Here is a 72,089-nt window from a genome sequence, read left to right as displayed (position 1 = left end):
ACGACGCGCAAGTCAACTGGACCAATCGGTGTGCCCCGGCATCAACTGGCCCCTCGACATGAAAACAGTAGCAGCGGGAGTAATGACCCAATAGGAGATCTTGAAGCCCGAGTGAGTCGACTTCAAGCGGCGCTGCAACACAGGACCGATGCTTGGGTCGCGGACGGAGATAGAATAAATGAACTAAGAAGGGACATCCGTCACCTACAAGATAAACTAGCTGACCGAGATTTGGCACTTGATTGGGCAGTGCAGTCTCGTTCGGTAGCTTTAGCTAAGGAAGCGAAGGCTCGAGCACGAGTCAACGAACTTAGCGTTGCTATTGACAACTTGCAGGTATATTGCAATACTTTACATGAAGAAGTTCATGTACTGTATTCGCAATTACACCCAAATGTCCCTGCGGATCCCGTCAGGTCTGAAGCCGGAACCTCGCATACTGCGGGAGAAGCGCTTGGTGGGGAGTTAGACCTTTTTAGGCCCCCTCCTTCTTTGAGGCTGGTCGACGTATGGTCTCCCACCCCTGACGATGGAGCTACCAAGAACAATCAAAAGCAGGAATAGTAGTGTAGCTTGTAGAAGTAGTGATAGTAAGTTGTATAATAGGTTGAACTTTTGTATAATGGGTAATGTATCCTGTAAAATCGAGTCTGTATCATTACTTTTTACAGTAATCTAAAATGGAAGGCTTCTTTGGCATTTTATATTTATTTCAAATGTTCTTTGCCACAGATGCCGACCAGGACTCGAGGACAGGACGCAGCAGGAACTTCTGGGGGAAGGGATGTTACCCCAAACCCACCTCCGGTTCCTCCCACATTGGCCGAGGCGATTGCCGCCTTGGTAAATGCCACTGCAGACAATACCCGCTTTCTTAGGGAAATGGCGGGTCAACAGCAATTCCAGCAGCAGGCAGGAAGGGGTTATCAGCAAGGCCCCCGTGAAACCACTTATCTGGACTTCTCTGAAACCCGTCCACCCCTATTCGTCAAGGCAGAGGACCCGTTGGAAGCCGATGAGTGGATACGGGTTATTGAACAAAAGTTTGGTCTTCTCTGCTGTTCAGAAACGCAGAAGCCATTATTCGCAGCACAACAACTACGTGGCCCTGCCAGTACCTAGTGGGGAAATTTTGTGGCTATTCAACCTGTCAACCATCAAATCACCTGGGAAGAGTTTAAAGCAGCCTTTTGTGAGCACTACATACCCGAAGGTGTGTTGCATATGAAACAAGAGGAATTCATGAAACTGAAACAAGGAGGAGATACCGTCAATCAGTATCTCAACAAGTTTAATCACCTGTCGCAGTATGCCATCGACCAGGTGAATACTGATTTAAAGAAAAAGAACTGCTTCATGAGGGGTCTAAATGATTGGTTGCAGAGAAAGATGGCCACATGTATAGATCTCACGTATGGAAAGGCTGTCAGCACAGCCTTATCTGTTGAAGCAAAATACGCAAGTTCTGGGAAGAACAAGGGATTCGGTGGTGAGAGGCCTAATCAGGGCCACGCGAAGAGGCAACGGTTTGTGATCCGGCCTTCTAGCCAAAATCGCACTTTTTCTCGTCCACCCTCATTCCCTTTCAAACAGCCAATCATTATTCGCCCCAACAATACCCCCACTACCCCAAATCAGCCGAGTGCCCCGGGCACTCGATTCCCTGCTTTGCCCAGCTCTTCAACCGGGTGTTTCAATTGCGGCAAGTCGGGACATTTCATCAAAGACTGCCCATATCCTAAGCAAAATCAATCAAATGCTCCGCAAGGATCTGGGAGATCATCTCAGCCCAAAGGAAATACTGTGGGGAAAAATACAAAGAAGACGGGGCGTGTATACTACACCCAAGTGGCCACTACACCGGAAGGAGAGCCGGTGATGATGGGTACGTTTCCCGTGGCCAGTCACCCTGCAATTATTCTTTTTGATTCTGGTGCTTCGCATACGTTCATTAGCAAGAAATTTGTGGAGCAACATCACATTGCATGCCATGAATCAAAAGGGGGATTTAAAATTCATTCACCTGGGGGACACATTTTTACTAGAGAAGTGGCCTATGAAGTGCCAGTAACAATGGCCGGACGGAACTTTCCTGCTAACATGATTGTTCTAAAAGGCCAGGATATAGATGTAATTTTGGGTATGAACTGGTTAACCCAACACAAGGCAATTCTCAACACTGAACTCAGAACCGTCAGGTTGAGCTATAATCAAGAAGAGATTCTTTTGTCTCTCCCCGTAACCAATCCAGCCAAAGCTTCTGGTAGAATATATGAAGCCATTGTACCGGAGATTAAGAACATTCCGGTAGTATGTGAGTTTCCAGATGTATTTCCAGAAGAGTTGCCTGGACTGCCCCCTGAAAGAGATGTAGAATTTGTAATTGAGCTAAAGCCCGGTACGGCTCCCATCTCCCGAAGATCGTATCGTATGCCCCCTAATGAGTTGGCGGAATTGAAGATTCAATTACAAGATCTACTGAATAAGGGATTCATCCGGCCAAGCTCGTCTCCATGGGGTTGCCCCGCCATTTTTGTTAAGAAGAATGATCAAACCTTGCGAATGTGCATGGATTATCGACCCCTGAATGAGGTCACCATCAAGAATAAGTACCCTCTTCCAAGGATCGACATCTTATTTGATCAACTGACTGGGGCGAGGGTATTTTCCAAAATTGATCTCAGGTCGGGCTATCACCAAATCCGTATTCGGCCCAAGGATATACCGAAGACCGCGTTTACTACGCGGTACGGATTGTTTGAATACCTAGTAATGTCTTTCGGGCTCACAAATGCTCCTGCCCACTTCACCTATTTGATGAACTCGGTGTTCATGCCCGAGTTGGACAAGTTCGTGGTGGTCTTCATCGACGATATCTTGATATATTCTAAAAATGAAGAGGACCATGCTCAGCATCTACGGATTGTATTGACGCGCCTGAGGGAACATCAGCTTTATGCCAAGTTCAGCAAGTGCGCGTTCTGGCTGGAGGAAATTCAATTTTTGGGGCACGTGTTATCGGCTAAAGGAATTGCGGTAGATCCTAGCAAGGTCAAAGATATTCTGGAGTGGAAACCCCCAACCACTGTTCACCAAGTCCGGGGTTTTCTTGGACTAGCTGGATACTATCGCAGATTCATACCAGATTTTTCTAAGCTTGTGAAGCCAATCACAAGTTTATTGAAGAATGACATTAAGTTCAATTGGTCTTCTAAGTGTAATGAAGCCTTTGAGAAATTGAAGACATTATTAACCACTGCTCCGGTATTGGCTCAACCGGACATCACTAAGCCTTTTGATGTATATTGTGATGCATCTGGCAGTGGACTCGGCTGTGTATTAATGCAAGAGGGCCAAGTAATTGCATATGCTTCAAGGCAGTTGCGCCGACATGAGGAGCATTACCCAACTCATGATCTGGAGCTAGCTGCTGTGGTTCATGCCCTGAAAATTTGGCGTCACTATCTGCTGGGAAATATCTGTCACATATATACAGATCATAAAAGTTTGAAGTACATTTTCACCCAGTCAGAATTAAATATGAGGCAAAGACGATGGCTTGAGCTTATTAAGGACTATGAACTGGAGATCCATTATCACCCAGGCAAAGCCAATGTGGTGGCAGATGCACTGAGCCGTAAGGCTTCCTGCCACTGTCTTATGGTGAAGACCTCTGATAACACTTTGTGTCAAGAGATGGAAAAGCTAAACCTGGGGATAATCCAACAAGGGACTCTGAATCAGCTAAAGCTTGAGTCAATCATTTTGCAAAGGATAATTGATGCTCAAAAGGATAATCTGGGTATGAAGCACATACGAGAGAAGATAAGGTCTGGAACAGCCAAATGTTTCAAGGAAGACGATCAACGTGTGATATGGTTTAAAAACCGCATAGTGGTGCCAAAGAATGAAGAACTCCGCCAGCAAATTCTTGATGAAGCACATCTTAGTCGTTATTCTATTCATCCCGAAAGCACTAAGATGTACCAAGACTTAAAGCAACATTACTGGTGGACAAAGATGAAGATCGAAATTGCACGCTATGTGGCTAAGTGTGACACTTGCAGACGTGTCAAGGCCATACACATGAAAACTGCTGGTCCATTACAGTCATTACCAATCCCAACATGGAAATGGGAAGACATAAGTATGGACTTTATTGTGGGACTGCCCAGGACGGCCAAAGGGTATGATTCTATTTGGGTTATCATTGATCGACTCACAAAGATTGCCCACTTCTTACCCGTCAGGGCCAAATATACAGTGGCCACTTATGCAGCATTATATATTGGTCGTATTCTCAGTTTGCATGGTATTCCAAAAACTATAGTGTCGGATCGTGGACCTCAGTTCGTATCCAAGTTTTGGGAAGAATTCCATAAATCCTTGGGTACCAAATTGCTCCACAGTTCGGCCTATCATCCTCAAACAAGTGGACAGACTGAGAGGGTCAATCAAATACTTGAGGATATGCTGCGGGCATGTGTTCTGGACTTCTCACATAAATGGGATGAATGTTTGCCCTTAGCGGAGTTTTCATACAATAACAGTTATCAAGAAAGTATCAAGATGGCACCTTTTGAAGCTTTATATGGGCGACGGTGTCGAACTCCGCTAAATTGGTCTGAACCTGGAGTAAGGTACTTCTTTAGGCCTGAAATGGTAAAAGAGGTCGAAGAAAAGGTTCAGAAAATCATTCATAATATGAAGAAAGCTCAGACTCGACAAAAGAGTTATGCAGACCAACGACGACAACCCTTATGCTTTCTGGTAGGCGATTATGTCTACTTGAAAGTTTCACCAATGAAGGGTGTATCGCGTTTCGGGGTTAAAGGGAAACTTGCACCCAGGTATATTGGTCCATTTCCGGTACTTGAGCAATGTGGGCCAGTGGCATATCGACTGCAACTCCCCGAAATTCTATCTGCCATCCATAATGTGTTCCATGTGTCATAATTGAAGAAGTGTCTTCGGGCTCCCGATCGAACCATTGAAGTGACAGATGTTGTCCTGGAACCAGATTTATCATACTCGGAACATCCTATTCGAGTTCTGGATCAAAAGGACAGGGTTACCCGGAGAAAAACTCTCAAGTTCTACAAGATACAGTGGAACCAACATTCTGAAGATGAGGCTACATGGGAAACTCAAGACTTTTTAGATAAGAATTTCCCAGGCTTTTTAGCCTCTTGTGAATTGTAAAGCCTGTATAACTGTGTAATAAAGAAGTGACCCCCACACCACCCCTGCCTTGTACCAGAAATAAGGGAATAAAAATGTGACACATTTCCTTTTCCATTACTCACCCTAGGACTTTAAATCTCGGGACGAGATTCTTTTATGGGGGGAAGGATGTAACACCCCTGGTGTTACTGTAACTAAAACTTGAGCATGGCATCATAAGCATTGACATTGCATATGTTTGATACACCTAGAGTGCATTCACTAGGTAAAAATTTCAAACAAGTTGTATTGTTTAAAGTGTTTTTGCAAATAGGACCCTGGATAGGGGACCTAACCCTTAATCAGGCTCAAAGGGGCAAGACCTAACCCAAGATGAGAAAACCTAAAGGCTTTAGGGAAAAGAGTCATAAAATATCCCCACAAACAAAGTTGAATAACATTTATGCCCCTGGGATACCAAAAACTCTCAATTAGAACCCTGGAAAACCCTAAAACCAAACCCTAGGGACCTATGTGCAAAATTAGTCCACTTTTGGGCTAAAGTGCAAAAACCAAGTCAAATAAGTATTTTAAGTCATTTGGTTCACAAATATGTGGACTTGAAAGCCAAACCCTAAGTTTTGGACTCATTTGCAAAAAGGACCCCAATTTTGATTCCTATGCTAAGTCTGAAATCAGGGTTATAGGCCCAACTTTGGGGCTGTGTAGCTTTCAAAATAGTGAGAATTCATATTAGGTCACCACATCAAAATTGTAACCTGATTATAGAAGAACAACTTTGCTTAAGGTGGTAAGCTCACTTGTTAAAAAAATCCAGAGATAAGTAAGCCCAAAGTTGGACTGTCAGGCTGGTGGAATTCTGAAATTCAGAACTTCAGTGAAAAGAGCTAACTTTGGACTTGGATTTAAACATGATCTAGTGCAAGTTTGGGTATGATTCCCATAACAAATTTGTAGATGGTATATTACTCTACAAATTTGCTGCAGAGTGTGGATCACGTTGCCATAGAAAATCTGGAGAAAAAGAATTCTGAAGTTGCTCTGTCAGGCATGTAGCAAGAAACTTAAACTGAACTTCTGATGGTACAGTAACCCGAGTGGATCAGAACGCCAGCATAGCCGCTCGTCGCCGGCGATAAGGATGCCGCTGTGGCTTGAATTGGTCGTCGGCGGTCACGGTAAAAGCCCCCGGCGACGTGTCAGAACCTCACCGAGGTGGCAGGCTCCGGTTAAACGGCGATAACCGCGCTGTCACCGGAATCCGCCGCGCGGCATGTTCGCCAGCGCAATCCCAATCTCCCCGATCCTCATTCATTTACAACCGGCGGCCTATAAATTAACCGCGCCCCCAGCTCCGCCATGAACTCAAGCAGCTGTTGCACCCATCTGCCTCCCGAATCCTTCGCTAGCAAGCACGAATTTCGGATTCGCCCCAATCCGGTTCTAGAACACCGTAAACTCTATCTCGTCGTGGTCAGCCCAATTCAGGTCAGCTCTTCCCCTCTGCTCCTTTGTCTAAGCATTCTCATGCGTCTGTGATGCTCACCGACCCACCCAATTGAACAGGGTCGCCTGGGATCACCGGGAACGCGATCGCCAAGCCGTAATGTTCTCGGCCACCGTGGCCAGAGCCCTGTAATTGATCTCGAATGCAATTGAGTAGGGGGAAAGGCCTAGGGTAGCTCCAATTTGGTGTCGGTCGCTCGGGAGCGCCGGTCATCGCCTCAATCGGCCGGTACGGTGCTCGCCGGAGTGCTCCCCGCGCTGCCGTCGTCGTGGACTTGGGCGTGCAAAGAATTAGAAATCCGGGGGGCTCGATGTAAAGCGTCAGAGACCCGTTGGAATAGTGGTTGAACCCGTTCACAGTTAGATAAAAACGTGAGGACCCCGGTGCAATTATGTCATCGCGCGCGGGCGCGGGCGCACGTTTCCTGTGTTGTTGGGCCGTCTGGACCAGATTTGGCCCAGCACTGTTACATCTTTTCTCTTTTTCTTTTCTACCCAGCTTTAGAAATATGTAGAAAAATGTAGAAAAATGGTAAAATTGTGAAACCAATTTTCCTAGGTTTTTTATTTTCCCTAGAATTTAATAAAAATAATTTCATGAATTTTAGTGGAAATAAGAAATTTTAGGGCGTTTAAAGTAGTTAAAAGTATTGGTTCTGGATTTTTAGAAAAATGCTTGGTAATCCCAAAAATGCTCAAAATTTTATAAGTTCCTCTTATTATTTAGAAGCCTTGGGTAGAATTTGGGTTGATTTGGACCTTGTTTGATCACCAAACCCCAAAACACCCCCCCTGCCCTGTGAACTCCTTTACTGACTCCGGAAACCCTAAGTTCTCGGAGTACCGTGAAGGAAAGTTGTATTCAAGACATAGATAATAAGTTTATATTATCTTTGCATCCTCATGAGCATCCCATGGCATCCATTCTTATACATATGTATGGTTATGATTAGAACGTGAAGAAGAAGTGGAAGTCACCGAAGAAAGGACACCACCACCATCGGATTCTCAAGCAGGCAACTGTTTCTACTTTGATATTTGCGGATCCGAGCCTGACTCACATGTTAACGAAGGCAAGCCCCGGTGCATGCAACCCCTTTCCTTGTGTTTTTAAATACTTTTCGCACACTTTAAGTCTAGTGAAATGTGCATTAAGTTTATAGGAATTGCTTGAAACCCTTTGATGCATTGCTTTCCTTGATATCCATACCTTTATAGATACTTCTGTGAAGTATCAAAATATGATTTACAAAAATGCTTAGCCCTGCTTAGATCTTGTGGATAGAGGTTATCCTTAGCCTAGCTCGAGAAAGGATGGCTTCTACCTGCAAGAATATTTTCATTTAGAGCAATAGTGGGATCTTACTGCAAAGTTCCCTGTGATGCTCTTTCATCCAAAGGAACAGAAACAATCCTAAGGATGGAAATACTTAAATTGAGACTTGGGTTAGGAACAGGTGATGTTCTACCCAGGTTGATTAAGGATTGATGCATATGTAGGCGTGCTGACCGAGGACCCTTTAACTGGTCACATGCCTCGTCATGGGTAAGCCTTGCCTCGGGCAGACTAAGGCCAGAATAAGATAACACGAAATGGGCGTGGAGCGGTGGCGAGAGTAGCGTGTACCCTCCGTGGCAAGAGGCTGGACGGTAGTGTATCTGTGCTCTCGGTTTGCGTGAACCTGATCTGGTCTTAAGAACCCCGGTGGCGGGTTGACATATGCAAGGGTTAAGTGCTACATATGTCGTGTGATTGGAGATCCTCAGCTGAGTATAATCGATTCGGATCGCCGTACCTTCACGGTTATGAAGACTTGGTCACTTCCCTGCAACCTAAGTCAGGATGTGAACACTATGGATAAAAATGATGTTGTATTGATGAGATGTTGAAATTAGACTAGATGCAAATAGAGTCTATTAATACTTAATATGGCGTTAAAAGATTGAAAGTAAGGACTCACTTTAGTAAGCTACTTCTGCAAAAGTATAAGTTGATTTTTGCTAAAGCCTCTCCTTGACTCCTATTTATCCAGCATACCCTTGAGAGTCTTTTCCTTAGTCGGGTAAGACTTGCTGAGTAATTCCATACTCAGGGTTTATCCCTTCGTTGTTTTTAGGTGAGGAAGCGACAAATTTTTTGTTGCTTTTGCTCCAAGGTGGTATCAAATGAAGAAAAACAAGAGTGAAGATGCGGGAGGACGTGGTCCTCCATATAGGACTTTTTGTTTTAAAACTATCGGGAGGAGTTTTTGCCTCCCTTGATATGTGTAATAATACTACTCAGCACTCGTTTTATAACTCTGGTCTGTAATAAATAACTTGATCTTACTTTCTAAATAAATGTAAGTTTATATAATTGCTACCGCATTTCTATATCTCCGATGTTCTGTAATGTCTGCAAGACGGGTGAAACGTTCCTGGTAAGGTAAGAAAGAAGATACCAAACTTGTCAAGTAGTTCAGGGGCACCTACAGGGTTGTCTGAGGTCCGTTGGGCAAGGACAACTGTAGGTGGGCCTAATTACTTGGGAGGTTCCATCACATTCATGGTCGTCCCCAACTACACCTACCTCAAGCTCAAGATGCCGGGCCCCAACGGGGTCATCACCGTCGGCTCCACGTACCGACACGCGTACGAATGCGATGTGGAGTGCGTGGAGTACGCTGAGGCCCTCGCCGAATCCGAGGCCCTCATCGCCGACCTGGAGAGCCTCTCCAAGGAGGTGCCAGATGCAAAGCGCCACGCCGGCAACTTCGAGCCAGCAGAGGCGGTTAAGTCCGTCCCTCTCGACCCCAGCAACGACACCTCCAAGCAAGTCTGAATCGGCTCCGAGCTCGACCCCAAATAGGAAGCAGTGCTCATCGACTTTCTCCGCGCGAACGCCGAGGTTTTTTCGTGGAGTCCCTCGGACATGCCTGGCATACCGAGGGATGTCGCCGAGCACTCGCTGGATATCCGAGCTGGAGCCCAACCCGTGAAGCAGCCTCTGCGCCGAATCGACGAAGAAAAGCACAGAGCCATAGGCAAGGAGATCCACAAGCTGATGGCTGCAGGGTTCATCAAAGAGATATTCCATCCCAAATGGCTAGCCAACCCTGTGCTTGTGAAAAAGAAAGGTCGGAAATGGAGGATGTGTGTAGACTACACTGGTCTAAACAAAGCATGTCCAAAGGTTCCCTACCCTCTGCCTCGCATCGATCAAATCGTGGATTCCACTGCTGGGTGCGAAACCCTGTCATTCCTCGATGCCTACTCAGGGTATCACCAAATCAGGATGAAAGAGTCCGACCAGCTCGCGACCTCTTTCATCACACCTATTGGCAAGTACTGCTATATTACTATGCCATTCGGTTTAAGGAATGCAGGCGCGACATACCAAAGGTGCATGAACCACGTGTTCGGAGAGCACATCAGCCGAACGGTCGAGGCTTACGTCGATGACATCATAGTCAAGACGAGGAAAGCCTCCGACCTCCTCACTGACCTTGAAACGACATTCAAGTGTCTGAGAGTGAAGGGCGTGAAACTCAATCCCGAGAAGTGTGTCTTCGGAGTCCCCCGAGGCATCCTCCTAGGGTTCATCGTCTCCGAGCGGGGCATCGAGTCTAACCCGGAGAAAATCGCAGCCATCACCAACATGGGGCCTATCAAGGACTTGAAAGGAGTACAGAGGGTCATGGGATGCCTTGCGGCTTTGAGCCGCTTCATCTCGTGCCTCGGCGAAAGAGGCCTACCCTTGTACCGCCTCTTAAGGAAGACCGAGCGCTTCACTTGGACCCCCGAGGACGAGGAAGCCCTCGGGAACTTAAAGGCGCTCCTTACAAGCGCGCCCATCTTGGTGCCCCCCCCCCCCCCCCGCTGCCGGAGAAGCCCTCTTGATCTACGTAGCCGCAACCACTCAAGTGGTCAGCGCCGCGATCGTAGTCGAGAGACGAGAAGAAGGGCATGCATTGCCCGTCCAGAGGCCGGTCTACTTCATCAGTGAAGTACTGCCCGAGACCAAAATCCGCTACCCACAAATTCAGAAGCTACTGTACGCGGTAATTCCGATGCGGTGAAAGTTGCGACACTACTTTGAGTCTCATCCGGTGACTGTGGTGTCATCCTTCCCCCTGGGGGAGAACATCCAGTGCCGAGAGGCCTCGGGTAGGATTGCAAAGTGGGCAGTGGAGATCATGGGCGAGACAATCTCGTTCGCTCCTCGGAAGGCCATCAAGTCCCAAGCCTTGGCGGACTTTGTGGCTGAATGGGTCGACACCCAGCTTCCAGTAGTCCCGATCCAACCGGAACTCTGGACAATGTTTTTCGATGGGTCGCTGATGAAAACAGGAGCAGGTGCGGGCCTGCTCTTCATCTCACCCCTCGGGAAGCACCTCCGCTACGTGCTGCACCTCCATTTCCTGGCATCAAACAACGTGGCCGAGTACGAGGCTCTGATTAACGGGTTGCGCATCGCCATCGAGCTAGGGGTTCGGCGCCTCGACGCTCGTGGCGACTCGCAGCTTGTCATCGACCAAGTCATGAAGAACTCCCACTGCCGCGACCCGAAGATGGAGGCCTACTGCGACGAGGTTCGGCGCCTAGAAGACAAGTTCTACGGGCTCGATCTCAACCACATCGCTCGACGGTACAATGACACTACGAACGAGCTGGCTAAGATAGCCTCGGGACGGACAACGGTTCCCCCGGACGTCTTCTCCCGAGACCTACATCAACCCTCCGTCAAGACCGACGACACGCCCGAGCCCGAGGAGGCCTCGGCCCAGCCCGAGGCACCCTTGGCCCCCGAGGGTGAGGCACTGCGCGTCGAGGAAGAGCGGAATGGGGTCGCGCCAAATCGAAACTGGCAGACCCCGTACCTGCGGTATCTCCACCGAGGAGAGCTACCCCTCGACAGAGCCGAAGCTCGGCAACTGGCGCGGCACGACAAGTCGTTTGTCTTGCTGGGTAACGAGAAGGAGCTCTACCACCGCAGCCCCTCAGGCATCCTCCAACGATGCATATCCATCACCGAAGGTCAGGAGCTATTGTAAGAAATACACTCGGGGGCTTGCGGTCATCACGCAGCACCTCGAGCCCTCGTTGGAAACGCCTTCCGACAAGGTTTCTACTGGCCAACCGCGGTGGCCGACGCCATTAGGATTGTACGCACCTGCCAAGGGTGTCAATTCTACGCAAGGCAGAAACACCTGCCAGCTCAGGCCCTGCAAACATATACCCATCACCTGGCCGTTTGCTGTGTGGGGTTTGGACCTCGTCGGTCCCTTGCAGAAGGCACCCGGGGGCTTCACGCACCTGCTGGTCGCTATCGACAAATTCTCCAAGTGGATCGAGGTCCGACCCTAAAACAGCATCAGGTCCGAACAGGCGGTGGCGTTCTTCACCAACATCATCCATCGCTTTGGGGTCCCGAATTCCATCATCACAGACAACGGCACCCAGTTCACTGGCGGGATGTTCCTGGACTTCTGCGAGGACCACCACATCCGGGTGGACTGGGCCGCCGTAGCTCACCCCATGACGAATGGGCAGGTAGAGCGTGCCAACGACATGATTCTGCAGGGACTTAAGCCAAGGATCTACAACGACCTCAACAAGTTCGGCAAGCGATGGATGAAGGAACTCCCCTCGGTGGTCTGGAGTCTGAGGACGACGCCAAGCCGAGACACGGGCTTCACGCCGTTCTTTCTAGTCTATGGGGCCGAGGCTATCTTGCCCACGGACTTAAATACGGCTCCCCGAGGACAAGGGCGTACGACGACCGAAGCAACCAGACCAGCCGAGAAGACTCACTGGACCAACTGGAAGAGGCTCGGGACATGGCCTTACTACACTCGGCAAGGTATCAGCAGTCTCTGCGACGCTACCACGCCCGAGGGGTTCGGTCCCGAGACCTCCAGGTGGGGGACTTGGTGCTTTGGCTATGACAAGACGCCCGAGGGCACCACAAGCTCACTCCTCCCTGGGAAGGGCCGTTCATCATCGCCAAGATTTTGAAGCCCGGAACATACAAGTTGGCCAACAGTCATGGCGAGGTCTACAGCAATGCTTGGAACATCCGACAGCTACGTCGCTTTTACCCTTAAGATGTTTTCAAGTCGTTCATATACCTCGTTCTCTTTACATACACAAATAGAGTCTAACCGTCAAGGAAGGGTCAGCCTTGCCTCGGCAAAGCCCGACCCTCCCTCGGGGGCTAGAAGGGGGGAACCCCCTCTGCGTCAAATTTTTCCTCGGAAAAAGTCTTTCTGCCAGAACATCTTTCGCGCTTTTCGACTACTTCGATAGTGGGATCCTAAAAATGATGGAGTACACGTAAGCGGCAAGGCCGACCGAGCCGAGGGATTCCTACGCCTCCGGGATACGGATACCTCACTCATCACCTTCTGCGATAAGTAACTCACGCTCGGATAAGCGATTCTGCTGATCGAACAAGTCTTAACGCTCGAAAACTTTTCTGCCAAAACGATTTTTCGTGCCTTCTCGACTATATCGATAACAGAATCCTGCGGACGAGCAAGAGTACACGTACGCGGCGAGGCCGACCGAGCCGAGGGACTCCTACGCCTCCGGGATACGGATACCTCACTCATCACCTTCCGCGATAAGTAGTCTCGCTCGAATGAGCGATTCTGCTACCGACGAACAAGTCTTGATACTTGAAACAAGAGGAAAAGAAACGCAGCTTTATAACACGACAATGATATGTTTGGGCCTCGGCGGCCGCAAAAAACATACGCACACTACAGACAAATTGTTCCTGCAGGTTCAGACATCAATAGGGGGAGCAGCGGCACCCTCGGCATCGTCTCCACCTTCGGCGGAATCTGGCCCGGCCTCGGACGGCGACACGGGCGAAGGATCTCCACCTCGAAGGAAGATGTCAGCACCGCGCCTGGGCCATCGCCGCCAGGGTCTCCTCCAGGAATCCGGCCCAAGCAGATGGCTTGACCGGCCGCTCCGTAGCCTCAGCCAGCTGTCCCCCGAGGACATCAGCCCGGCTCATGGCCTCAGCAGCCCGACTCCGGGGTTGGTCCCGCCAGTAGACGACCTGGCCAGGTTCCAGCCGCCGCTGCTACACCTCCTCGGCCTGGGAAGTCCCCTGCTCCTAGGCCGACAAAGCTTCTTCTCGAGCCGACTCCGCCTCTGTCCACGCTGACACCTCTGCCTTCGGCTCTGGCTCATCGCAGAGCGGTCGAGGTTTTCTTTATCTGAGCAAGAGAAGCCTTGGGTGGCAAGGCCGACCGAGCCGAGGGACTCCTACGCCTCCGGGATACGGATACCTCACTTGTCACCTTCCGCACAGGGCAACTCACACTTGGTTAAGCGGTTCAGCTAGCCGACAGGCGAGTCCTGGTGCTCGAAATGAGGAAGGAACACGATATTACACTCAATGAACAGGCACCGGCACTCAAGGTGCCACTACAAACGGAACTCCGGTTCCACTCCCACGGGTACGAACAACCCCCACATCGGAGGGCCTGCGGGACGACAAACTCCGGGTGACTCGCCGGCGACCTCTGCGGCAGCAGCGATGGTCCCAGGGCGGACGCTACCGCTGGAAGGCTCTCGTTCGTGTCCCCACTCGAGGGACGAGAACCAGATATTAAAGCCAAAGAGCCGGAGGTCGGTCTGCGGGTGGCGCTGACGGTCTCGTTGGCGGAGAAGCTTTCGCCAGCTGCCACCACCTTAGCACCGACGGCGGCGTCCACCTGCCCACCAATACCGCACCAGCGAACGTCGGTCGCCCCAAAGCGCACCGGCAGGTCCTCACCCCCATTCTCGCCACGAAAACGAGAACGGGACTGTCTCAGAACACGAGTACCGCCCTCGCAGCGTACGACGTGTTGTGAGACCCTCCGGTGCGGCCGGCCACAGTCGCCCAGACAGAGGACGGAATGCTGCACCCTGGCCGAGCAGCAGCAGTTCGCCTCCCCCCCCCCCCCCCGCATGGCTGGAGGACGCCTGCTCCGCAGAGCTGGAGGATGGTTTCCACCCCCAGATGCCGGAGGAAGAAGCGGGACGCTAGCCCACGCGAAGGCGGGCCCCAGCTCACCCCCCGCGCCAGCAAGGATGATGAAGATCCTTGAAGCTGAGGGCGGGGCAGAGGCCGCAGCCCGGCTTGCTTCTCCCCACCATTGAACCGGTGGTCACCCTCCTGCGTGACCATTGGTGAGGGGATGCGGCCGGGCTGCCTGATGAAAATCCTTGAAGCCGAGCAATGGCTGAAAGCTGCCAACCTCCGCGAAGTTGCGCTCCTCCAACAGCAGCAAGACGAAAGCAACGCGGGCGCTCCCCATCCGGGGGGCTCGGAAGGTGGAAGGGCGCAATGCATGAGGGGAGTGCGAAGGCGTGGCTACCACTCGGGGGGGGGGGGGGGGGGGGTCGATCCCTTTTTAAATGCGACTCTCCCCACTCACGTCCTCAGGCGTCACAGACTAAGTCTTCACCAACACGCTCCAGGGTCCTCCCCCTACGACACGGGGGCTAGGTCCCACGCGTCATGCGAGCTAGCCCAGGACAGAAGAAGCCAAACCTCCGCGCGCGGAGCATATAACCGCCCAGCGGTTACAAGCACTCCTCCATCTTCGCCTAAACCAGCGGGTGAAAGGGTAGACCGCCATGCAGGCGGCATGCAACTGCACCACGGGGATGCACCCTTTCGACTTCGACGCATCCAGCATGGAGGCCTAGGCCCACACGTCATGTAACCGACATGCCGGTTACTACGTGTGAAAAACTGCACCGCCACTTGCGCCAGTACCGCGCCTTCTCGACTGCGGAACCGGTGCCGCGACTCGAGGCAACCCTGCGCACGGCCCAACAGTGCCAACCGAGCACATCGGTCACAGGTCAGTCAGCCGCGAGGGAAGGCACGACGGTCGATATGGCCAAAAGTGGGCCGACAGTAATGGCGACAGCACGCGGGCGGAAGCAGCAGTCAAATCATCTGCAGGCTCACGTCCCCTCCTGGAGCAGCAGGGGAGCCTTCTCCCACGGCGTGAAGACGACACACCCGTGTTCCGTTCCTTGAATGGCTCGCGCAACGGCTGCCCCGCGAACCACTCGTCCCGTCGCATTAACTCTGCGGTAGGGCAGGCGACACCTTTGGCAGGCGAAGCGGGCGACGCTTCACCTCCGCCATGATGACCGCGTCAAAAAAGGTGTGCCACGTCGTTTAATTTCGTATCCTTTTCCTCTTCCCCTTTCTCTCTCTTGCTACAGGGACCGGGAAAGGGGATACTCTGAAAGGGATCCTTCTCCGTGAAGGAACGGGACCCGAGCCCTCCTATGGATCAGAGGTTCGAAGGCTAGCCCCTCGGAAGGGTTCGACAGCCGCCTCAGAGCACTCGGGCTCCGTGCCCGTTACTGATCAGAGGTTTGAAGGCTGGCCCCTCGGAAGGGTTCGACAGCCGCCTCAGAGCGCTCGGGCTCCGCGCCCACTACTGATCAGGGGTTCGAAGGCTGGCCGCCCGAAAGGTTCGACGGCCGCCCCAGAACATGCAGAGCGAGGGATAACTCTGGGTACGTCCAATACATGGCCGAGGCTCGGGCTACGCTCCCGAAGTACCCTAGGACATTTCCGAGACCAGCAGGAGCGATTCTGTAACGGAATCCCATCAAAGGGAGGCATCGAGCCCTCGGACCCTATCAAACGGGACCGGGTCCGGCAAATCACCTGCAAGTACTTTTGGAGCGCGCCTCTGGGACACTAGCCGACCCTTATCGAACGGAGCACGAGCGTCCATTCGGATCACCCGTTAGCAACTCACTGTAGACACCATGTTCGGCGCCCCCCGAGGGCAACATGGCGCTTTCCCCCTCCTCCTTGCGGAAAGGCGACGAAGGGGCGTATGATAAAAGCCGAGTCAGTCCTTGACCGCCCTCTCGCTCTATGCAGAGGCTCGGGGGCTGCTCTCGCAAACCCGACTCCAGCCAAACCGTTGACAGCGTCAACATACCAGCCCGAGAACTCGGAACCTGACCATGCACCCGAGCTACGATCAGATCGCATGAGGGAACAACCAGACCAGCCGAGGCGTCACGAAAGGCACTAAGACCTCGGAGGAGTCAAACCACTCCACCGAGGCCTCGGGGGCTACACCCGGCGGGTGCACTCGCGCGCACCCACCGGAACAAAATGTAACCGAGAAAGGCTGGTCCCCTTGCAAAAAAGTGCGACAAAGCCTCCAAGCGAGTACCAACACTCCCTTTGAGGCTCGGGGGCTACTGTCGGGGACCATAATTAGGGGTACCCCCAAGACTCCTAAACTTGGCTGGTAATCACCATCTGCACAAGCTGCAAAGGCCTGATGGGCGCAATTTAGGTCAAGGCTCCGTCCACTCAAGAGACACGATCTCACCTCGCCCGAGCCCAGCCTCGGGCAGGAACAGTAGACCAAGGCGGATTCACGCCTCGCCCGAGGGCCTCCTCAAGTAACAGGCGCACCTTCGACTCGCCCGAGGCCCAGCTCGGGCAGGCTTCACAGTGAAGCAACCTTGGCCAGATCGCCTCGCCAACCAACCGTATCGTAGGAGCATTCAATGCAAGGATCGCCTAACACCTTATCCTGACGCGCGTTTCCTCAGTCGGCAGGGCCGAAGTGACCGCAGTCACTTCGCCCCTCCACTGACTGACCTGACAGGAAAACAGCGCCGCCTGCCCTGCTCTGACTGCTGTGCCACCCGCCAGGGTGAGGCTGACAGCAGGCGAGTCCAGCCTCAGGCGCCATAGGAAGCTCCGCCTCGCCCGACCCCAGGGCTCGGCCCCCGCCTCGACCTCGGAAGACGATCTCCGCCTCGCCCGACCCCAGGGCTCAGACTCAACCTCGACCTTGGAAGACGGTCTCCGCCTCGCCCGACCCCAGGGCTCGGCCTCAACCTCGACCTCGGAGGAGTCACCGCCTCGCCCGACCTTGGGCTCGGACCGACCACGTTACAGGGGGTGCATCATTACCCTACCCCTAGCTAGCTCAGGCTACGGGGAACAAGACTGGCGTCCCATCTGGCTCGCCCCGGTAAACAAGTAATGATGGCACCCCGCGTGCTCCCATGACGACGGTGGTTCTCAGCCCCCTACGGAAGCAAGGAGACATCAGCAAAGACCCGACAGCCTCGACAGATGTGCTTCTACAGGGCTCAAGCGCTCCTCCGACGGCCACGACATCACATGCACAGGGCACTAACACCTCTCCGACAGCCACGTCGGCATGTACATAGGGCTCTGGCTCCTCTCTACCGGACACGTTAGCACGTTGCTACACCCCCCATTGTACACCTGGACCCTCTCCTTACATCTATAAAAGGAAGGTCTAGGGCCCTCGTACGAGAAGGTGGCCGTGTGGGAGGACGGGCTAACGAACAGGCTCTCTCCCTCTCTCGCGAACGTTTGTAACCCCTACTGCAAGCGCATCCGCCCTGGGCGTAGGATAACATGAGCCGTGGTTCCCCTTTTTTCCCCCTTGTGTTCCATCTCGCGCCGACCCATCTGGGTTGGGACACGCAGCGACAATTTACTCGTCGGTCTAGGGACCCCCCGGGGTCGAAACGCCTACAGATATAAAATAAATTAAGTGTATAATTCTAATCTATATTTCATAACAATATAAGGTTACCAAATGATAAACAATATGAACATGAATTTAATGCAACAGGAATGGATCAAAAAGGAGTTAAAATGAATTAATTATGAATTATTCAAGGTTCTAAAATTATTCCGATACTAGAAATCATTTCCCATATTAATTTTCCTAATTTATTTACTATCTGGACTGCAGGTACTATTCTAGAGTTTTCCAGGGGGCTTGGTATAAATTTCAGGACATATGCGTATTATTCGATGTCTCTGGGTGGATGGTGGGTTCATTTTTAAGAACCCCAAGGTCTCCATTGCAAATTCGCCCGGCTGAAGGGTTATCAATGGATTTGAGTCGTTCCAATAAGATTCTATGGTACAGATTGAACTGTGAAGGGCTCAATGCTGGCCATCGGATCCGAATATCACGGATCAACCCATGCATTGCCCTTATGAAGCGGTAAGTCATATCGGCCGTAGGATCACTAACGCATGGTTCCGATTTTATTTAGGGTCGGTCTAATCTCGCTCGTTGGTTAAACTTTAGACAGTTTGGATTAAACTCGAGCCACTCAACCGATACACGCCTTGGCCCCAAGATCCAAATCCAACGGTGGAGGGCCCCTGGCCGATGAGTGCCGATCTCGCCCACCCATTCTTAATCGAACGACTGCCCCAACACCCCCCTTACCCCTCGCCCATCTACGGAGGAGACGACTCCATCCCGCGGCGGTGCCATGACCGACGGGGACGCGCGGTCAACGGTTCTTCATCTATGACACGGGACGACTGAACCAAAGTAGAACATGAATAAAAATTGACAAAGGAGTCCTCACAGGCGACGATGGCACTGGGCATTGGAGTTTATGCCCCACGGCGGACTTGTAGCGGCACCGCCCAAGGTGAGGAACTCCCGATGTTCCAGTCAAAGACAACCCATTAGCGAGGCATTAAATCTTCACGGCGCGCATCGGCGGACCCCTGCAACACTTCATCGACGACCCCAAGCTGAGGTTGATGGTAGTCTAGGTGCAGTGCCGTGATGCACACCTGGTGGTGCAATTTCTCCCAGTGCGGAGCTCCCGGACTCATAGCCTATGGCATGGGTGTTGCGCAGTGCTGCGAATTGGGCCGGGCCGGGCCAGCCCGGCCCAAGCCCATCGTGCTTCGTGCCAAACGGGTTCGGGCCAGGAAATCCCAAACAATTTTTGGGCCGTGTCGTGCCAGCCCGAAGTATAAAAACAGTGGCCCAGCCCGACCCTAAACAATGTCGTGCCTTCGTTGGGCCATGCCGGCCCAAGCCCGGCCCGTATATTTGACCACATAAAATCAAAATATTATAATCATATAAAGTTCATAGCTTACTAAATTAAAGATATTAAACAATTATAACATTATTTAACCACATAAACTCGAAATATAACAACAATATATAGTTGATATCTTACTAAATTAAAGAAATTAAACACTGTTGCGTGGATGGAGCAGAGGTCTGGCGAAGGGCTTGGTTTCAGCTATTTGAAGGAAGGTCGCCAACTAGCTGGGTGGACCGCACCAGCAATGGCGGCTGTAACAACCCACCGTGAACCATGGCGCTCGCGAGGAGGTGGTTAGTGGTAACGGGTCCACTCATCAACGAAAACCACGACCGGCACACGAACGTGCCTAGAGGCGCTATTCACCTGGCGCCCTGGCCCCATGCGCCAGCGAGTGGAGCGGCTGCCCACGGGCCCGACCTATCATATGAGCGTCGGACGCGCAAGGCCGTAATGGGCTGGCCCAAGTCACGATCGGATGGCCGAAGGAGGGTTTCGGTGGGCTGGATTGAACGGATTTGGCCTAGGTGCATAGTTGTTTCTCCATTCTCCTTTTCTATTTCTTTTTTGTTTTCATTTCTTTTTTGAATCCCATTTCAATTTTTTTGTTTTCAGAATTCAAATGCCCCAATCCAAAATACGAGCATGAAATGCACACTTGCTTAAATCATTAGTTGTTGTAATCAAACTAATAATGTGGTATGCATACAAAGGGAAGGAAGGAGAAAAATTATAATAAAGCTAATAATCATATAGATTTTTAAAATCTCCCATATTTATAAATGTTTATATATATATACTCCAACAATTTGGGTATTATATATTTCTAAGCCTCTCAAAACAAGATAACCTCGTACTGATTTGGTTGTAAATATTTAGTAGAGTAACTTTCTGTAAGCGAGAAATACAAGGATTTTGGGACAACACGGATTGTTTTGGTTTTCTTTGAATCTATGGACATGAGCCTTATCTGTTGCACAATAAGTTAAAAAAAATAATCACAAGTTCACATTACTTATCCTATCGAAATAAACACATGTGTACCAAAGTGGCTACTGCCTACATTTTCTAGATAGGAGGTGTAGTGTAACAGGCCCTCTCTGTCGTAGTTTTTGTTATTTTTGTCCAGAATAGTCCATCATTGTAATTTTTTACAGAAGTTTTAGGGTTTTCTAAATCTTAGTTGCAGTTCAAAGCACCCTCTAAAAGCTTAATAGAAAAGGAAAAGAGAATTAAAAGTCAACTTATATTAATTAAATAATTTCATCAAACATCATCTAAGCTTTAACTAAATTTTTAGGAGAATAATCTAGGTCTCAATCCACCCTTTTTCTTCTGGTAAAATCATAAAATGGACCCTAAATGCAACTCCTATAATGACTTATTCTAATAAGTATAGACCCCCCCCCCACAACTTTTGCTAAGTAACTTATGGTTACTTTAACATGCATCCTCATGAAACATTTTGCATATCATAGCATTCATATATCTTATACATTGCATTTGTTAAATTGCAACCTCGCCGATGGAGAGTATGTGCTAATTCTGGAGCAAGGAGTGGAGCAAGAAGTCTAGGAGCCTACTCCCGAACCTGCCACTAAGGATCTCCCCACAGCACCAGGACTTCATGGCAAGCCTCGGTTTTATGCATAACCATTATATATGCTATTTTACTACATTTATGATTGTAGGTTTGTATTGTGCACTTAAGTGTATGATTTGTTTGAAACCCTTTATGCATGAACTCATGCTACTTTATGAGATGAATACTAGTATGGTAGGTCGAGTAGCTGCTTTGCTAAATAGGGATCTCGGTAGAAGTCGAGTGATTTTTCCCACAGTTGCGCAAGGTCAAGAATTAGTTGTATTCATTTTGATAATGGGATAATGTTTGTCTATAGACACGGGTCCCTAGTGGATGCCCTGTCCATGAGACATAATTGGACTAAGGATCAACGTGTGGATACTTGTGTCAAGCGTTTGAAAGTACTAAACGCATGCCAAGAAATATCGTAAATCAGTAAGCCTAGTACCTGAGTGAAGTCGGGTGCGGACTTCTCTCCTCACCTGTCCTGAGACGTGGGCTAGCGATGGCGGGTGCAAGGGCAGTCACTGCACGGCGATAGCTAGGGACAGTGGGGCATTCATCCAAGGCTATGGGCCCTGGCCGCGAACGGGGGATCGATGGGGACGGCTGATGTGCGTGGGGACATAGTGCCCCTACATGTCATGTGTTTATGTTAACCTTGCATGAGTAAAACTCGATTCGAATCGTCTACTTCTTGCAGCTAATGAGACTACTTGATCCATTGTACTACATTGAGTAATAAATGGAAATGAGGATTACCCATAAGAAGATGTTGATTGGTTTAATGTTTGATACCATGTGTGAATAACTAGGTGATCATCTAGTCTAAAGTATTACTCTATAACTTGAAAAGCTAAAATTTGACTTAGACTCAGTTAGTGCTTTTGCCAAAGCAAACCCCTCAGCCAAACATCTTCATGGTCTAGAGGTACATGAGTAGACTCCTCACATCGGGTAAGTCTAGCTGAGTATTAGTATACTTAGCCTTGCCTGCAACATCTTCATGGTTGTCGGTGTGACTTGGCCATCCACCCTGCCAACAAACTGGACGGTCGAGTGGGATGTTGCCTCTATAGGAGAGGACCAAGAGGAGTACTGGCCAGGCTTCGCCACACTCCCAGTTACCTTCGTTAGTTTATTTTCGCTGCATCAAAAATTAGGATTTACTGAGGAGAACCAGGAGGAGTGCTCCAAACTCAGAACCATATACTGCTACACAATGCGCCAGGACAAGCCGAACAACAAGGATAGGTTATTACCGGTTATCGAGCCATGCAGAACCCCGACGACAGAGGATGGCGACTCCGCGGTGAGTTTCTTGCTCCAGCAAGCAATTCCCTTGCCTCTGCCCGTATTCCCACCTAACATGGCTAGGAGCACCTCCCATATGATAGGGTGAAGCTCCCCGGTACACTACCAAGGCACTAAACAAGGGAAGGGCGAGTAACGACGGTGGTGGCTTCCTTTCTCTCTTTTATGTTTTCTTGACGTCCCGCTCTCGGTGAGATGCCATCGATGCTCCGCTTTCTTGCTGCGGTGGAGGTCAAGATGATGGGATGAGAGGGGGCTAGGGGTCTCATATATATATATGCTTGGGACGGCAGGATGAGATAGGAGAATCTCCCGGTATTTAGCGATTGAACCTTATCAGAGTTCATTGGAGTCCGATGGAGGCGACGCTACTGACAACCTGGCTTCGCCCGGTAGTGAGATGCATCGTGGCTAGGGATATGTTGGCCAGTGGGGTAAGGAGGTGGGCTGTGGGCGCGGTGGAGTTGGGCTTCACGGGTGAAATGGGCTAGGGCGTGGTGGTTTGGCCCAGTCAGCTTCTTCTCTCTTCCTTCTTCTTTTTCTTTTTTGTTTCAATTTTCATTTTCTATTCCCATTTTATGTTATGTATATACATATTTTTATATCCAAAATTAATATATAATTTTAAATTATAAATTAAATGCACAAACAAGAACTCCAGCATGATATGCAATATATGCATATATTAATTATTTTATTTAAGCAAATGCTTCAAATATATAGTGAAGACACAAAAATATTTATCTCAAAAATACTTACACTTTGAATGTATAGTCTAATTAAAAGATCATTCAATCTATTCAATAGTCATTACTTATTTACTTTATTAGAAAATGATTTCTAATGCATAATCTCTATTAAGAGATACTTTATTTCTTTTAGAGAATATATCCAAATATATTTTACCCGAAAACAGATAATTTAAATCGTATGAGGATCTTTTATTTAATCCCTTGTTTTAAATCATAATTAGTTAAATCATAGGATAAACTTTCCTAAATTACCCAAAATATGATTTTGAGCTATCATAGATGGACCGAATGGGTTGGACCGAAAGGCCAGGTGAGGGAAAGGGGAAATGCTTTTTTTTCCTTTTTTTTATTTTTCTATTTGAACTTAGGTTTTTATTTTTGAATTTAAACTCATATGTGTTCCGTAATTTTGAATGAATGCACACCAAGGCAATTTGACATGAATAAACAGATGTTCTAGCAATGTGATGCAACAACCAAAACTTCATGGTTTTGTTTTGCCAAAATAGCTCATGTATAATCAAAATAACTCTCTCCTTTTAAATAAAGAAAGGAAAAGAAAAAGAAGAAAAGGGTAACAACTGAATTTTTTGAGTGCTGAGAAAAGAATTTTTATACCCAAAATTCAAAGTGTTACACTAGTGGATTTTCAATCATCTAACAACCTACCCAATCTGCATTTGAGAAGGCACTAATTAACCAGGATGATGATTGCTTAATTTTCAACCCTATGTTCGCCATACCCTTCACATATCGTAGTATCCTCTTCACAATGGTCCAATGTTGTGTAGCTGGGGCGTGTAAATATTGACATATTATATTGATGGAGAACATAATATCTGGCCTAGTAAGTGTTAACTATTGTAAGCCTCCAATAATACTCCTATACTTTTTGTCATCCTTCGATAGTAAAGCATCCCCAACATGAACTAACATTTTTTTCACTTGTTGATAAGGGAGTGACCGTAGGTTTACTAGTGCTCATACTGACTTCCTTTAAAAGATCAGTGGCATATTTTTTTGAGACAACAATATTCCATCACTAGTTCTTTTGACCTCAATTCCCAAAGAATAGTGTAATTCACCTAAATCCTTTGGAGCAAAGTCAGCTTTGAGATCCTCAAGTAACACACTTGTACTGCCTTTGACGAGGAACTCACAACCACTATATCATCCACATATACAAGAAGAAAAATGGTGATCATTCCCTTCTTATAGAAGAATATAGATGTATTAGCTCTTGATGATCTAAAACCAAGTGTCTTGAATTTATCACTAAGTCTAGCATACCAAGAGCATGGCATTTGCTTTACACCATAAAGGGCCTTGTCATGTTTCCATACATGATGTGGCTTAGCGATATCTTCATACCTAGGAGGTTACCTCATATACACTTCTTCCTCAAGAACATCATGGAGAAACATGTTCTACACATCCAACTATCGCAAGCACCATCCTTTAGATCAATTGAAAAACAAGTCGAATTGTAGTAGGTTCAACCACTGGACTAAAGGTGTCTTCATAATCGATCCCATAATGTTGCTTGAGCCCTTTTGCCACTAAACATGCTTTGTATCTATCTAGTGATCACCCTGCCTTCTGCTTAATTTTCTATACCCATTTACAGTCAATTATATTCCTGTGTTTTTTGGGGCACAAGATGCTATGTCTTGTTTCGAAAGAGAGCCACATATTCGACATCCATTGCTAGCTTCAAGTTCACATCATTAAGATCATCAGTTAAATTTGCAGCCTCACTCATAGTGGCAAGAAAGCCAAACCATATGGTACCATCGATATATTGCCTAGGTTAACGAATACCGCGTTAAAGGCAAGTGTGGTGTACTAGAGACGTAGAAAGAGCGATAGGAACAAAATCTGCAATGGATCTAGGTTCCAATGCAGCAGAGGATGACACGGGCACCAATCCCAAAATAGATCTGTCGGTGTTGTCCCTCATGGTTGTTGACGCTGCGTGCGAGGTGGAGCCGACCCAGACTTCCATGGTGTTTGGCACACTAGGTGAGGCAAGGCCGAGTCTATCCCCCGTGGTCGGCACCTAAGGGCATGTTCGGTTCACATGTTTTCATTCCATAAGGGGATTTAATCCAGGGAGGGATTGAGTGAATCCCCTCCTTATCACTTGAACCCTTTGGGGGTATAATCCCCTTCGGCTATAATCCCTGACATCAAAAGTTTGTTTGGTTAAGAAGGGAGATAATGAGAGGCCTATATCAATATAAACTAATAATTCGAAGCAGCTCAAACACGCTAGCACTGCATGAGAACCATATAGTATCTGGTAATGTTGCTAAGACCAAAAGAACAACCAATAAGCAAACGTGAAAAGGCAATTCATCTTCTAGTGCCTGACCTCTTCAAATGCAGCTACAGAAAGGAGCTTCTTCTGGTGCACTTGATACCCCTGCCTCAAACAAAATGGATGGCCAGTCTAGATCAATTACTGCAAAAGGAGCTATGCATACCCATGTACGAAACTGAATAGTCTTCTCCTAAAAGGATAAAACATCTAGGAATGGACCCGCCACCTTCTCTGCTTCCTCCTAGATCAGAGTGCAATTTAGGTTTACAAACTACTGGGAAAAAACATAAACTTTGGCCAACCATGAACATACCTTCTCACTCACTGGAAGACCATCAATGTATATGAAATAGTCTTCAACTGATGATGCGGCATCTAAATCACTGCAACAAAGGAGAGGAGAGCATTGTGAGATATTGTGGTTATGATTTCAAATGCAGAATGAATATTTGTGCTCATTATAAATGCATATAAAATATATGTCAAGCGAAAACTGTAGACCATGGTCAAGGAAACTTCAAAAATGAAAATAACGTCAAGTAAACGTATAGATCTCGAACAAGTCTGTGGACTACTGAAACGGATACAAGGTGCACACTCATGATCAAAGTTTGCATCCTTAATTGAGAAGCTGCAGACTGCAACATACAATCAACATGTTAGTGGTGTAGATGACTGCCGACCGACCTGAACTGGACGAGCGGGGGCAGACAACCACATTGTTTTTGTTTTATAACAACATCCATCAAAGTAATTTCTGTAGAATGAAAGAATCCTAATCTACCATTGATAGATTTGGAACTAAAAAGATGTTCTGATATCCTCCAGTTTTGTATCTGGTATGTGTGTGTATGCGTGAGCAACTTGCACCTGCTAGCCTGCAAAGAGTTGTATTGCACATTGTTTCCCAAACCATTGAGATTCTTGCACCAACTAACAATAGTTATAGAAAGAGTGCACATTTCTTAATCTGAAGCAAGAACCAATGGAGCTCTGAATCCGTTGGAGGAAAACTGACTAAACTATAACCTGTCAGTGTAGTTTGAGACTTGGAGTGGACAACACGAGGCACCAAGTGTCTCCAGGGATGTGAGTGTGTCCGGGACTCCGCCGTTGCAGGGCCCGCCGGATCTGGCAGCGCCCAGGACTCTAGCGACATGCGCACGCCATGCGACGCGGGGCGTGCCCGGAGATGTGCATGCGGCAAGACGAAGCGTCGTGGGCTGACGCGGGATGGGGGACATGTGGACTGCCAGCGCATTGCGAGATGGGTGGAAGAAGCATACCAGTAGGCCGTCGCCGGAGCCGGAGCATATCGACACTGAAGAGCTATTGCCGACACTGTCCTTCTTGATGCCTCGGCTCATTCACGTGCGGTTCCTCGCTGGAATATTTCTGCCTCACCAGGGACCGGGTGCGGTTCCCGGCCTAGAACCACGAGGATAGATCGGGATACGATCCACGTCGGGCTTAACCGAACGATTGTTTTTCCATGGACCAGGCTTCTTTCCAGGGCGGGAGGGATCCATAGGGTTTGGTCCCTGTTCCCCGCCGGGAACAGCCTAAACGAATAAGGCCTAAGTGGGCGTCGTGGCATCAGGGGAGAGGGCCAAGCGTGGGTGGTGATACTATCAGGGCAGTTGCAGGAGAATCATCCCCCAAATCATTAGAGCCCGGGGCTTGATCCAGATCAGTGTCGATCAGCGAGCCGGAGTTCTTCTACATCAAATCATAACTAGAAACATTACGGAGCATAGAAAAAATAGGGGCTGATGAACTATCATTAATCGAGGTATTCATATTCATCACTAGCTCCAATAGATGACGTGGATTCAAAAAGAAAATATGTTTTGTCGAAGACAACATCGCGGGAAATATAAATTGTACCAAAGGCACGGTCAAGACACTTAAATTCTTTATGCATGTTACTACACCCTAAAAAGACAAAAGAAAGGGATCGGAATTGAAGTTTTTTGTGTTGTATATGATCGTATGCAAGACCAGCACGCATAACCAAATATTCAGAGATTGTGGTACTCCGGTGTGTCACCAAGGTGACGAAAGAGAGGAGTTTGATACTGGATAACAGGACTAGGGGTTTGATTAATAAGATACATGGTAGCCAAAAAAACTTGATCCCAATATTTCAACAACATATTTGTCGTAGCCAGGAGCGAGAGGCCAACTTCAATGAACGATGTGACTGTGTTTCTGCTCCGCAACCTCATTTTGCTGGTGAGCATGGGTACATGAGACAAGATGAGAGATGTCAACTTTCCATAGAAAGGTGTTGAGGCAAGCATACTCGCCTCCCGGTCTGTTTGCATAGCAATGATTTTGCGTCCAAGAAGTCGTTCAACTTGAGCTTAGAACTCTTGAAAATAGCAAAAACTTCTAACTTATGACCCTTGAGATAGATCCAAGTAAATTTACTATAATCATCAATAAAACTGACATAATAATTGTAACGACTAAAAGAATCAATGGTTGGTCCCCATACATTAGAGAACACTAATTGAAGAGAAAAGCTAGACTTGCTAGTAGACAGTATATGGAAGCTGATGAGACTTTGCTTGTTGGCAAGCTCCACACACGGACTGGGACGAAGACTATGATGAGCATGGGGTATGTTCAGGAACGACACGCGACATCGTGGCATACGATGGATGGCCGAACCTGTAGTGGCACCTTGAAAGGGACGGAATCACTCATGCAACACTGTCTTATTATCTGACGACTGAGGAGGGGACGACAAGGGGTAGAGGCCACGTCCACATGGGCTCCGAAGCAGCACCTACTTTGTTACTTGATCCTTAACCAAGAAAAAACTGGGGTGAGATTCAATAAAAGCTTTGTTTTCTGTAGTGAGACGATGAACAGAGACTAGTTTTTATGATGTTTGAGGAACATGAAGAATTCTGTATACCCATTTATAGTCATTTATATTATTGCCTTTTGGGGGGCATAAGATGCAAATTCCTGCTTCAAATGAGAGCCACATATTCGACATCCATTGCTAGCTTCCAGTTCACATCATTAAGAGCATCAGTTAAATATACAGGCTCACTCGTAGTGGTAAGAAATCCATACAATGGTACCATCGTTATACTGCCTTGGTTTATGAATACCCTACTGAAGGCGAGTGTTGTGTACCTAAGATGCAGGAGGAGTGGTAGGAACAAAATCCGCAACGGTTCCAGGATCGGGTGCAACAGAGGATGACATGGGCACATCAATAACAAAACAGATCCATCGGTGTTGTGTCCCGTGGTTCCTGGCATTTCGTGCGAGACGGATTCAACTGACTTCTGGGGTGTCGAGCGCACTAGGCAAGGCAAGGTCGAGGCTATCCCCCACAGTTGGCACCTCATTGGGCATCGTGGCATCAGGGGAGAGGCTAGGTATGGTGGAAATACTATTGGGACAATTGTTGGCGGGGAGACATATGGCATGGAATCTAGAGCCTGTTTGGTCTAGGGGCTCTAGGGGAATCAAACCCGCAATCATTTGCTCTAGGGGCTTGATCTGGATTAGGCCCTGTTTGGTTACTTTAGTCACTAGACTAAATTTTAGTGACTAAAGTTTAGTCGCTAAAGTACCCTGTTTGGTTCCAGTGACTAAACCGGACTAAAGAGCATTAATTGTTGTGAATAATGACAGTTTTACCCCTATTAATTAATGGATGTTTGCTATAAGAAGGAAGTGGAGAGGGCAAATAAGGTAAAATACTATTTTAGTTCCTTTTTGTCGGGACCATAATTAGGGGTACCCTCAAGACTCCTAATTCTCAGCTGGTAACCCCCATCAGCATAAAGCTGCAAAGGCCTGATGGGTGCGATTAAGTCAGGGATCGGTCCATTCGAGCGACTCGATCACGCCTCGCCCGAGCCTAGCCTCGGACAAGGGCAGCCGACCCCAGAGGATTTCCGTCTCGCCCGAGGCCCCCCTCCAACGGCAGACACATCTCCGGCTCGTCCGAGGCCCTGCCTTCGCTAAGAAGCAACCCTGACTAAATCGCCGCACCGACCGACCAAGTCGCAGGAGCATTTAATGCAAAGGTGGCCTGACATCTTTATCCTGACGCGCGCCCTCCGGCAAAGCCGAAGTGACCGCCGTCACTTCGCCGCTCCACTGATCGGTCTGACAGAAGGACAGCGCCGCCTGCGCCACTCCGACTACAGTGCCACTCGACAGAGTGAGACTGACAGGCAGTCAGGCCCTGCCGAAGGCACCATAGGAAGCTCCGCTCCGCCCGACCCAGGGCTCGGACTCGGGCTAAGGCCCGGAAGACGGCGAACTCTGCTCCGCCCGACCCAGGGCTCGGACTCGGGCTAAGACCCGGAAGACGGCGAACTCCGCTCCGCCCGACCCAGGGCTCGGACTCGGGCTAAGGCCCGGAAGACGGCGAACTCCGCTCCGCCCGACCCAGGGCTCGGACTCGAGCTAAGACCCGGAAGACGGCGAACTCCGCTCCGCCCGACCCAGGGCTCGGACTCGGGCTAAGACCCGGAAGACGGCGAACTCTGCTCCGCCCGACCCAGGGCTCAGACTCGGGCTCAGCCCCAGAAGACGACGAACTCTGCTCCGCCCGACCCAGGGCTCGGACTCGGGCTCAGCCCCAGAAGACGACGAACTTCGCTCCGCCCGACCCCAGGGCTCGGACTCCGCCCTGGCCTCTGCCGACGACCTCCGCCTCGCCCGACCTAGGGGCTCGGACTCGGCCTCGGCCATGGAAGATAGACTCGACCTCGGCTTCGGAGGAGCCTCCACATCGCCCAGCCTAGGGCGCAGGCCAGCCACGTCAACGGGAAGCGCCATCATCACCCTACCCCAAGCTGACTCGGGCCGCAGGGAACAAGACCGGTGTCCCATCTGGCCAGCTCCGCCAGATAGGCAATGATGGCGCCCCGCACGCTCTATGACGACGGCGGCTCCCAGCCCTCTTACGGAAGCAGGTGGACGTCAGCAAGGACTCGACCGCTCCAACAGCTGTCCCTCCGCCAGACACCGTCGCTCCTCTGACGGCCACGACATCACACCAGCAGGGTGCCAAGATCTCTCCGGCTGCCACATTGGCATGTACTTAGGGCGTCAGCTCTCCCCCGCTAGACACGTAGCACTCTGCTACACCCCCGTTGTACACCTGGATCCTCTCCTTACGCCTATAAAAGGAAGGACCAGGGCCCTCTTAGAGAGGGTTGGCCGCGCGGGGACGAGGACGGGACAGGCGCTCTCTTGGGGCCGCTCGCTTCCCTCTCCCGCGTGGATGCTTGTAACCCCCTACTGCAAGCGCACCCGACCTGGGCGCGGGACGAACACGAAGGCCGCGGGATTCCCACCTCTCTCGCGCCGGACTCCGGCCGCCTCGCTCTCTCCCCCCTTTGTGCTCGCCCACGCGCTCGACCCATCTGGGCTGGGGCACGCGGCACTCACTCGTCGGCCTGAGGGACCCCCGGTCTCGAAACGCCGACAGTTGGCGCGCCAGGTAGGGGCCTGCTGCGTGTTGACGAACAGCTTCCCGTCAAGCTCCAGATGGGCAGTCTCCAGCAACCTCTCCAACCCGGGACGGTGCTCTGTTTCGGGAGCCTTGAGTTCATGTCCTTCGACGGCAGCTACGACATGATACTCCTTCCACCGCCGCGCGACAACGACAATGGCGGCCGACAGCCCGCCCTCCGGCGGCGGAATCGACGACGTCTTCCCCGCGTGGTGGAAGAACGACTTTCGAGCTCGCCCCGTCCTCTCCCCCGCCAAAGGAGGAGGAGGCGGGGCAACCAAGGCCAAGCAGGAGGCCGCGCCTCGTCGGCTGTCGAGCGAGTCGACGTCCCTAGCGCCCCAACGGGGGGCGCGTCGGGCGTCAACCTCGCGTTTGAGACGAAGGCGAGCGCCGTCTCCCCGCGACACGCCAAACCCGAGCAAGTGGACGACGCCAGCGCGCTTGCGAAAAGCTTGCAGGACGTCGCCCTCGTACCTGAGGCGACGGTGCAGTCAGTCCTCGACGTGACTTCATCGCCGCTCGACGACCAAAAGGTACCGACCGATTCCCATCCTACGTCATTTGGACTCAGCCTCAACCCGCCTAGCGACCTTGCTTTGGCGGGCGCTCTCGTAGAGGCGAGTTCAAACCCTTTGGGGTTTCGCATGCGGTCGCCTTGGGACCAATTGACGGACGTCTCGACCTACGGGCCCTCTGGGTCCGAGGAAGATGACGATCCCGACATCTGTTGGGATTTCTCTGGATTTGGCAACCCTAGTGCCATGCGGGACTTCATGACCGCATGCGACTACTGCCTCTCCGACTGTTCCGACGGTAGCCGCAGCCTCGACGACGAGGACTGCGGCCCAAGCCGCGAATGTTTCCACGTCGAGCTAGGGGGTCCCTCCGAAGGCAATCATCTCGGCATGCCGGAGGACGGCGATCTCCCTAGGCCAGTGCCTCGCGCTGACATCCCGCGGGAGCTAGCTGTGGTCCCCGTTCCGGTGGGGGGTTACGACCCACAGCTCGAGCAAGTCCGCGGGGCGCAGGCCAGGCTCGACGAGGGAGCAGGAGCGCTTGAGCCGATCCGCCGGGACGTCGGGCAGGTATGGGCGGGCCAACCCCCGGCCGGAGAAATACGTCACCTGCCCCAGGGTCTCCAGCACCGCGTCGCCGATGACGTCAGGGTTAGGCCACCACCCGCATCCAGTGGGGTCGGTCAGAACCTGGCCGCAGCAGCGATGCTCCTCCGCGCGATGCCGGAGCCATCAACCACCGAGGGTCGGCGAATCCAGGGGGAGCTCAAGAATCTCCTGGAAGGCGCCGCGGTCCGACGGGCCGAGAGCACTGCCTCCCGAAGGCAAGGATACCCCTCGGAACCTCATGTCGCGACTTCCCGATTCATGCGGGAAGCCTCGGTCTATACTGGGCGCATGCGCAACACCGCGCCTGCGGCCCCGGGCCGCCTCGGCAACGAGCACCATCATCGCGACCGTCGGGCCCACCTCGACGAGAGGGTGCGCCGAGGCTATCACCCCAGGCGTGGGGGACGCTACGACAGCGGGGAGGATCGGAGTCCCTCGCCCGAACCACCCGGTCCGCAGGCCTTCAGCCTGGCCATCCGACGGGCGCCGTTCCCGACCCGGTTCCGACCCCCGACTACTATCACAAAGTACTCGGGGGAGACGAGACCGGAACTGTGGCTCGCGGACTACCGCCTGGCCTGCCAACTGGGTGGAACGGACGACGACAACCTCATCATCCGCAACCTCCCCCTGTTCCTCTCCAACACCGCTCGCGCCTGGTTGGAGCACCTGCCTCCGGGGCAGATCTCCAACTGGGATGACTTGGTTCAAGCCTTCGCCGGAAATTTCCAGGGCACGTACGTGCGCCCTAGAAATTCCTGGGACCTCCGAAGCTGCCGGCAGCAGCCGGGAGAGTCTCTCCGGGACTACATCCGGCGATTCTCAAAGCAGCACACCGAGCTGCCCAACATCACCGACTCAGATGTCATCGGCGCGTTCCTTGCCGGCACCACCTGCCGCGACCTGGTGAGCAAGTTGGGTCGCAAGACCCCCTCCAGGGCGAGCGAGCTGATGGACATCGCCACCAAGTTCGCCTCTGGCCAGGAGGCGGTCGAGGCTATCTTCCGAAAGGACAAGCAGCCCCAGGGCCGTCCATTGGAAGAGGCTCCCGAGGCGTCTACTCCACGCGGCGCCAAGAAGAAAGGCAAGAAGAAGTCGCAAGCGAAACGCGATGCCGCCGACGCGGACCTTGTCGCCGCCACCGAGTACAAGAACCCACGGAAGCCCCCCGGAGGTGCCAACCTCTTCGACAAGATGCTCAAAGAACCGTGCCCCTATCATCAGGGGCCCGTCAAGCACACCCTGGAGGAGTGCGTCATGCTTCGGCGCCACTTCCACAGGGCCGGGCCACCCGCGGAGGGTGGCAGGGCCCGCGACGACGACAAGAAGGAAGATCACCAAGCAGGAGAGTTCCCCGAGGTCCGCGACTGCTTCATGATCTATGGCGGGCATGTGGCGAATGCCTCGGCTCAGCATCGCAAGCAAGAGCGCCGGGAGGTCTGCTCGGTGAAGGTGGCGGCGCCAGTCTACCTAGACTGGTCCGACAAGCCCATCACTTTCGACCAAGCCGACCACCCCGACCATGTGCCGAGCCCGGGGAAATACCCGCTCGTCGTCGACCCCGTCGTCGGCAACGTCAGGCTCACCAAGGTCCTTATGGACGGGGGCAGCAACCTCAACATCATCTACGCCAAGACCCGGGCTCCTGCGCGTCGATCTGTCCTCCGTCCGAGCAGGCGATGCGCCCTTCCACAGGATCATTCCCGGGAAGCGCGTCCAGCCCCTCGGACGACTCGACCTCCCCGTCTGCTTCGGAACTCCCTCCAACTTCCGAAGGGAGACCCTGACGTTCGAGGTAGTTGGGTTCCGAGGAACCTACCACGCGGTACTGGGGAGGCCATGCTACGCGAAGTTCATGGCCGTCCCCAACTACACCTACCTGAAGCTCAAGATGTCGGGCCCCAACGGGGTCATCACTGTCGGCCCCACGTACAAACACGCGTTCGAATGCGACGTGGAGTGCGTGGAGTACGCCGAGGCCCTCGCCGAGTCCAAGGCCCTCATCGCCGACCTGGAAAGCCTCTCCAAAGAGGTGCCAGACGTGAAGCGTCATGCCGGCAACTTCGAGCCAGTGGAGACGGTTAAGGCCGTCCCCCTCGACCCCAGTGGCGACGCCTCCAAGCAGATCCGGATCGGTTCCGGGCTCGACCCCAAATAAGAAGCAGTGCTCGTCAACTTTCTCCGCGCGAACGCCGACGTTTTCGCGTGGAGTCCCTCGGACATGCCCGGCATACCAAGGGATGTCGCCGAGCACTCACCGGATATTCGGGCCGGGGCCCGACCCGTCAGATGGCCTCTGCGCTGATGGCACCCGGGGGCTGCACACACCCCCGGGAAAGACCGCTTGTCATCGACGACGTTCTAGAGCCCGGAACGTACAAGCTGGCCGGCGGTCAAGGCAAGGTCTACAGCAACGCTTGGAACATCCGACAGCTACGTCGCTTCTACCCTTAAGATGTTTTCAAGCTGTTCGTATACCTCGCTCCCGCACAAGTCTCAGTCATCAAGGAAGGGTCGGCCTCGCCTCGGCAAAGCCCGACCCTCCCTCGGGGGCTAAAAAGGGGGAACCCCTCTGCGTCAAGGTCGGGTGTACCTCTCCGCATCCAAAAATTTTTCGATCAAAAAGGCTTTTGCGTTCTCCTGGCTATATCAGAAACAGGGCCCCAAGGAACAAACGTGGGTGCATGTAAGTGGCAAGGCTGACTGAGCCGAGGGATTCCTATGCCTCCGGGCTAAGGACACCTTCACTCGTCACCCGCCACGAAAAATGACCCCTACTCGGGAAGCCACCTTGTTATTGACAAACAAAGTCGGACACGCAAAATAAAAGGAGGAGTACGACTTCATGCAATGGAAACAAAGTGTTCAGGCCTCGGCGGCCGCAGGGGAACACACGCACATTCAACAGAAACTGTTCCAACAAAAGCTAGGCGTCGCCTTGGGAAGGAGCCACGCCTTCAGCTCCGTCTCCGCCTTCGGTGAGGTCCATCTCGGCCTCCGGCGACGGCGCAGTGGGGAGGATTTCTGCCTCAAAGGTGGTCGCCAGCACTGCGCTCGGACCCGCGGCGACCGTGTCGAGCCGTTGGACTTCCACCAGGGTAGCTTCGTCTTCGTCAGGAAGGCAATACCCCTCGCTAACCCGCTCCAGATCCACGACGTAGTGGGAAGCGAGCACGGCGAAGGCCCGCCTGACGCCGTGGTGTAGCGCCTCACGGACTCTGCCGCGCGCGTGATCACTTAGGGCTTGAAGGCGACTTTGAGGGGAGCTTCCTGAGGGGACGTCGCCGGAGCCGAGGATCCGATAGACGTCCGAGACGGCTTCGGACATGGCCGCAAGGTCGGCCTCCCTCTGCTCGGCCGCCCCGGCAAGCGCCTCGGCAAGCGCCTTGGCGGACTCATCGAGGGCGGACTCGAGCTCTGCGAACAGCCAGAAGGACGATTTCAAGCACAAGCAGAGGAAACAAACAAGAACAAGAACCAAGGATGGCCAAGGCATACCTTCGGCTCGGGCACGCTGCTCCGAGGTCGCGACCTGGGCTGCAGCTAAGTCAGCCGCGAGGGTGTCGGCCCGGCTTTCGGCCTCGGCAGCCCGGCCCCGAGATCGATCCCGCTCCTCGACGACCTGGACAAGCTCCGACCGCTGCCGTTGCACCTCGGTGCGCGCCGCGGCCGCCTCCGCGCGCGCCACCGCCGCTTCCGCGTGTGCCGCTGCCACCTCCGTGCGCGCCGCTGCCGCCTCGGCTCTCAGGTCAGTGCAGAGCAACTAAAGGTCCGCTACCTCGGCACCCTGCTGAGAGAGGCGCGCAGTAGCCCTGGCAAGCGAGGTCCTCAGGGACCGCAGCGAGCCCCAGACATCGACTTCGCGGCGGATGAACGACGACTTGGCGGCGCTCCGACCCGACAGATCCTGAGGGAAGGAAACGGGGCGTCACGAAGAACGCCTCGGTCACAGAAGAGAAAAGGTATGCCTGAAACCGTTACCTGGAGGATTTTGGGGACGTCCCTGTAGAAAACCTCCAGCGACGACCGGAGCGACCCCACCGTTGCTTCGGCACGCTCGTGGAGCTCATCCTAGTACTGGTCCTCCTGTTCATCGTCGAGAACGAAGACGGGGTCCGAGGCCTCATGGGTCCGGAACCGGAGCAGCTGGCGCCGAACCTCGGGGCTCCGCCGTACAGCGACGAGGCTGCCGCCTGGCGGGACGGATCGCGCCTCCCCGCCTGCCTCTTCCGAGGCACCAGGCGCCGACGCATCAGCCGTCTCGGCGTCGGCAGCAACCGGACGCTCCTCGACTGGAACGGCGGCGACTTCGGTAGCGGCAGGCGCCGGCATGGCTGGCACGACCGGTGGGCTCGGGGCCACGTCGGCATCAGCCGCCTCCCCTATGACAATGGCCACCTCGGCAGAGGAGCCAGCCTCGGGAACCTGCTCCACGGCGACCGGCGCCGCCCAAGCCCCCTGAGGTGGAACGCCATGCGAGAGGGTCGGCCGAACGGCAAGGCCCGGAGCGGCGCTGGCTGCACAAGCCGGCGTCGTCTTAAGTGCCTTCCGGGGTGCCAGGTCGGTCAGGTCGTGGCTTCGCTTGCTGAGGAGAAAAGAAAAATCACGGTCGGGACATACGAATGAAAAGCCAGGACGAAGACATTCCAAGATACTTACCCGCTCCGGGCCGTGATCCACCGTGCCTAGGGGGAAGTCCCTTGGATCCCGGCCCCTGCAACCGCCGCCGAGGCCTGCTTTGCTGGCAACTTCGGTGCCGCCCTTGCTTTGGACGCCCGGTGGGCAGACTACCCAGGCACTGTGACGGTGGCCTGAGGGTCGCCTCCCTGCGCTGCCGGCGCGAGTGGCGGCTCCCGGGGAGCAGACGCCCTGGCCTGGCCCTCCGGGGTCACCTCGGCTCTTCCAGCCGAGGGGCCAGGAGCCCTCTCGGGTTGCTCTTGCCCCTCAGGCCGGGACCCCGACGTCCCGACTCCGGGGACTGACGGCGTCAGCCCGCTCGGGGGCTGGCTTGGCGGCTCCTGGCCAAACCCCAAGCCGGGGCTGAGGCCGAGATGGGCGGCCATGTCATCCTCCTCGTCATCATCTTCACCGTCGTCGTCGTCGACAGGCGTCTCCGGCGACGACTCCATCGGGAGCCCCTCCCTCTCCTGCTGGCGACGGCGCTTTTCCAAGGCGTCTCGAGCCCGCCTCCGCTCGCGGGCCCGGGCCTTCTCCGCATCCTTCTTCTTCTTCCTTTCCTCCGCGGCAACCCGCCGCGCCGCTCGGGCCACCGCGTCCCCCGGGACCCGTGGCAGGGAAGGCTTGTGCCACCCCACCTCCTGAAGAGGAGGGGAAAAACCCCAATCATAAGGACCAGGAGCGACCTGATGTATGAAGAAGGAAGAAGCGGACACTTACCAGCGTCACGCATCCTCGGTCGGGGCGCATCGAAAGCTGAGAGAAGGCGTGGGGGTCCTGCTTCCCCAACGCAGCGGACACCCGCCATTGGAGGGCGTCGAAGGGAAGAGGATCAGGGGACATCCGCGAGCCCTCCCAGTCGGCCTCCGGGGTCATCTCCCAAAGCGACAGCCGCCGCTCCGCCAAGGGAAGCACCCTCCGACGGTGGATGGCGGCAATCACTCCCGCAGCGGTGAGTCCTCCCTCCCGCAATGCCTCCAAGGCCTGGAGAAGTGGCTCGAGGTTCTTCTGTCTTTCGTGCGGGGTCCCGTGGCGCCAGGCGTCAGTGGCAGCGGTGACAACCCGCTGAGAGAACGGCGGGAGCAACTCGCCGTCGTTCCGGAGGTAGAACCACCGGCGCTGCCACCCCTTATTCGAGGACGCGAGGATGGCAGGAATATACAGCGACGCCCGCGACTGCCTCAGCAGGATGGTGCAGCCGCTGGCCCGCACCGCTGCGCGGACCTTCCTCTCCCCCGTCGGCGAGGAAAAAAGCTCCGCGCAAAAGAGATGGGTCCACAAATCCCAATGAGGGGCGATCCCCAAGTACCCCTCGCACACCGCTACGAAGATGGCGGCCTACGAGATGGAGTTAGGGGTGAGGTTGTGCAACTCCACCCCATAGTGGTGCAGGATCGCCTGCATGAAGCGGCCCGCCGGCACACCGAATCCCCGCTCGTGGAAGGAGACGAAGCTCACGATGTACCCCGGCGGTGGGGACGGAGCGACTCCGCCCATGGGAGGAATCCACTCCGGTCGCTGCTTGTCGATGAGGGGACGGAGTAGACCCTCGCCGACCAGATCCTCCAGGTCACTCGCCGTGACCGTGGAAAAGGGCCATGGATCGCGCGGCGAGATGATGGTCACCCGGTCGGCCATCACCAAGCGGGAGGGATGGCGGTGCGAGGGGCTGGAAGGGCGGTTTTTCCTCTTCTCTGGCTAAGTATCTCGGGTTGCAAAAACCTAAGAGGAAGGCAGGAAGCGGAGCGAAGAACCGTCACCAGACCCTCTCCCGGGTATATAAAGACCGAGGCAAGGCCGGTTCCAACGTTCCGCCCGGACCGGACGCAGGATTCAAAAATACGAAGCGAAACAGCCGTTCCTCGAACGGCTCGTGCACGCGCAACGGCCGCCCCGCCGACCACTCGCCTCGTCGCATTAACTCCGCGGCAGGACAGGCGGCGCTTCTGGCAAGAGAAGCAGGCGACGCTTCGCCTTCGCCGAAATAACCGCGCCAAAAAAGGTACGCCGCGTCGTTTCGATTCCGTATCCTTTTCGTTTTTTCCTCTTTCTCTATCTCTTGCAACAGGGACCGGGAAAGGGGGATACCCCGAAAAGGATCCTTCCCCGTGAAGGAACCAGGCTCCGAGCCTCCTTACTGATCAGAGGTTAGAAGGCTGGCCCCCCGAAGGGTTCAACAGCCGCCTCAGATCGCGTGGGCCCTACACCCACTACTGGTCAGAGGTTCGAAGGCCGGCCCCCCGAAGGGTTCCACGGCCGCCTCAGGCTACCCGGGCTCCGCGCCCATTACTGATCAGGGGTTCGAAGGCTGGCCCCTGAAGGGTTCACAGTCGCCTCAGACACCGAGCGAGGGATGACCAGGGGTACGTTCGATACATAACCGAGGCTCGGGCTGCGCTCCCGAGGTACCCTAGGACATTTCCGAGACCAGCGGGAGCGATCTTGTAACGGAATCCCATCGGAGGGAGGCATCGAGCCCTCGGACCCCGTCGCCAGGGGACCGGGTCCGGCAGATCACCCGCAGGTACTTTTGGGCGTGCCTCTGGGCCCCTAGCCAACCCCTAACGAACGGGGCACGGATGTCCACTCAGATTACCCACTTGCAGCTCACCGGAGACACCATGTTCGGTGCCCATCAAGGGTAACATGGCGCTTTCCCCCCTCCTCCTTGCGGAAAGGCGACGTAGGGGCGTATGTAAAAAAGCCGAGTCTGTCCCTGATCTCCCTCTCGCCCTGTGCAGAGGCTCGGGGGCTGCTCTCGCAAACCCGGCTCCGGCCAAACCGTTGACAGCGTCAACATACCAGCCCGAGAACTTGGGCCCCGACTGTACACCCGGGCTACGGCCAGTTCGCATGAGGGAACAACCAGACCAGCCGAAGCGTTACGCAAGGCATTAAGACCTCGAAGGAGTGAAACCACTCCTCCGAGGCCTCGGGGGCTACACCCGGCGAGTGCGCTCGCGCGCACCCACCGGAACAAAATGCAACCGAGAAAGGCTGGTCCCCTTGCAAAAAAGTGCGACGAAAGCCTCCAAGCGAGTGTTAACACTCCCTTCGTGGCTCGGGGGCTACTGTCGGGGACCATAATTAGGGGTACCCTCAAGGCTCCTAATTCTCAGCTGGTAACCCCCATCAGCATAAAGCTGCAAAGGCCTGATGGGTGCGATTAAGTCAGGGATCGGTCCATTCGAGCGACTCGATCACGCCTCGCCCGAGCCTAGCCTCGGACAAGGGCAGCCGACCCCAGAGGATTTCCGTCTCGCCCGAGGCCCCCTCCAACGGCAGACACATCTCCGGCTCGCCCGAGGCCCTGCCTTCGCTAAGAAGCAACCCTGACTAAATCGCCGCACCGACCGACCAAGTCGCAGGAGCATTTAATGCAAAGGTGGTCTGACATCTTTATCCTGACGCGCGCCCTCCGGCAAAGCCGAAGTGACCGCCGTCACTTCGCCGCTCCACTGACCGGTCTGACAGAAGGACAGCGCCGCCTGCGCCACTCCGCCTACAGTGCCACTCGACAGAGTGAGACTGACAGGCAGTCAGGCCCTGCCGAAGGCACCATAGGAAGCTCCGCTCCGCCCGACCCAGGGCTCGGACTCGGGCTAAGGCCCGGAAGACGGTGAACTATGCTCCGCCCGACCCAGGGCTCGGACTCGGGCTAAGACCCGGAAGACGGCGAACTCCGCTCCGCCCGACCCAGGGCTCGGACTCGGGCTAAGGCCCGAAAGACGGCGAACTCCGCTCCGCCCGACCCAGGGCTCGGACTTGGGCTAAGACCCGGAAGACGGCGAACTCCGCTCCGCCCGACCCAGGGCTCGGACTCGGGCTAAGGCCCGGAAGACGGCGAACTCTGCTCCGCCCGACCCAGGGCTCGGACTCGGGCTAAGACCCGGAAGACGGCCAACTCTGCTCCGCCCGACCCAGGGCTCGGACTCGGGCTCAGCCCCAGAAGACGACGAACTCTACTCCGCCCGACCCAGGGCTCGGACTCGAGCTCAGCCCCAGAAGACGACGAACTTCGCTCCGCCCGACCCCAGGGCTCGGACTCCGCCCTGGCCTCTGTCGACGACCTCCGCCTCGCCCGACCCAGGGGCTCGGACTCGGCCTCGGCCATGGAAGACAGACTCGACCTCGGCTTCGGAGGAGCCTCCACATCGCCCAGCCTAGGGCGCAGGCCAGCCATGTCAACGGGAAGCGCCATCATCACCCTACCCCAAGCTGACTCGGGCCGCAGGGAACAAGACCGGTGTCCCATCTGGCCAGCTCCGCCAGATAGGCAATGATGGCGCCCCGCACGCTCTGTGACGACGGCGGCTCCCAGCCCTCTTACGGAAGCAGGTGGACGTCAGCAAGGACTCGACCGCTCCAACAGTTGTCCCTCCGCCAGACACCGTCGCTCCTCCGACGGCCACGACATCACACCAGCAGGGTGCCAAGATCTCTCCGGCTGCCACATTGGCATGTACTTAGGGCGTCAGCTCTCCCCCGCTAGACACGTAGCACTCTGCTACACCCCCGTTGTACACCTGGATCCTCTCCTTACGCCTATAAAAGGAAGGACCAGGGCCCTCTTAGAGAGGGTTGGCCGCGCGGGGACGAGGACGGGACAGGCGCTCTCTTGGGGCCGCTCGCTTCCCTCTCCCGCGTGGACGCTTGTAACCCCCTACTACAAGCGCACCCGACCTGGGCGCGGGACGAACACGAAGGCCGCGGGATTCCCACCTCTCTCGCGCCGGACTCCGGCCGCCTCGCTCTCTCCCCCCTTTGTGCTCGCCCACGCGCTCGACCCATCTGGGCTGGGGCACACGGCACTCACTCGTCGGCCTGAGGGACCCCCGGTCTCGAAACGCCGACACTTTTAGTCACCCCTTGGTGACTAAAGAACTAAAGTTTAGTCACCCCACTTTAGTCACCATGTTTACTTATTTAGGGACTAAAAGTGACTAAACTTTAGTCACTAAACTTTAGTCACCCCTAATCAAACGGGGCCTTAGTGTCGATTGGCAAGCCGAAGGTCTCCTGCATGAAATCATAGCCAGAAACATTACTGAGCACTGAAACAACAGGGACATATGAACTATCATCAACAAAGGTATTCATATTCATCCCTGGCGTAGTTGCAAGGAAGAGAACTTCGTTGGTGAAATAAGCTCTAGTAGATGACGTGGATTCAAAAGGGAAAATTGTTTCTTCGAAGACAACATGGCGAGAAATATAAATTCTACCGGAGGCATGGTCAAGACACTTAAACCCTTTATGCATTTTACTATAGCCTAAAAATACACAACAAAGGGATCAAAAATGAAGTTTTTTTGTGCTGTATGGCCATAGGCAATTCCAGCACGCACAACCAAATATTTGGAGATTGTGGTACTCTGTTGTGTGGCCAAGGAGATGAAAGAGAGTACTTTGAAACTCGATAACAAAACTAGGTGTCCGATTAATAAGATATGTGGCAGCCAAGGCTTGATCCCAATATTTCAACAACATATTTGTTGTAGCAAGGAGCGAGAGGCCAAGTTTAACGATGTGGTGTTGTTTCCGCTCCGTAGCCCTATTTTTGTGGTGAGCATGGGGACATGAGACAAGATGAGAGATGCCAACTTGTCGTAGAAAGGTGTTGAGGCGAGCATACTCACCTCCCCAATCCATTTGCCTAGCAATGATTTTGCGTCCAAGAAGCCATTCAACTTGACCTTGGAACTCTTGAAAATAACAAAAACATCTAACTTATGATGCATGAGATAGGTCCAAGTAAATTTACTATAATCATCAATAAAACAACATAATAATTGTAATGACCGAAAGAGTTAATGGCAGGTCACCATACATCAAAGAACATTAAGTGAAGAGAAAAGCTTGGAAACTGATGAGACTTTGCCTATTGGCAAGCTCCACACACGGACTCGGATGAAGACTCTGATGAGCATGAGGCGTGTTCACGAACGACACGTGACATCGTGGCATAGGATGGATGGTCGAGCCTGTGGTGCCACCATAAAAGGGACAAAGTCACTGAGGAAACATGAAACACTGCCTTATTATCTGATGACTGAGGAGGGGACGACAAGGGGTAGAGCCCACGTTCACATGGGCCATGAAGGAGCACATGTTTCGTTGCTTAATCCTTAACCAAGAAAAATTGGGATGAAATTCAATAAAAGCATTGTTATTTATAGTTAGACGATCAACAAAGACTAGGTTTTTCAATGTTTGAGGAACATGAAGAATATTGTGTAGATGTAAATTACGACCAAGCGTATGAATAGAAGAAAAACCAATGTGATGAATGTTCATGCCTGCGCCACTAGCGGTGCGAATATGATCAATGCCATTATAGTGAACGTAAATAACAAGTTTGCCCAATTCTCCGATGATGTGATCAGTTGGGACCGTGTCGACGTACCAAGATGCATCACTAGATTGAGTAGTGTCCGCACCTAGGCATTGATCTAGGACAAAATTTTCATCAAACCTGTACCAATAGTTGGTGACAACGTGTCCAACCTTGAAGCGTAGTTGGCACATGGGTTTCTTTGATTAGTTTCCGCTAGAAATGTCTTATGAATTGCGAAGATTATTGTTGTTGTTGAAGTAGACGCCTTGGGAGCAACCATGGCCACAGGATCACCCACCACCACGAGAGGAAGAGCTAGATCGACCCCTATCGCAACCACCATGGGACACCATATTGGTTGACAACTGAGTGTTGTTGGTTCCAGATTGTAGCTCAAGCTGAGATTCCTAACTGAGAAGTTGTGCATACATGCCACCAGGTGTAATTGGTTCCACACGAGCCAGAACTGTTAAGACCACCAGATCATAATCTTCATCAAGACCAGACAAGATGTAGGACACCAGTTCATCATCAGATATAACCATGCCCGAGGCACCAAGTTCATCAACGAGGCCGCGAATTTTGGAGTAGTATTCAACAACCAGAGAGTTTCCTTTCTTCAGAGTATGTAGCACAATGAGCGTGCTCATCGAAAGTGCCCAAGCTTGGCATGTGAACATCTGTTCCAGGGTAGACCAAACTTGTGCCGAGGTACGGAACGAAGCAACACTTGTGAAGATCTCCCTTATGAGCGATGAGAACATATAGCTGAGGACGGACTGGTCCTGCATGACCTAGCGAGTGTACTCCGTGTTGGGCTTGGGGATTGAAAGTCACCTAGAGGGGGGGTGGATAGGCAAAACCTGAAAATTAAAACTTTATCCCCCCAACTAGATCCCTTGACTAGTGGTTAGAACAAGATATACAATTATCGGAGTATAAAACTAAGTCCTTGCTTGTAAAGAGTATTGCTTTCAAATAATGCGGAATTGATAAATCAATACTACTAATAAGTCTATGAGAATAAATCACAAGGGCTTAGATAAGAAGAGTAATGCCACGAGTTCTTTCTTGCAATGTGTTGCCTCACTAAATGAGAATTTAACTTAAGGCAACACCAAATAAGGTTAGCAAAGAATAGTGCAAGGAAAAACTTAGAGTGAGGGAAAACAAACAAATCACAAGCAATAAACACAATGGACACGGGTGATTTATTTTACCGAGGTTCGGCCCTCGAAGGCCTAGTCCCCGTTGAGGAGTCCACTTAAGGACGGGTCTTTTTCAACCCTTTCCCTCTCTCCACCGATCACACAAGGATCGGCGAGCTCTTCTTCTTCTCAAGGATCACTCTCGATCCCACAAGGACCACCACACTCTTTGGTGCCCCTTGCTAGCTTTTACAAGCCTCCAAAACTTTGGAGGAAGTTGGATGGGAGTCAATACTCCACGCACAAATGAACACAAAGATGTAGGACACACTATCTCTCAATGAATCTCACAAGGCACTAATGCTAAGCTCAAATGAGTAGCTCTCTTTTGCTTGCTCTCTCTTTTGTGGCACTTGTGATGATTGTAGTGGTCTAGATCTTGTGTATAGGATGGATCAATGAATATATGTGGTTGGGATGGCTTGAGTATGTCAACTAGATGACTTGGAATGTTGCTTGGGCTCCCACACATTGAAGTGGCCGGTTGGGGTGGTATTTATAGCCACCAACCAAAATCTAGCTGTTGGTGAAGTCTGCTGGCGAAGGGCGCACCGGACAGTGTCCGGTGCGCCGCCACGTCATCCTGCCGTTAGGGCTTGGAGCTGGTCGACCGTTGGAGGCTTTGTCCTCATGTGGCACCGGACAGTCCGGTGTTGCACTGGACAGTCCGGTGCCCCTCTGACCGCTGCTCTGACTTCTGCTGCAGTACTGTTTACTTTGCAGAGTCGACCGTTGCGCGCAGATAGCCGTTGCTCCGCTGCTGCACTGGACAGTCCGGTGCCGCACCGGACAGTCCGGTGAATTATAGCGGAGCTGCGCCTGGGAAATCCGAATGTGAAGAGTTTGAGCTGAAGCACCCTGGTGCACCGGACACTGTCCGGTGACACACCGGACTATCCGGTGCGCCAGACCAGGGCAGCCTTCGGTTTCCTTTTTGCTCCTTCCTTTTGAGACCTAACTTGTTCTTTTGATTGTTTGTGTTGAACCTTTGGCACTTGTAGAATACATAATCTTGAACAAACTAGTTAGTCCAATTATTTGTGTTAGGCAATTCAACCACCAAAATCAATTAGGAAAAGGTTTGACCCTATTTCCCTTTCAATCTCCCCCTTTTTGGTGATTGATGCCAACACAAACCAAAGCAAGTATAGAAGTGCATAATTGAACTAGTTTGCATGATAAATGTGCAAAGGTTGCTTGGAATTAAACCAATCTATATTTCGTAAGATATGCATGGATGCTGTTCTTTATTTTTAATGTTTTAGACCATGCTTGCACCAATTGTTTTGTTTTTGCAAACTTTTTGGAAATTCTTTTCAAGGTGTTTTACAAAATAGTCAAAGGATAAATGAATAGGATTTTGAGAAGCATTTTCAAGATTTGAAATTTTCTCCCCCTGTTTCAAATGCTTTTTCTTTGACTAAACAAAACTCCCCCTCAATAAATTTTTCCTCTTAGTGTTCAAGAGGGTTTTAAGATGTCAATTTTTGAAGATGCTACTTTCTCCCCCTTTTGAACACAATAAGATACCAATTTGAAAAAACTCTTTTTAAAATAAGGGTGGTGGTGCGGTCCTTTTGCTTTGGGCTAATACTTTCTCCCCCTTTGGCATGAATCGCCAAAAACGGATACTTAGAGTGAAATATAAGCCCTTCTCTAACTACTTTCTCCCTTTTGGCAAATAGAACATGAGTGAAGATTATACCAAATTAGAGAGCTGGCGGAATACCGACAAAGAGTGGATAATACCGATGGAGTTGAGTGGAAGCGATGTCTTTGCCGAATACTCCATTTCCCTTTCAATCTAAGACTTAATACATGAGATGCTCATGAAAACATATTAGTCTTAGCCTTGGCATAAAATAGAGAGAAATATAAATAGCAAATGTACCAAGGGAAAGAGACTTGATTGAAAGGATATGTCAATTAATCTTAAACAATTCTATATAATATAGATTTCTCCCCCTAAATATGTGCTTTGAGAGGAATACAATTTTTTGGTCTTAAATACAAAGTGCACATAATTAGGTTAATGAGATCATGTCTATATCATAGATAATGTGGAGTGCATTGTGTCATAGTATAGGTGTGATGCTCATGATAGTTTATGCACTTATGAAAGCATGTTATAAATATCTCAAGCATTTACCCTTAAGGATTTCAAAGAGACTTAAGGACCATCCACCTTTGGAACAAAGGCAGCTTATCCTCGTTACAAGGTTAAGCTTTAAGCTCCTTGACAATAAAATTACTTCACCCAGTTTAAACAAAGATTAAGAATGAATGTTTGAGAAGTTAAACTAGGTATGAAGCAGGATTTAATGCATGAACATGCTTTCTCTTTCTTTTATACAAGATATGCAAGGGATGAAGGAAGATTTAGGTACATGTATGAATGAGATTGAGGAGTTTTACCCTTTTGTACCTTTACATAGTGATGCTCTCTTCATTGTGCTTTGTCCTTAGTCTTATTGAATTTGCTTAAGACCTGTACTCAAGACAATGTATGGAAATATTTTGCACAAGAGAGAGTTCTACAACTAGTGATCTTTTTCTAAGTCATTGTTTTTAGATATCAAGTAGATCACAAATTGCATAGATATATCATGAATTCTCCTTTTAACTTAGTGCATATCAAGATAGATGTCGATTGAAATTACAATTGAAATCAAATTGAAATTACATGAGGCACTAAGAAGCATAAGTGATAATTGAAGTTATTCAATGATCAAACAACAGATGCGATCAAAAGAACAACATAGGCATTCGATTTTCAATCAAGCTCAAAAATAGGAGAATCCAATAAATATGCTGCTTTAACATTGAAAGCTACAATCCTTGACAAAGGTGACATTATTTTAATAAGTTGGATTGAAATGTAGTAGCATGCCTTATGAGAAACTTGTTCTCATACATGAGACTATGTGAGATTACTAAGATAACATGCTAGTCTCAATATAACAAAGATATAGAAATAGGCTCCCCCTAAAGATATGCATCAAGAATGAAAGAAATGAGTGAATGCACTCTTTTTTAAGGAAAATAGGGAGAAGCACTATTTATGTTTGATCAAGGCTTATAAGATTTGCAATAAACAACTTAAGCCTCGTAAACTCATAATGAAAAAGATAAAGAATGCTTACAACCACACCATTGATTGTTGTGAAGACCTTATTGTCTAAGTAGGTTTTGTTGTCCTTGATGTTCTTCCTTTTTCATTTGAGTGTCCTCCCTTTGTAGTTGTCTCTTTTTCCTTACAAGCTTATTGGAAATGCTTAAGAGAGATGTTAATAGCGCAAGGGAGTATATGATGAAGGATGATTTCTTAGACAGGAAATAAACACAATTCATCATCCAAAATTCAAATATACTTGAAGTAAATTCCTTAATGTTAGCGCACAGATCTAGGAATATGCACCTTTTAAACATTTTGATCAATCACAGAAAAATTTACTTCTTCACATTGAATTTATTGATTATTATTTAGAAGCAAATCAATATGAGACTATGTATAGCAAAGGTATGAAATAGATTCTAATGGACAAGTGCATTTTGTGAGAATGAGATTGAACGCATATTTATCCGACTTTGGTCCAATAAGAATATATTCTTTACATAGGTAGAAAATGATATATTAGAGTAAACAACCATTGATGGGAACTATATTTGATTGAGAAGATGAGTTCCCATACCTTTGCTTTTACCTTCCTTCCTTTGGGTGAAGAGCAACCCTTTGCGGCTTATGGCTTTAAACTTGCACTCACTCTCTTGTAGATTTTCATAAGTGAGCTCAAGAGAAATGTTAAAAGCAACACAAGCACTAGTTTCCCTTGAGTAATCATTTTGATAAAGAATACAAAGTGGATTACTAAAGCATGGAAACTTTATAATATGAACTAGATTATTCCTAGAAGTATGCTCAGTTTTATCTTATGGAACAAACATAGTTAGATCTTTTAAGATTATGGGAATAAATCTAATTTATAACATGGAGAGCGATAGATGTAGAAGAATCATATCCAATATATGCAAGAAGCAAAACGACATAAATCATTGGACTGATTTTTCCTTTTATGTTAAATTACGCATTTCCACAGAGAAACAAATTAGTGAGACTACATGGGTTACTTAGATACAAGCATTAGTCTCACTATTCTAGTTATAGAGAGAATGTTCCTTTTGTAGATGTCGTAGGGATTTGAATTCCTTACATGACATCCTATTCTTTTTAGGAACATGGAACATCTCTCTATATCTAGAGTCATGGCAATAACAAGATAATAAGTGAAAAATCATGCCATGAGTTGCTCAATAATTTAAAAACATGTACATTGCCATAGTATAGAAAAGATGAATGTACAATCTACCATATGGGAGGAATTTCTTCAAAGAATGGTGACATAATTTAAGAACATTTTAAGTGCTTCCTTTTTCTATGTGACTACACAAGACACATAAGAAATGATAATTTAAGATATTTGCACTTAGAAGCATAATTGTTACCATCCTTTGACTTTCCTCCATGTTGTAGGTCTTGACTTTTCGGCAAGGGATAAATATTTATTTCCTACAACATCAATACCTTCCCTCGAGATGATATGAGTTTAAGAGATAATAATTCAAAATAACCTTGGGTCAATCTTGGATATAGATCATTAAAGATTGATAGCTTGAGTTAATAAAAATTGTATTGACTCTCTCAAGCATCCCAAAGCTTCATACTATCTCCTTCTCCTGCAAAGCTTGTCAAGCATATTTTGGTACCCATCTCTTGATGGGTCCATCAAGGTTAGTCAACAAGGATCTAGGAACCCAAGAGTCCTTTGTGTTAGCACTAGGTAAACTCATTACCTTTCTAGCACAAGTTGCAATTTTGGGTTGCCTAGTTACATGAGAATTATTTGACAAGCTAGGAGTGGGATTGTTACCAATGGGACAATCCTTGCATTGATGTCCCTTCTTTCGGCATATGTAGCAAAGGCGATCTTCAAGTCTTGAAGATTTCTTTCTTCCTCGTTTCTTGCTTGCTACATGGTTAGTAAATATTTTCTTTTCTAGCCCTATGCCTTTTTGTTTCAAATGGGGACAAGATTTAATGAAGTGTCCCTTCTTTGAGCATTTAAAACAAAGTTTATCATCCTTGTTAATAATCAAGCCATTTTTAATATAGGGACATGATCTAATCAAGTGCCCCTTTTCAAAGCATTCACTACACTTCTTATTTCTATTTGTATGAAGTGTGATTTGATTATTACCTTGGATGTTACCTTTTATGGAGGCATGATTGAGGCTTTTGGAAGAGGTATTGATTTTCTTCTTTTGCTTCCTCCTCTTGGCAATCCTCAAGTCCTTGACATTTTCTTCAAGGGATTTAGTGCATGCCACAGTTGTTCCCGTCTCAAGCTTCTTCGCCATGTGATCACGGTTATCTTGAGAAGGTTGAGCAATGCACTTCCCTTTTAGTTGTGTCAAGCTCATCTTTATCCTCTCATTTTCTTCTTTGAGCTTTTGATATGTATCATCTTTTGTTCCTGCAAATTCTAGCTCAAAGGAAGATTTGCTTGTCGACGGACAACAAGCATTAGCACATGGTAATGTAGTTTCAATTTGAATACATGTGCATGAGTGAGGTTGTTGAGATTTTAAGTTTTCTATCACAACCTCATGAGCAATGTTTAATATGATATGATCATCTTTAAGATTTTCATGGGAACATAGAAGCATATCATATTTTTTCTTGAAAAGCTAGATTTTCAACTTTTAGCTTTTCTACTTGGTCCTTAAGCAAGGTATTCCTATTTACTAATTGAGCGATACAATGTAAAGCGTTATCTTGCTCAATTGAAACAGTTTCATACCTTTGGACCAAATCAACATGAGAGCACTTTAGCTCCTCATGTTCTTTAGTGAACTCGTCAAAGTGTAGCATTTTCATGGAGAGAACATCTTCTAGTCTTTGACGAGCTTCGCTTTGCTCTCTCGCTCTTTCTAGAAGTTTGAGCATGACCGCCTTATCTTCTTGGCTTAGGCGAGCGTAGAGTTGCACGAAGCTTCTTTCTTCCTCCTCATCCTCATTTGTACTTCCGCTATCATTTTCATTAGCCACACAACATATGTGGGAATCCAAATGGGAAGACAAACCTTTTGGAGAGGTGGATTCATCGTTTGATCTCCATCGGTCATTTTCTTCTTCTTCCTTGCAAGGGTTAGTATCACAAATACCAAAGGAAGTAGAAGCAAAAAAGGAACTATCATGTTTGGACTTATCAAACTTGATTTTAATTCTAGTCCAAATATCATGCGCATCGGGAATATGTTCATAATGATTCATTATGAGGGCATGATAATCTTCCTTGCTTAGAGAATTAACTAAGATGTCAAAAGCTAGATAGTTTAAGCGTATACATCTTTGATCTTCCTCGGAAATATTTTTCCTATCAAAACTAGGAGGAATAATACTCTTGTCTAAAATTTGTTCTAATTGTGGATCTATGGTTCTAAAAGCATTTATCACTCTAGTAGACCATGAATCATAATTAGAATAATCGGGAAGTAATATTTCAAGAGTTACCTCCTTATTCTCCTTCGGAGTTGTCTTCTTGTTCTTTTGGGATCTTCTACGAGCCATCACTTCGAGTTGTTAGACTCAATATGAAGTGCCTAGCTCCGATACCAATTGAAAGTCGCCTAGAGGGGGGGGGTGAATAGGCGAAACCTGAAAAATTAAAACTTTATCCCCCAACTAGATCCCTTGACTAGTGGTTAGAACAAGATATAGAATTATCGGAGTATAAAAACTAAGTCCTTGCTTGTAAAGAGTATTGCTTTCAAATAATGTGGAATTGATAAAATAAATACTACTAATAAGTCTATGAGAATAAATCACAAGGGCTTAGATAAGAAGAGTAATGCCACAAGTTCTTTCTTGCAATGTGTTGCCTCACTAAATGAGAATTTAACTTAAGGCAACACCAAATAAGGTTAGCAAAGAATAGTGCAAGGAAAAACTTAGAGTGAGGGAAAACAAACAAATCACAAGCAATAAACACAATGGACACGGGTGATTTGTTTTACCGAGGTTCGGCCCTCGAAGGCCTAGTCCCCGTTGAGGAGTCCAATTAAGGACGGGTCTTTTTCAACCCTTTCCCTCTCTCCACCGATCACACAAGGATCGGCGAGCTCTTCTTCTTCTCAAGGATCACTCTTGATCCCACAAGGACCACCACACTCTTTGGTGTCTCTTGCTAGCTTTTACAAGCCTCCAAAACTTTGGAGGAAGTTGGATGGGAGTCAATACTCCACGCACAAATGAACACAAAGATGTAGGACACACTATCTCTCAATGAATCTCACAAGGCACTAATGCTAAGCTCAAATGAGTAGCTCTCTTTTGCTTGCTCTCTCTTTTGTGGCACTTGTGATGGTTGTAGTGGTCTAGATCTTGTGTATAGGATGGATCAATGAATATATGTGGTTGGGAGGGCTTGAGTATGTCAACTAGATGACTTGGAATGTTGCTTGGGCTCCCACACATTGAAGTGGCCGGTTGGGGTGGTATTTATAGCCACCAACCAAAATCTAGCCATTGGTGAAGTCTGCTGGCGAAGGGCGCACCGGACTGTCCGGTGCGCCGCCACGTCATCCTGTCGTTAGGGCTTGGAGCTGGTCGACCGTTGGAGGCTTTGTCCTCATGTGGCACCGGACAGTCTGGTGTCGCACCGGACTGTCCGGTGTCGCACCGGACAGTCCGGTGCCCCTCTGACCGCTGCTCTGACTTCTGCCACAGTACTGTTTACTTTGCAGAGTCGACCGTTGCGCGCAGATAGCCGTTGCTCCACTGGTGCACCGGACAGTCCGGTGAATTATAGCGGAAATGCGCCTAGGAAATCCGAAGGTGAAGAGTTTGAGCTGAAGCACCCTGGTGCACCGGACACTGTCCGGTGGCACACCGGACTGTCCGGTGCGCCAGACCAGGGCAGCCTTCGGTTTCCTTTTTGCTCCTTCCTTTTGAAACCTAACTTGTTCATTTGATTGGTTTGTGTTGAACCTTTGGCACCTGTAGAATACATAATCTTGAACAAACTAGTTAGTCCAATTATTTGTGTTGGGCAATTCAACCACCAAAATCAATTAGGAAAAGGTTTGACCCTATTTCCCTTTTAGGGATGACCTCGTTGCCGTCTTTTTCATTGACTGTCAGATGAGGCGCACCAATAGATCTATCAAGATAGCCCTCAAGTTGGGTAGCGCAGAACACCGATAGAACTTAAGCCTGCCAGAGAACATGATTTGACCTAGAGAGCTTCTCGGTGATGAAAATGTTTAGGAAGGAAGGGAGGGAAAGAGAAATATTGGATGGTGATGTCATGGACGAGCTTTATGAAGATGAGGCTCTTGATACCATGTATAAATTGGAGAACCGTTTTCACCTCTAGACGAGGTCACATAGCTCTATTAAATAGGCACAATGGTGCTCAGGATTTACATGAGCAACAACCTTTTGTTGGGCACAGGATTCAACACTAACAACCTCAACAGACCTAAGCCCATATGATAGGTTGTTGCTAACTAACTCTATCTGATCAACACATGCTTTGTCAGGTACAATAACATATCTCAACAAACACAACACTAGTTTTGCCATTCATTTGTATTCAAGAAAATTGGTTAGGGTTCCAAACTTCAACGAGTGTATTGGACAAGTTTTAATCAGAGTGACTATTGGGTTGTCCCACCATTAGACTGTTGGTTTACACCCACTTTTAATGTTGCATACATGTTGAGTTCTTGGTCAAATGGAGATAAAAAATGATAAAAACATCAAATTTTGGTTGGAGTTTGAACTCTATGTTGGGCTTTACGACGAAGTTGGAATGACATTGTGTTTGATAAACAAAAGGTACCATCTTTTTAGGCAGATTTTGTTCAGGGCCATGTATTGGATATGATTATGGGCATTATTACAAAATGAGGCGATTCAAAATGTTATATGAAATTCTTGCCATGCTATGGAGATCACCATAATGAACGTTTTTGCTAGACATGGATGGAGGTTTACATATAGGTTATATTAATGATGTTATGTCTCTGTTTGTGCTATTGTCACAATGAACTAGGATACTTTTATTCTATTATAAAAAATTAAATATGAAAAGTTGCAAGTATGTTACAAATCATAGTCTCCCTTGTGACGAAACATGTAGAATAAAATAGTAGGCAACTTACATGAATTAAGCACTAAAATCCATATATCATTACATATCATTTATTCATGTAGAAGGTCTGCAATACAAATTATTCACGCTATAAACATGCCCACTAAAATTGGAGCCGGCATAAAATTACAATTTTAGCCATATAGACAGCTGAAGTCCGCGCCTCTTGTGAGGCAAACAGCCACAAGAAGTGCTCAACAAGCCCAATTGTGAACATAGCCAAGACCTCAACACTACCAAAGCGTGACCAAGCATTCCACTGACCTATATATCAGTTGGAAACTGCACCCTGAAACAACGTAAATTCGATCGACGTCTACATGCAATGCAACTGAGGTTGCACGAAGAAACCATACGAAGCATTACTAGACTACAAAGCTGCTCGAGGTTCTAGCTAACTCAAAGCTAGTAGTGCAGCAAAAAACAGCCATAGTGCCATGTAAATAAAAGCAAGGATGGACCGGACCCTCTACTCTAGCTTAAACAGAAAGCTAATAACAATCTAAAGCATCAGGCGAACTAATGCAACCTCTAAGCCTTCAAACAAGTGAAGATTAAAGGAGTGCAAAGCTTGCCATGCTAAAAACTTCTATAATTAATCGACCAACCGATCGAGAATCAGTTTTTGTTGATCGACGACGCCCTCGTTGAAGTCGTCGGTGATAGAGGGCATGCAGCTGGAGCAGCGTGCGATACCCGTGCGGCCGCTGCCGGCCTTATCCGCTTCCCTGACCTCCCTGTGGTTGATGCTGGACCTGGACCTAGGTCCGAGCTTGGCCCGGCGCCTGAGGATCTCCCGCATGGCCTCGGCCTGGAACAACACCGGGTGCGTCCGGCCGAAGCCGTTGAACCGCTTGCACACGCCCATGTGCGCTTTGAGCGCCTCCTCCAGCGTCCCGCCGTTCTTCTCGGCCTCCTCAGTGACGGCCTCCGCGCACAGGCCGCAGACCCAGCGCCCCGAGAACCTGCCGCGGACGCCGCGGATGTACTCTGTTGTGCACTCCTCCGACATGCCGCAGCACTCACACTTGGCGTCCTGCACCTCAGGCCCCGGATGCAGCAGCTGCTGGTGCTTCTCGGCCTCCGCCGCCTTCTTCTCCTGATTATTGTCGTTGACGCCGTGCTGCTGGTGGTGGAGCTCGTGGGAGACGTCGGACACCGTGCGCTGGAGGGCGTCGGCCGAGGTCTGCCGGCGTTTGATCTCGCCGTTGCTGGCGCTACCGATGTTGTTGCTCGCTGTCGCAAGGAACGGCGCCGCCATGGCCATGGCGACCGCACACGCCTCTCTGCTGGGACGATGCATAGCCATATATACGATCAAATCAAATCTCGCTACTACCTTAAGCTCTTGGCCTGGTGATAGCTGACAGAGTGCAGGTAGCTAACACTACTCTTGCTATATATATGTATGTATGCATGCATGGTCGAGCGCAGCCGATCTGAGCTATTTATAGAGGTTTGAGAGGCCGGGCATGCGTTGCAATAGCCACTCAATGTGTCAAAAAGGAGGCGTGCAACTTGATGCGTGTAAATAGTGGTGGATATCCGGCGCACCACTGCACAAATTAAATATGCAAATTGATGATCGTGAAATCCAGCCAATTGCGCGGTACGGTTTGTTTCACGTGCTCATACCTAATTTACTATTGCACATGTTTGATTCTCGCACAGCACAAATTTATGTATTTACAGCTATCACGTGTTCTCTAATTTTTGTTTTTGAGGCAGTCAACATCGGTTTGGCATGCATGCATCCATGGCCCTAATTCCGTCTCCTTCATGGTCATGGACGGCGCGGCAGGCTGGAAAGCATAATGGTTCACGAGCAGCTCGCCATGGCAGCCACAGAGACGTCTCGAAGTGAGCTTTCTAGACTTATGTCGCAGTTCTTAGCAACTAAAGTCAGTGGCGGAGGACGCGCCATTAAAATGAAGGCAACAACAACAAAAAATTCACAACACAGTCAAAGATTTACGTGCTTGAGAATTGCCAAGCTCTGATCATACCTGTAAACATGAGGTGGCTGGCAGAAAACATATTTACACTATCAGAGAACCATGCGTCATTTGCTTCGAGCTCCTAAGCTCCTAGTCCTAGCCGCCATTCCAAGAACAGAGACGACGACACGGGCTGCAATGGGAACCAAACTGCCGAACAGGGCGGACAGCGGCGGCGCACGGACTACGAAGCACACGGTTGGGCGGCGGCGCGTGGAGCCGGGCGCAGCGCCGACGCGCCTGCGTGGAGCAAGGCGGCAGCGGCGGCGCGCGGAGCTGGGCTAAGCAGCTTAGCAGCACGACGCGCGGAGCTTGGCTAGGCGGCGACGACAGAGCGCGCACGTGGAGCTGGGTGTGCCGCCACGAGCATGGAGTTGGGCAGCGACGTGTGTGGACTGTGGAGGCGTGGAGCAATGTTTTAAATAGCCGGCTATAGCGCCGCTGGAGAGGGTTGGGGATAAGTTAAGCACGGTTTAACGCTAAACGTAATCAGCCACTAATATCTGCTAATAGCCCGATAAAACAGCTAAACTGCACTTGATCTAGGGATGAAAACGGTCAAAAATGATTGGAAGAAAGCTCAACCACTTTCACTTTCATATTATTTTTTTGAAAACGATAGCAGTACGATATTTGACGGTAACAAAAACGGCGACGATATTTAACGATAACAAAAACGATAACTAAAGGATCGAAGACGCATCGAAATCGATCGAAAACCATCAAAACAACATTTAAAAACGATAAACTCATAAACATGTCAAGCCGTAGAACATGATAATATCTATAAATCTTGATCATATAACAATACTTACTATTACGGCATAATCACAATACCTATATATTATATAGCATCCAAAAAAGTGAAATAGCCATAAGTCCATATTCTATAAATATCATAGTCCATATTCCATAACCATAGCTAGAAATAAAATGATACACTGCAAGTCCACAACCACAAGTGGCAAGACAATCCACAAAGACCAGAAGTTCATCTCACTAGACGTCAAATGACATATGTCATGTGATAAGTTTGAGACTCAAGCACAGAAGCACTCACTCACTGACTCATTCAGAAAGGTGAAGGTGCAATACTACGATACCTACGACGATCAATAGAAGTGAGCCTCTCAAAAGCATCCTTGTAGTAGAGAGCATCCCTCAACATTAAAAAAGTTGAATTCCACCGTGTAGACACATCAACTGAGAGAGAAGGTTTGGTGTCCAACCCACATTCAGTGGCACATTTCATAAACTCCTCCCATTGAAGTGGTGATCCCTTAACAGCAACAACAAAAGCTCTAATCTTTTCAGTTGCAGAGGCAATCACACGCATACCATCTTTAACTACCAAATTCAGAATGTGATTAGCACATCTCACATGAAAAAATAGCCCACCGCATACTAAAGGACTGTGCTTCTTGAGTTCTACAATTAAATCCTTAACCGCCACTTCATTTGCAAAGGCATTATCCAAAGTCAAAGAGAACATTTTTTTCTCAACATACCATTTCAATAGACAAGAACTCACTATATAAGACAACCTCTCACCTGTATGTCGCCCTTGAACATGAAAGAAATTGATAATTCTTTTCTGAATTTTCCATTCATCATCATCAATCCAATGAAGAGTGACACACATGTAACCCTTGTTCTGGTTGGATGTCCACATATCCATAGTTGCACTAAAGCGGCTTCGGATGGTTTTGAAGTATGCATACAACTTATCCTTCTCAGCTAAATAGTAGTCCATTATATCCTTTCTAACAGTGACACGAGACTGTAAAGGAAAATGTGGCCGCATCGATTTGACCCATTCTACAAATACTTCATGCTCAACCATATTGAAAGAATACTCATGAACAATCATAGCTTCATAGAACTTTTTCAAGCTAGCTTCTTGCTCATACTTGTAAGGTTTAAATATAGCAATTCCTGTCTCACTATCCTTACCGGTTGTGAGCTGCTGTTGTCCTTTCTTTACATGGTGGTAATTATTCAGATGTGTCCAAAAACCAGTTGTTCCAAATTTTCCCTCAGCTCTATGCTTGCTAGTCTTGGTCTGACACCCTTTGAAATTGCACTTTGCCCACCTCTATCTCTCTTGCTTGCCATCCACCTCCACTGTCACCCAATACTTGGTGAAATATTGCCAGACTTCAGATGTGCTCTTCTTTGCCCTTTTCCCAGAAGGCTCATCGTCGTCACTGTACATGTCCACATCTACATTAATTGTGTCATCATGATTTGCAGCACCAATTGGCACTACACTTGATGGTGTTGCAGACGATGTGGATATAATTCGCTGACTCTGACTTGCTGCCGCTGCTACAAATAATTAGAGGACTCTTATAAGCAACAAGCCAACAACAAACAAAAGGGCTGTACTGACTCTTATTGTCCATGTTTACCGGAGGCAGAGGAGGCCACGACTGCTGTCGTAGAAGCCTGAGAGCCGGATCCGTTGATGTCGCGGACCTGAGGTTGTGCACCGCCACCAGATGCATCCATTGTTGCAGGATTCACAGCCTCATCAGGAGCAATCGAGGCTCTGCAGCTCTGCGTTGGCGGGCTGGCCGCTGGCGGGCGGCAGGGCGCTGGGCGGTTGGCCATAGGCGGGCGGCTGGCCATTGGTGTGCAGAGCGGAGTCACTGGAGTGCAGAGCAGAGTCGCCGGAGTGCCCGTACCCCTGGTGGCTCGCTGCCTCGCTGGTCGCTGCGGAGAGCCCCTGGACGGCGCGCGGAGCCGCGGACAGACTCCTAGCGGCGTGCGGCGCGTGCGGCTTGGCCCTGGACGGCTGGCCCTGGACCGGTGTCGCGGTCTTTTTTCGACACATGTTTTTGCGGGGGATTTTTCTCACATATATTACATGGCTCCGCCTCGTTAAAAACCTCACCCCCCCCCCCGGGAGGAAAAGAGTGCGGGCCGGTACAAGAGTGTTTGCGGTGAATTACAAGGGCGAAATCAGCCCTAAATGGATCAAACAAAAAATTTGCGAAGGTTGTCGATGTTCCAGGAGTGCTCCAGGTCCTCGCCATTTGGCGTTGTGAGCCTGTAGGCGCTGGGGGAAGCTTTTGTTTTGACTATGAAGGGGCCCTCCCACTTGGGCTCCAACTTGCCCTTGGACTCCGTCCGAGCTGTTCGGATGAGTACGAGGTCCCCCTCGCTGAACTCCCTCGGGATGACTGCGTGGTCGCGCCATGCTTTGGTCTGGGCTTGGTATTTGTTTAGGGCCTGTAGGGCGAAGACCCGGTCTCCGTCAATGAGATCTTTTGAGGTTGGCTCGTCCACGTCAGGGACGGCTGACGGAACTGTACGCGGGGACCCATGCTTTATTTCTTGCGGGGTCATAGCCTCCGATCCGTATAGAAGGCGGAAAGGAGTGAACCCGGTCGCCCTGCACTCAGTTGTGTTTAGCGCCCAGACTGCCTCCGGTAACAAATCGGTCCATCTGCCCTTTTTTTTCATCGAGGAGCATCTTCTTGACAGCTGTGAAGATTTTCCCATTGGCACGCTCCACGACCCCGTTGGACTGCGGATGATAGACTGAAGCGAAGGCAAGCTTGGTGCCGATGGAGAAACAAAAATCCTTGAAATCTTGGCCGTCAAACTGCTTGCCGTTGTCAACTGTTAGCTCGGACGGTACTCCGAAGCGGCAAACAATGTTCTGCCAAAAGAATTTTTGTGCAGTCTTTGATGTGATTGTGGAAACAGCCCTCGCTTCAATCCATTTGGTGAAGTATTCGACGGCTACGAAGGCGAACTTAAGGTTCCCCTGAGCGGTGGGCAGGGGCCCGACAATGTCCAGGCCCCAGCGTTGGAGAGGCCATGTATGGGCGATCAGCTTTGTATATTGCGAGGGGTTGCCTGACCGAGGAGAGAACTTCTGGCAGGCTTCGCAGGACCTTGTGACTCGATTTGCGGCGCAGATCATTGCAGGCCAGTAAAACCCTTGTCGGATCACCTTGGCTGCCAGGGCCCTTGGCCCTGCGTGCGAGCCGCACGTGCCACTGTGGACTTCGCGTAGGATCTGCATGCCTTCGGTTTCGGTGACGCATTTGAGCATTGGCTGACTGACCCCTTTCTTGTATAGTTGGCCCTCGATCAGAGCGAAGTCCCGGCTTCGATGTCTGAGGCGCTTTGCCTCACTGACGTCGGCTGGATGATAGTACCCCTGTAGGAACAGGGTTATTGGTGCCCTCCAGTCTTCGGTCATGATTAGGTTGACTATACGGTGGCCTTCGCTATCATTAGTTATCTGGAGCCCTTCGGGGCTCCGGACGGCTGGCGTGCCGATGGTGTGGAAAAACACGTCGGAGGGCAGGGGCTCGCCCCTGGCGGCGGCCTTGGCTAAGGCATCGGCCTCCTCGTTCCTGGCCCTATCCACATGCTGCAGGGTGAATCCCTTGAATTGTCTCTCGAGACTTCGGATAGCCGCGAGGTATTGCATGAGGGCGGGGTCTTTTGCTGCATAGTCTTTCTCGACCTATCCGGCAACTATCTTGGAGTCTGTCTTGATGATACATGTGGTGACTCTGAGGGCCCTTAGCTTGCGGAGGCCGAGGATAACCGCTTCATACTCTGCTATATTGTTTGTACATTTGTCGGATTCCAGAGCGAAGTTGAGGCGTGCTGCATATCTGTGTTTGACTCCGGCTGGTGAGGTGACGACTGCAGCGACGCCTGCCCCCGCATGTCACCATGCGCCGTCGCAATGGATGGTCCAGATCTTCTCTGTGGACGGGTCCGGCTGTGTTGCTGGCCCAGTCCAGTCGACGACGAAGTCTGCCAGGACTTGCGACTTGATGGCTGTCCTGGGCTCGAAGCTGATGTGGTAGCCGGAGAGTTCGGCTGCCCACTTGGCAATCCTCACTGATGCCTCCGGGTTTCTGAATAGTTCGCCGAGCCCCCTGTCTGAGGTGACTCGGACCTTGAATGCTTCAAAGTAATGGCGCAGTTTGCGCGAGGACATAACAACTGCGTAGGCGATCTTCTCCAGCTCTGTCATGTTGCATTTGGACGGTGTCAGGACTTCGGAGACATAGTAAACAGGGCACTGTCTGACTGCGCCTTCGACTGTCTGCTCCTGCACTAGTGCCGCGCTGACCGCGTGCGGCGAAGCCGCGACATAGAGCAATAGGGGGAGCGAGGAGTCGGGGCTGGTGAGGATGGCCAGCTCCGACAGGTACTGTTTTAGTGAGGCGAAGGCCGCTGCTTGCTCCGGTCCCCAGGCGAAGTCTTTCGCACCGCGGAGTGTTTTGAGGAAGGGGAGACTTCGCTCGGCGGACCTGGAGATGAATCTGTTGAGAGCGGCCAGTCTGCCTGTCAGACGCTGGACGTCCCTGGCAGACTGTGGGGGCGACATGCCGACGATGGCCTGGATCTTGGTTGGGTTGGCCTCGATGCCGCGGTGCGACACCAGGTAGCCCAATATCTTGCCCTGACGAACACTGAAGACGCATTTTTCCGGGTTTAAGCGGAGTCGTGCATCTCGCATGTTCGCGAATGTCTCGGCCAGGTCGGCGAGATGGTCCTCCTTATTCTTGCTGGCGACGACGATGTCGTCCACATATGTAAATATATTTCTGCCGACCTGCCCTTCGAGTACTGTTTTGGTGAGTCTGGAGAAGGTGGACCCGGCATTCTTGAGACCCTCCGGCATTCTAACGAAGCAATAAGTGCCGAAGGGTGTTATAAAGCTGGTGCTAGCCTTGTCGTCCTCCTTCATGTATATCTGGTGATAGCCGGAGAAGCAGTCGAGGAGAGACATGACCTCGCATCCGGCCGCGCTATCGACTATTTTGTCGATCCGTGGCAACGGGAAATTGTCCTTTGGGCAGGCCTTATTGAGACTGGTGAAGTCTATGCACATTCGCCATTTCCCGCTTTTTTTCTGCACCATTACAACATTGGAGAGCCACGTGGGGTAAGCCACTGGCTCGATGAATTTAGCCTCCAGGAGGCGGTGCACCTCCGCCTTGGCGGCCTCTGTCTCTTCGTCTGACATTTTGCGAAGCCTCTGCTTTTTGGGTCGCACTGAAGGGTCAATTCCCAAGCTGTGCTCGATTATGGATCGGCTGACTCCGACCAGATCGAGGGCGGACCAGGCGAAGACATCTTTATTCTTGGCCAGGCAGCAGAGAAGTCTCTCTTCTTCAAGTGAGGTGAGGTCTTCGCTGATAATGACTGTCTGCTTGGGCGTGGCCTGATCGAGTGGGACAGTCTTGGTCCCGTCCTGGCTCTGCAACTGTGCCTTGTCGTGCTGCTTATCGGTTGGGCTGGCGGGTGCGGGGACCTCGCGCTGGGTCGTGAGACAGTGTACGTTCCTCTGGCCAGGCACGAAGTCCCGCTCTATGTTGCGCGCCGTCTGCTGGTTGCCGTAGATTGTAATGGCGCCTAGCGGACCTGGTATCTTCATACATAGGTACAACCCGTGGATGGCAGCTTCGAACTTATTGATGGAGCCCCGGCCCATGATGGCGTTGTATGGATATACCATGTCGACAATGTCGAAGGTTACTTGCTCACTTCGGGCATTGGGTGCTACACCGAAGGAGAGGGGCAACTCTATCTTGCCAACTGGAAAGGTGCCCTTGCCGCCGAAACCATACAAGGGGTTGTCCGAAGGCTTCAGCAAGCTGTGGCTTATACCCATGCGGTCGAAGGCATGGAGGAAGATGATGTCCGCCTGACTGCCGTTGTCGACTAGGACTTTGTGTAAGTCCCAGCCTGCCACGCTGCAATTGATGACCATAGCGTCGATGTGGGGGGCGCTGAGCAGGTCGACGTCTCGTGCGTCGAAGGTTAGCGGTATGTGGGACCACTTCGTCTGCACGACTGGGCCAGTGACGGCGACGTGGTTGATGCTGTGGTAGTGGTCCCGCTTCTGCCGCTTGGTGTCGAAGTCGGTGCTGGAGCCCCCTGTTATCATGTGAATGACTCCGCGATATGGTTGATCGGCGAAGTCTTCCTGCTTTGGGGCATGGGGGATGTTTTGATGTTGCTGGTGTGGCGGTGGGGGTTGAGGAGGTACGATTTGTACTTCCTGATGGTGTTGGTAAGCGTGGTGCGGTGGATGCGGAGCGGGAGCGTGGATGTATGGTGGAGGGGGTGGTTGGTAATTATGCGCGACAATTCTAGGATTGTCGGCTGGCTGCGCCCGCGCCATTCTGTCTCTGGTGGCCTTCGTTTCGAGGCAGTCTTTGGTTTGGTGGGCGCAGTCTTCGCCGTGGAAAAGGCAGTAGAACCGGCGCGGCGGCTGCGCGCGCCCTCGGCCCCTGCCGCGAGTTCCGTTTCCGCGGCCCTGGGGGGAATATTCCTGACGACGAGGGGGGTCAGCAGCAGGCTGCTGGTTGGCGATGTTGTGCACTTGCTGTTGACTGCGGCCATCTCGACCGGAGTCTGGTTGCGGAGTCCTCGTCCACGTGCGGCTGGACTGCGGGGCATCTTTGGGCTTCCGCTGCGACTCAATCTTGCGCTGGTGGAGCTCTTCGGATTTGGCATATTTTTCAAAGAGCTGATATAGCTCCTGGAGGTTTTTGGGTGGATCTCTGATACAATGACTGTAGAGGACGCCGGCACGAAGGCCACTGATGGCGTAGTGGATAGCGATCTGATCATCGACGGAGGGCAGCTGTGACTTGAGTGTTAGGAATTTGCGGTAATACTCCCGCAGAGTCTCCTTTTCCAGCTGCTTGCAAAGCGAGAGCTCGGCCAGGGCGTCGGTGTCTGGGCGGTACCCTTGGAAGTTGAGCAGGAACTTGTCTCTGAGACTTCTCCATGAATCAATGGACAGCGGAGGCAATCTGGTGAACCAGGTGAGTGCTGGGCCCTCTAGGGCGATGATGAAAGACTTCGCCATTGTGGCGTCGTCCCCTCCGGCGGATGCAACGGCGACTTGATAACTCATTATGTATTGCGCCGGATCGGTGCTGCCGTTGTACTTGGGATATGCCCCTGCTCGGAAGTTAGCTGGCCAAGGCGTCACTTGGAGGTGTGGCGCCAGGGGACTTCGCTCGTCGAGGTAGTTGACCCCTTGGAATGGCGCGCCGTGCTGGAAGGCGTGGTCATGCTGGGGGAAACGCGGGTTCTCCGGCTGCGCCCGGTGTTGCAGGGGTGGGCCATGCTGCAGGCCGAAGTGGTCTTCGCGCGTGTCTTCTGGTTGTGCGCGCTGATGGAGCGGTGGCTCTTGTTGTAGACCGAGGTGGCCTTCGCGCTGCATCAGCGCGATCTCGCGCTCGAGGTCTTGGGCCTTCTGCTCCTCGTCGCGTATCATTTGCCGCACCTTGGCTAGTGCGGACACACGCTGGCGCTTGGCTTCGAGTATCTCTTTCTGCCTCTAGAGATTGCGGTTCTTGAGGCGCAGGGCGCGCAGCTGTAACTGCTCTTCTGTTGAGACGCCGAGGACCTCACCGTCCTCGGTGAGATCCGCGCCCTCCAGTGGGGCGAAGCCTGGGGGCGGCTGCGATTGTCCTTCGGGCCCGCAGGTGCGGAAGGTGTCGTCTTCGCGCGTGCGGGGAATGTTGTCTTCAGTGGGCTCTTGGTGGGTGGATTGGGTGAGGACGAGGGCCTTGCCCTTTTTCGCGGCCAGCAGTGCTGCCTTCGCAGCCTCGTCAGCCTTCGGGTTAGCTCTCTTGGGTGCCATCGCGGGTGGTCTTGTCGTAGCACGAACGGTGGGCGCCAAATGTTGGAACTTGCTCTCAGTAGTAAAGAGGCCAACAAGGATGAACGGTGGTGTCGACAGGGATACGTGCACGGGGGCAAATAGCTCTGTTAATGTCTAGCCTCTCACGGGCACTGTGCGGGGGTATTTATAGGTATCTGAGTGCCCAGCGCCTTGTGTTAAGGACGCATGTGCCCTCGGACACCTGGTTTATCCCCAGAATATTCCCATAAAGCAGGGTTACAAGCTGTACTTACAAGAATGCCTTTACAAACTAGGCCCGTAACACAAAGGCGGTCACGCGGGGCCCGTTACAATGGGCCAGATCACACGTGGGCCTCAGAGCAGGACGAGGCCGTGCTGCGGGGAGACGTCACCGCAGGCCTTCGTCTGGTGCTGAATGAAGCGAAGGGTGTCCCTGCCCGTTTTGTCTTCGTCAAACCAGCGACTGCAGCGAGAGGCGACGAGCGAAGGGTGGCGTCTCTGCCTTCGCCCCAACAGGAGGCGTGGAGCAATGTTTTAAATAGCCGGCTATAGCGCCGCTGGAGAGGGTTGGGGATAAGTTAAGCACGGTTTAACGCTAAACGTAATCAGCCACTAATATCCGCTAATAGCCCGATAAAACAGCTAAACTGCACTTGATCTAGGGATGAAAACGGTCAAAAATGATTGGAAGAAAGCTCAACCACTTTCACTTTCATATTATTTTTTTGAAAACGATAGCAGTACGATATTTGACGGTAACAAAAACGGCGACGATATTTAACGATAACAAAAACGATAACTAAAGGATCGAAGACGCATCGAAATCGATCGAAAACCATCAAAACAACATTTAAAAACGATAAACTCATAAACATGTCAAGCCGTAGAACATGATAATATCTATAAATCTTGATCATATAACAATACTTACTATTACGGCATAATCACAATACCTATATATTATATAGCATCCAAAAAAGTGAAATAGCCATAAGTCCATATTCTATAAATATCATAGTCCATATTCCATAACCATAGCTAGAAATAAAATGATACACTGCAAGTCCACAACCACAAGTGGCAAGACAATCCACAAAGACCAGAAGTTCATCTCACTAGACGTCAAATGACATATGTCATGTGATAAGTTTGAGACTCAAGCACAGAAGCACTCACTCACTGACTCATTCAGAAAGGTGAAGGTGCAATACTACGATACCTACGACGATCAATAGAAGTGAGCCTCTCAAAAGCATCCTTGTAGTAGAGAGCATCCCTCAACATTAAAAAAGTTGAATTCCACCGTGTAGACACATCAACTGAGAGAGAAGGTTTGGTGTCCAACCCACATTCAGTGGCACATTTCATAAACTCCTCCCATTGAAGTGGTGATTCCTTAACAGCAACAACAAAAGCTCTAATCTTTTCAGTTGCAGAGGCAATCACACGCATACCATCTTTAACTACCAAATTCAGAATGTGATTAGCACATCTCACATGAAAAAATAGCCCACCGCATACTAAAGGACTGTGCTTCTTGAGTTCTACAATTAAATCCTTAACCGCCACTTCATTTGCAGAGGCATTATCCAAAGTCAAAGAGAACATTTTTTTCTCAACATACCATTTCAATAGACAAGAACTCACTGTATAAGACAACCTCTCACCTGTATGTCGCCCTTGAACATGAAAGAAATTGATAATTCTTTTCTGAATTTTCCATTCATCATCAATCCAATGAAGAGTGACACACATGTAACCCTTGTTCTGGTTGGATGTCCACATATCCATAGTTGCACTAAAGCGGCTTCGGATGGTTTTGAAGTATGCATACAACTTATCCTTCTCAGCTAAATAGTAGTCCATTATATCCTTTCTAACAGTGACACGAGACTGTAAAGGAAAATGTGGCCGCATCGATTTGACCCATTCTACAAATACTTCATGCTCAACCATATTGAAAGAATACTCATGAACAATCATAGCTTCATAGAACTTTTTCAAGCTAGCTTCTTGATCATACTTGTAAGGTTTAAATATAGCAATTCCTGTCTCACTATCCTTACCGGTTGTGAGCTGCTGTTGTCCTTTCTTTACATGGTGGTAATTATTCAGATGTGTCCAAAAACCAGTTGTTCCAAATTTTCCCTCAGCTCTATGCTTGCTAGTCTTGGTCTGACACCCTTTGAAATTGCACTTTGCCCACCTCTATCTCTCTTGCTTGCCATCCACCTCCACTGTCACCCAATACTTGGTGAAATATTGCCAGACTTCAGATGTGCTCTTCTTTGCCCTTTTTCCAGAAGGCTCATCGTCATCGTCGTCACTGTACATGTCCACATCTACATTAATTGTGTCATCATGATTTGCAGCACCAATTGGCACTACACTTGATGGTGTTGCAGACGATGTGGATATAATTCGCTGACTCTGACTTGCTGCCGCTGCTACAAATAATTAGAGGACTCTTATAAGCAACAAGCCAACAACAAACAAAAGGGCTGTACTGACTCTTATTGTCCATGTTTACCGGAGGCAGAGGAGGCCACGACTGCTGTCGTAGAAGCCTGAGAGCCGGATCCGTTGATGTCGCGGACCTGAGGTTGTGCACCGCCACCAGATGCATCCATTGTTGCAGGATTCACAGCCTCATCAGGAGCAATCGAGGCTCTGCAGCTCTGCGTTGGCGGGCTGGCCGCTGGCGGGCGGCAGGGCGCTGGGCGGTTGGCCATAGGCGGGCGGCTGGCCATTGGTGTGCAGAGCGGAGTCACTGGAGTGCAGAGCAGAGTCGCCGGAGTGCCCGTACCCCTGGTGGCTCGCTGCCTCGCTGGTCGCTGCGGAGAGCCCCTGGACGGCGCGCGGAGCCGCGGACAGACTCCTAGCGGCGTGCGGCGCGTGCGGCTTGGCCCTGGACGGCTGGCGGCTGTGCGGCGTGCCCCTGGCCGGCTGGCGGCTGTGCGGCATGCCCCTGCTCCAGTGCTCCCTAGCGCCTAGCGGTTGTGCGGCGCGCGGTCAGGCGGCTGTGTAGCGCCGGCGCGTCACGCGTGTGGAGCCGTGGAGGCAGACAGGAGATTGGAGATGTCGAGATGGAGGGGATTAGGGATTTAGGGTTACTTGATGTCTTCATGGGCTTTTGGCTGGGCCTCTACGGTCGGGCTGGAATGTAATTCAAATTATCGACTAAATTATCGACGGTAAATTATCAAATAATATCGAAAATTATCGAAAACGGTCGGTAAAACTAATATCGATTTCGGTTTCGGTTTCGTATTATTTTTATCGGAACCGATTTCGAATTGTCAATAATCGTAACCGTTTTCGTTTATGCTGAAAAATCGATAAAAAGTCAAAAACGATTCCGAAAATTCGACAATTACCATTCTTGTTTTCATCCCTAACTTGATCTAGCGCTGCTGGGACGTGGCAAGTCACATGTGGGCCGGCTGAACAAAATTCTAGGACTAAAAAACAACCCCATGGGCTAGGGCGCTAGGCTGCCGCTTGCACGCCAGGCCGCCGCGGGTAGGAGTGGAAACGAGCCGAGCCGACGCAATAAGCCGAGCTCGGCTCGGCTCGTCCATCTGGCGAGCTCGAAAAAGCGGCTCGGCTCGTTTCGGGCTCGCGAGCCGGCTCGCCGAGCCAACGAGCATAGCTATAAATGTAAATCTGCTCTCTAAATTATAATATAAAATCTTAAAAATATTTTAAATAACATATTTTAAATTAGTAAAATAGATATATCACTAATATAATATAGATTATAGATTATTTTTGTATAGTAATCTCAAATAACATAAATTATTGTCTATTCGGTACTAATATTATATGCTAATTAAGATTTTATGTAACAAATTGTTGTTGGGTCGAGCCACGAGCCAGCTCGCGAGATGCACCGAGCCGAGCTGGCTCGCTCTTTTCACGAGCCACAAAAACAGGCTCGGCTCGGGCTCATTCTGAGCGTCGAGCCGGTCCGAGCCGAGCCGAGCTGCTGCGAGCCCGAGCCAGCTCGTCGAGCTCGAGCTTTTTTTCTAGCCCTAGCCGCGGGCGCGTGCAGGCCGGTGCTTTGTGCAAGTGCCCCACACGATCAGCAGCTATGTCTGAAGAAACAAGCAGGTAAATCTGATTATCCCCAACTTTATCTAACTATTTTCCCCAACGGGCAGACTGATTGGTATATAATCAATAGATAGATTGATAGATTATGAAAACCACTAAAACATTTAGATGTGTCCGCTATATCCAGATATATCCTTTTTAGCTTATGGAAAAAGCTGGAGATAAATTGCTTTAGCCGGCTATTTAAAACACTATTGTGGAGCAGGGCGGCGATGCGCAGAGCTTGGTGCGGCGGCGGTACTGCGTGTGCATGGAGCTGGGCGGTAGCACGAGTGGTGCTAGGCGCGACGTCGACACACGTGCGTGGAGCTTGGCGCGACACGCAGAACTAGATGCAGTGGTGGCGGTAGCACGTGTATGGAGCTGGCATAGTCACGCGGAGGATGTCTGATGGGTGCGTGTGTTAGGGTTGGCCGGTTGGGTAGATTTTTATGGTTGGTGTCTTCTTGGGCTAGACCAAAGTATTGCCCTAGTAATACCTGGCCATATTGGGCCCTCCCCCCAACTAAAGTTGAGCTTTCATGTCATAACACTATTCATCACCCATGATGATGTACCCCTTGGTGCATTACCTAGATCAAATATGTGAACGGATCAGTCCACCAGTGAATCACCCGCATCAGAGAAAATAAGCGGGCTAGGAAACCAACCGCACCAGCCGACACTACAGGAAACAAATAAATCAATGTCAGCCACCGTTATTTACATCGGTGAAGGACCGATGAGACAACCAGAGAGAGGTGAATGGGAGCCATAAAAATTTCTCTGCTCAAGAGAACACCATGACTTGATCCCAACTTCTACACAAACCCTATGGGACACCAAAAGCAGCGAAGCACTATGCGAATCAATCTAGTGTCGACTTGCTGCTCCAAAATGCTAGAGAACCTGCTCAACTCTCTATAGACCTGAGGCAAAACACATAACAGGTCAAGCGGTAGTGCCGCTCTACTAGCCGATAGTGTCGTGCCTTAAAACCTGCAAAGAATTCTCTCAAATTTCACAGATAGAAAGCGCGGAGGGAAAGAAGATGTTTTGTGAAGTTTGATCCATAGCAAATCACAGCTACGTAAACAGATTCAAAATCCCTATTTGTTTTGGGTTTTGTTGGGGTTTTCTCAAAAAAACTCGAACTTGAGTGAACTCGAATCACGACCACAAACTGTTTGAACTAGATGTTTTGCAGGGTTCTAAGAAGTGATCTTCACTCCAAGGCAATCTCCAAGATAAACCAAAACTCAAGAACTCGATGGTTCTCCCAAAATCCAAAGAGGGAAGAGAGAGATTGAGAGAACAAAATCAAACCAAAACTGCAGGAAACACAAACTGAGTTCACGATTTGACAAACACTAGACTTCGGGTGGTTACAACCATCATTCCTCTCAAAATCTGAGTCACAGACGCCAGGGAACAAAATCGCCTGAGGATCTCGGACTAGAACTGGAAACTAGGAAATGGAAACTAAGAGTTCACTAAACAAATGCCCCAAGGGATGGATGTCCACAATAGCCCACTTACCTATTTATAGAGGGTAATTTCACTAGACTAAACTACACCTAAATACATAGAGCTCATCCACTAAACTAGGGGCAAAATGTACCAACTCCTGTAATATGCATCTGACAGCCATACCCTCCACACGAAATTGCTTCGCCTCGATGCACCCTTCGCGGTGACGCCATTTGTCGCCTCTGACTCCCACCGGAACCGCACCGTCAAGTTTTGAGGACCAAACTCAATAAAACCCGTCATTCGTGGCGTTGAATGATTTTGAGGCTCAACCACCAAACCATCGTGAGTAATGCACCACATGTGTGTCACCCACGTCCTGGACACGTGTCCCGCCAGTCCTTGATTGTGCTAGTGACACGATCCACTCTGCCACATCTTCGCGTCGGTGCGTGTCCTATGTGTTGGCCACCATAGCCAATCACCCCGCTCTCCAGTCCCTCGGTCAAGTCCAGCGCTCGTCCTTCGCTGCTCCAGATCCATCGGCACGAACCCATATGACCTTCACCTTCGCCGTCAACCACCGTCTCGGTGCGCCATGCTTACCGAGAGACATTGTTGCACAATATGTATTCGTATAGCAGTAGATTTGAAGACAACATTATATGTGTTCCTTGGAACTTAATATTTCCCACTGTCAATTGTGTATATTTCTTTAAACTGGAGTGCCTCATCTATAGATGGCTAATAAGCACGAGGCCCGTGAGCCCGGCACGAAGCCCGCTTTTTGGGCCCGGTCCGAGCCCGGCACGGTACGAATAAGCGGGCGGGCTTGGACAGGAAACTAGGCACGGCGGGCTAGCCCGGCACGGCCCGTTTACCTCTAAGCCCGTTAAGCCCGTTTTTTTACACTAAAACGTGCTTACCGGCCCGTTTAGCCCGCTTTTCGGCCCGTTTTTTCGTGCTAAACTGTAAAGCCCAAAATGTGTATAAAAAATATAAATAATAATAATAATAATATGAATAAATAAATATAATTATGTAGTGTTGTGGTATTATGGAACCTTAGAGAGCATTTGATTTTCTTTTATTTGCCATATTCATTTAATGAAATTATATTGGTCAAATAACAAATACATAAATATAGAAATATGTATATCATGCTGGAGTTCTTCTGTTGTTGCATTTGTATTCAAGTTGTGAGAGTTAAAAACAAATATAGAACTTGAAAATAGAAAAAAAAAGAAAAGAGAATCAAATGGAAATGGAAAAGAATATACAAATAAAAATATATATATGTACTTATAATTCTTCATACTAGAATTTTATTTGAGGATTTAACCTGTTTTGTAAACTCACAAACAAGTTTTAATTTAAATACTAGAGTTTGAAATCTAGGGGAGAGAATGAAAACAGAAATAAATAATAAAAAAAACTCCACTTGGCGCAATGGGCCATATCCTACTCGTACTGGCCCATTGACAAACTTGCGCAAACCTGTTCTGCCTGGTGGGGCCCACCGTTCGGTCGGCTTGTGCACTTGCCGTTGGCTTGACCTGGAGAAACTGCCATCTGGGGCCGGAATGTCAGAATCGCCCCCAACCCCGCATGGACGCAAACAGAATCGATTGGCTCCCTCCTGTCGCGCGTATGCTTCGGGGATGGTTTGGATTCGCCCGGGGCTGTTGGGACTTTGCGGGCTCGGTCAACGGATCCACGACCGCTTCACCACCTCCGGTCGAGGTCTTCTCTAAGCTGCCGACCAAATCCTCCTCTTCTCTGTGCGGCTGGGCAGGGAATCCCCTCCTTCCTCGCCCTCATCCCTATCTCCGCTCCGCTTCGTGTGCGATGAATTACAGGGCGGACTCCGCGCCCTGGCGCGTATATGCGCGTCGTAGCTCTGCTGGAGCTCCCTCCTCCCTGTGCAGTGACGGACCCGGAACCATGGGATTCCGTGGATTGCGCTCCCTTCCCCTCGCGATGTGGCCATTCCGCGTCGCGGCCGCATCCTGTTAACTGAATCGCATCGCCGGGGTTCTCGGGCGGACTGCTTCAACCGTCCTAGCCCTAGGCTATAAAACTCTGACCCCTGGTGAACTCCTCGGCCATCTACACCAAGCAGAGAGAGAGAGCAGCATGAACCCAACCTCCGCCGCAGCTGTCCTTGGCCTCCACCGCCGTTTGAAGTCCGCGGTGTGCTCGAGGATGGCCGCCGGGGTGCGTGCGTGCTCATCGTGACGTTGGCGGGCGGGAAAGACCACCGTTCT

At 50.4% G+C, this 72,089-nt stretch overlaps 1 protein-coding gene, 1 non-coding gene and 1 pseudogene across 3 annotated transcripts; all 3 read right to left on the bottom strand.

Annotated features, from left to right (window-relative positions):
• Positions 1–25,442: 25,442 nt before the first annotated feature.
• On the bottom strand, positions 25,443–26,990 carry LOC100276551 (uncharacterized; annotated as a pseudogene). The gene has a single exon (NR_157024.1). The product of NR_157024.1 is annotated as an uncharacterized protein (transcript).
• A 16,602-nt stretch (positions 26,991–43,592) lies between these two features.
• Positions 43,593–43,732, bottom strand: LOC111590195 (small nucleolar RNA Z247). Its single transcript, XR_004852907.1, has one exon. It is a non-coding gene; the product is annotated as a small nucleolar RNA Z247 (small nucleolar RNA).
• A 9,949-nt stretch (positions 43,733–53,681) lies between these two features.
• On the bottom strand, positions 53,682–55,002 carry LOC103638590 (uncharacterized). Its single transcript, XM_008661463.2, has one exon. The coding sequence runs from the start codon at positions 54,920–54,922 to the stop codon at positions 54,209–54,211; it is 714 nt and encodes a 237-aa protein (XP_008659685.1). The 5' UTR covers positions 54,923–55,002; the 3' UTR covers positions 53,682–54,208.
• Positions 55,003–72,089: the final 17,087 nt, after the last annotated feature.

Source organism: Zea mays, chromosome 9 (assembly GCF_902167145.1).
Source record: "Zea mays cultivar B73 chromosome 9, Zm-B73-REFERENCE-NAM-5.0, whole genome shotgun sequence".
In the NCBI taxonomy this organism is placed as follows: domain Eukaryota; kingdom Viridiplantae; phylum Streptophyta; class Magnoliopsida; order Poales; family Poaceae; genus Zea; species Zea mays.
The sequence above is the reverse complement of the archived record's forward strand: the minus strand, read 5'-3'. Positions and strand labels throughout refer to the sequence as shown.

Excerpts from the sequence above, each read along its gene's own strand:
- LOC103638590 (XM_008661463.2), bottom strand. The coding sequence starts at position 54,922 with ATGGCTATGCATCGTCCCAGCAGAGAGGCGTGTGCGGTCGCCATGGCC.